Source organism: Lactuca virosa, chromosome 5 (assembly GCF_052849685.1).
Source record: "Lactuca virosa cultivar CGN04683 chromosome 5, Lactuca_virosa_CGN04683_v6, whole genome shotgun sequence".
NCBI lineage: Eukaryota > Viridiplantae > Streptophyta > Magnoliopsida > Asterales > Asteraceae > Lactuca > Lactuca virosa.
Window position 1 is genome coordinate 427,858,721 of NC_136430.1, and position 72,089 is coordinate 427,930,809.

At 37.5% G+C, this 72,089-nt stretch overlaps 1 protein-coding gene across 2 annotated transcripts; it reads left to right on the top strand.

Annotated features, from left to right (window-relative positions):
- The first annotated feature begins 22,921 nt into the window (after positions 1-22,921).
- LOC145112983 (uncharacterized) lies at positions 22,922-25,514 on the top strand. Of its 2 annotated transcripts, none has more exons than XM_079049093.1 (5): positions 22,922-23,006; positions 23,671-23,771; positions 23,854-24,464; positions 24,575-24,691; positions 24,762-25,514. In XM_079049093.1, exons 2-5 carry the CDS (start codon positions 23,675-23,677, stop codon positions 25,428-25,430), a joined length of 1,494 nt encoding a protein of 497 aa, XP_078905219.1. In that variant the 5' UTR covers positions 22,922-23,006; positions 23,671-23,674; the 3' UTR covers positions 25,431-25,514. The 2 variants fall into 2 exon arrangements, with proteins under 2 accessions (XP_078905219.1, XP_078905220.1); XM_079049094.1 differs by having other exon boundaries at positions 22,989-23,006; positions 23,647-23,771.
- Positions 25,515-72,089: the final 46,575 nt, after the last annotated feature.

Sequence of the window (72,089 nt, forward strand, 5' to 3'; positions counted from 1 at the left end):
TATATATATATATATATATATATATATATATATATATATATATATATATATATATATATACTTCAATATGGCAGAAGCAAAGAGGAACAACGAACAACAAAGGCATATGTGAATCATGTGACAAACTTTCCATATCAATCAATGATTTGATTCAAAGATATACGATCAATGAGACATGACAATTTCTATACTTGATATACACCAATAAAGCTTCGGCCCAAATGGCACAGAAGAGATACACTTTCTGATTTAAACATTTCGGTAGATTTCAGGCTTATAGCCCTGTCTAACCATCTGCCAATGCCATAGAATAGAAGTCATTCTCTTACGGAGACATGCTCTACATGGCCAGAGGCTACGTACCAGTACCACTGTGAATCTAAGTCCTTTCACTGATCACATGGTCAAGGGTATAACTTTGCTATCATAAATAGCAGAAATAAAAATGACACGGGAAAATAACCCGGAATAATAACACTGAAAAGCACATAGCACATATAACACATAACATACAATTGTTCCTATATATTAAACTCACCATGAAATAACCGGGGGTTAAAATAGTAATTTGTGCAGCACTTCGTTACAATAATAAAGTTTCGTCGTTGAAAACCGGGAGCTTTATTGAAAATTGGGCCTTGCGAGGGTAGAGCTTCAAACCGAAAAGATAAATTTCTCGGGCTCTCCGGGCACTTCGAAACGTATTTCGGGCTTTAAAAATGATACCGGGGCTTCGGGGGAAGTCAAAATAATAAAAATATTGAATTTGGGTGAAAAAGTGGCAAAAATCTCATTTTACCCGAGAAGGCTCGCAGCCTTCCGATTTATAGGGCGAGATTGCGAGGGTCGGCCGAGAAGGGTGAGTCAGCGAAGGCAGGTGGCAGCGAGGGAGAGAGACACGTATGCGAGGTCGGACGCGCGCACCTGTGCGAGGCACGTCAGACGCGCACTGGTCCGCGGTTCGGTCCAATCGGAAGGCGACAGGTGTGCGACACGCGACGGAGCCAGCTTCGGATGAGTCATGGATCGGACACGGGGCGTGCATGGAGCGAAGGTGACGTCGCCTATGCGAGATTCCTCGGAAATTGCACCCAAACCTTCTAAAATCCGTAACTTTCGCATACGGGCTCTATTTTTGACGTTCTTTATATGCACGTGTAGGCGGAAATATATTCTACAGCTTTCATTTAGACTTCGTCGGCTAATTTTGACTTTATTTTTAATATTATTATTTTTAACAGACCGAGACTAGTAAATCCATTAAAAACTCATAACTTCTTCATCCGACATCCGTTTTCGTCTGTCTTTTTACCGTTGTACTACTATTGACGAGACATTCGATTCTCATTTAGGTTGTGTCGGCTAAATATCGCTCGATCTTTATTTCGAGTTTTTAGCTGTCTACTGTTATTCCGAAACTTAGAAAAATCATAACTTCCTCATACGAAGTCAGATTTGGGCGTTCTTTTTATGAAAATTCTCGGTTTAACAAATACTACGATTTTCATTTAGATCACCAAGGCTAAAAAGTAGTTTATCAAAAACTCACTTTTTACGTCATTCGGCGCCGTGCCGGTTTGTCGCGGATCTTCGATTGGTCATAACTTCTTCGTTATAACTCGGATTTCGATGAGGTTTTCGCCTAAATGCTTTTAATGAAATTATCTACAACTTTCAATAATAAAATTTTACTTATTTCAAATTTTATATTTTCGTTAAATTTCGATATTTTAACTTTTAATTAGAATCTCATAAGACTTCCAATATTTTCCGAGTGATTCTAAACATAGTTTTACTTCATTTCTAGTAAAAACTATCCGTTAGAACTCAATACTCCTAATTATATAATATTTCATAATATTATTCACTTTTAAAATTACATAACACGATAACTGAACGTGTATGTTACACAAGAACCCACTGACATTCCCCCCCACGTCGTTCCTTATTGTGACATATCAGAACGCGAGCACGTTACTGGTATACCGAATGACCTTATAGTATAAGTTTATAGTCCACTAAAAACTTATTTACCAATAATTATGTATTTATTTATTTGATTATAAAGTTATAACAAAGTTTTAAACGTTGATATTTAAAGTATGTTCATTGTAATAAAGTTTGACAAAAAGTCAATTTTTATATTGTTCCCTTTACATGTATCATAAATTTTGGATGAATACTTTTTGAGCTGGTGTTACTTTGGTTTTCATCACAAAATAAATATGATTCTATAATAACCAACAATTTCAGAAAATGAAATGTTGGCTTTTATATAGTGTAACGGAGTTTATCTCATGTCTATTCAACTAAAATTCTTAATTACATCTTTCAATTTATGTAAAAAATTATTTATATTTTTATTGTTTTAATATATTAACTTACTTTTAATAAAAGTATAACGTACTGCGGTGCATACTTATTATTTATTACTTATTATTTATTAATTTGACGGTCGAAGACATTGCTGTACCATAATTTATATTGTAATAAATATTTATGCTAAAAACGTCCATATGATCATATCTATAGCTTATATGGTATAGGCCAAAAAAGTACTTCGAGAAAAAAAAAACGTTCGTAAACAAGTATAAAAGCGAAACTTGGGCATTGTACTTATCACAACAAAAAAAAGTTATTTAATTTGTATGGACCAATGTTGGAATGTCATGAAATTGTTAAATTAGTACCATATTCTAACTTTATGTATTGAGTCATTATTTGAAAATTTATTGAGAATAACCTAGAAATACATGAATTTATATAGAAAAATTAAATATATTTCTACATTTTGTTTCTATTTATCTTTATATTCATATCAAGCAATAACACGTAGAATTTTCTTTTAATTTTATCTATTGCTTTTAACATTTGTTTTAATTTAATGAATAGGAGTATGAGTAGAAAAAAAAAGATAATTTATTGATTTCTCATTTATATATTACAGGAACAACTTGTTTTTCCTCCGATAGCTCCGGACTTATGGGATAATATCTAATTGCTTAACTTATATGACCAACTAATTCACCCTGTCAAATCGGGCCGTCGTGTCGTGTTTTTGTCTGACACGACACGACACGACAATGTTTTTTGTAACACGAACACGGCACGACACGATGTCGTGTTTTTTTTCACTAACACGAAAACGAACCAATTAAAAAACGACAACACGACACGACACGACAAAGATAATATTACATAACTATTATTTTATTTTATTCATATTTAATCATATATAACACGATAAAAACGACAAACACGAAAAACACGACAAACACATGCTCAATCGTGTCAATTTCGTGTGGATTTGTAAACACGAACACGACACGACACGACATCGTGTTTTTTATACTTGACACGAACACGACACGAAAACGAATTCAAATTTTGATTTCGTCCCGATTTCGTTTCGTGTCGTGTATTTTTGTCGTGTCGTGTCATAAATTGACACCCCTACAACTAATGATCGAAGGGGAGGCCGGGCAGCTATCTTTATTTATTTACAAGAACAAGATTCAATTTTATAAAATGCAAAGTAGATTGCTTACATGTATTCAACGACGATGTTCAAATAAAATATGAAAATGCAAAGAGTATGGATAAATTAATCAAACTCCAAAATTTAGAGTGGTTCACCAATTTGGCTAATCAACTTCTCCGAACACCTCTTTCCTCTTCTCAAACCATTTCACTAGTCCTACATTAAAAGACACCCATCATCTCTCCTCATACTTATTCTCTTTCCTTTCCCGTCACGATTGCACACTACCCAATCACCGCCCTTTAGAACCGTGGCCTACCCCTCTTCAATCACTGTTACAACGACCACACCGACGTCTCCATCACCAAATTTTCATTATGTATGCTTCTTAATTTTTGTTATTAATTCCATTGGTTTTAATTGGTTTTAATTCCATATGTTTGGGATTCTAGTTGGGTTTTCTTTACATGTGAACCAGGATGGATTAACTTTTGGTGATATGTACATACATTCCACCGTATTTATGATAATTTAAAAGTTTTACGTAATCTAATGTAGCGTTTTTGTTCTTTAGTATGTGTTTTTTCATGATTCAAACTTTTATCAATGCTTATTCGTTTATAGATTATTATATATCATGTATTCGTTTATGATGTAGTTGTATTTTTTACATTTGTATTACTATTGTTTCTAATATATATGTTGATTAAAACCGATAAAAATTGAATACATTAATAAAAGTTATACATTAATAAAAGTTATACCAAAAAAACTTGTAACATTACATTACTACATAACAAGAAGAGTGCATTTAAAAAAATATAGTAAACTTATGGATATTATATAGGGATGGCAAAAAAGTCTGAACCCGACGGGGAAACTTGAAACCCGATCATTTCGGGTCGGGTAACAAGTCGTTATCGGGTTTTTTATCGGGTTCGGGGCAGAGAATGGGTTATCCTCGCCCCGATCCGCCCCGCCCCGATTATATATATATATATATATATATATATATATATATATATATATATATATATATAAAATATGTTTGAAACCTTTTGATGTTATTTGCACACGTTCAAATATAAAATACTTATTGTGGACAATCTTTTTAATTATTAACAATCTGATATGAATGATCATTTTTTTTATGTTTTGACGTATTACACTAAACTTAAATTAAATAATTTTTAGTATAACGTCTAGTTTATTTTATTAAAGTGATGCTTCATATTTTTAATTTAAAAGAGATGCTAGAACATGTATTTTTTAAGAGACATCTGGTACCCTAAAACGGAATAATAATTTCGTTATGAATTGTTGTAAACCCGATAAGATACCCGAAACCCGACGGGAAAACCTGAAACCAATGGGACGCCCCGATAAGATCCCCGAAAGATATCGAGACGGGTTTGGGAAACCATGCGCCGCCCCAAACCCGCCTCTTTTGCCATTCCTAATATTATAAGTATGATCTCGAAGAAGAAAAATATTGTCCGTACAATAATAACCTATATTTTGTTGTCTTTTAGGCATGTGGCAGGTCCTTTTGTAGTGGTGCAATAGATTAATCAATAATGGCGTTCATATATTTTTTTGTGGAATATTTACTAAACTAACTCTTCTAAATGAGCTTTTTCTTAAATAATCTTTTTTTTTTGTTTTTTTTTTATGAAAATCAACAACTTACTTCCAAATATTCTATTCTAGCCTTGTTCTTTAATTTTAGCTTTTTTTTGGCAATTTTTTTAAACGAATCTTTCTATTTATGTTTGAAATGTTTTTTTTCAAAATGTTTAATATCATATTTTTTTCAATACAATATATGATTTTAAACCCTAATATCATATATATTTTTTGATAGTTTTATTTTATTTATTTCTTCTTATAGTTTATTTTAACATATTTCATTCATAATTTAACTAATCATCATGCATATTTTCCTTTTTTGTTATTTTATGACTATTTCGGGTACTTTCTAGTTTCCGGATCATAATTGCAGATTTTAAGAAGACTAATGTGACAACTAGAAAAATTTGGGTCAACAAGGTCTAAGAAGTCTTGTGTAAGTGTACCCACAATGTATAGCAATGTAACTTTAATCCAATAAAGCTTGAAAGCCAAAGGGACATCATTTGTGAGATTAAATATAAAGATATGTATATATGTAAACTTTGAAAGCCATGACGTAGTTAACATTTAAAAGCTAAATGGTTGGAACATAAAATCATGGAATTAAAACATTGTTTTATGATTAATGGCCTAGTACCCCACCAAGCTAGGGATTTCGGCTTGCCTAGGCCGAAATCATCTCCTAGTAGGCACTACAAAACCGAAAATACTACCTAGAACACTACTAAGACCGAAAACACCCAAGATCCAAAGCACTAGGACCGAAATCACCTTAATAGGCCACACTTTGGCCAAAATCACCCTTAATGTGAAACATCCCAAAAATATAGACCAAAAATTTCGTTTTAAATCAATAATAAAAACCATCAATAATATCCGTCACATAAAAATCATAATCATGTATCTCAAAAATATCATCATATCTGTCAATGTATCAAAATCATATATCATAAATCAGAGTGAATCCTCCCAGTCTAAAAACAGTGGTGTGTGCCATGCAGTCATCCCGAGCTCTTCCCCTTACTAGCGGAAGTACCTGAAACCAAAACTGAAAATTGTAAGCACGAAGCTTAGTGAGTCTCCCCAACTACCACATACCATACACATAACACATAAACATATCTTGGGCCCCGTCCCTGCTACATCGAGTCAAGCTCGGCATCGGCTTTCCCGGCATCGAGCACATCTCGGAATACATATGAGCATAATCAGTAATACATATATACCTAAGCATATAACATTAACACTTAAAACATTCCTCGGGCCTCGCCCGACATCGGACCGTAATCCGGTAACATACTAACATTCCTCGGGACCGCCCCGACATCGGACCGAAGTCCGGAAACATACAATACAACACATGCAAGAATCACAAAGGCATCAAGCATACAAGCATTCCTCGGGACCGCCCCGACATCGGATCGAATCCGGAAAAACATATAAACCTACATCGGGCCCCACCCCGGCATCAGACCCTAGTCCGAAACTACTACTAGCTAAACGGGCCGGTCTTGGTGCCTTAGACCCGTTCCTACTGGAGGAAACTCATCTCGAATGCTACCTGTGAAATCTCGTGTGAGGAATCTCTGACGGCTGCTCCAACGACTCCCCAACTATCAATTTCACAATAACACTTAATCAAAAATCTGATAATCCTTCTTAGGGTAAAATGACCATTTTACCCCTGGTCAAAGTCGACATCCTGGTCAAAGTCAAGGTCAACTCCCAGTCAACTCAACTCGTCGAGTTACTTCCTAACTCGATGAGTTCCTATAGTACTCAGACTCGTGGTCAACCGAGTCAACTCGTCGAGTCCCTTTACATACTCGTCGAGTTCTACCTGGCATACAATCGGGACAACCCGGCTTCAACTCGTCGAGTCCCTTCCTGGACTCGCCGATTTCCCATGTCCATTTAGGCTATCTTAATGGATTAATCCCCTACACTTCAGATCCAAGCTTCATACTTCACATAAACCTTGAAAATGTCCTTTTAAGGGTAAAGTTTCTGACTTTACCCATTAATACCACTTCTTGAAGGGTTTAGCTCAAACCCTAATTCCTTGGGACCTAGAACTTGGTCCCTAAACCATCTATACACCAAACTAAAGCTTACAACCTCAAATCTAAATCCCTAACACTACTTGGACACGCAAAGTTTCCACCTTTCCCCACATGCATGGCCTCTTGGGGCTAAAAAGGCCAATATGACACTCTATGGCTTGCATGGGGGCTCCAATGGCATAAAGTTTGAACCTTTATGTCATAACAACCCCTCTAGGTCCTAGATCTGGAAGAATACCCACTTGGGTCGATCATTTTCCAAAAGCTATCAATCTTGGACCAAAAACCCACATAAATAGGACATAAAGAGATCTAATGAACCACTTGATTACCAGAAAATATAGCAAATGGAGTGTAGCTTTTGGATCTACTCTTTCCCTCTTGAGCTCTCTTTTTTATTCTTCTTCCACAAGCGTCAAAAGCACACAAAGATCACTCAAAATGGATCACACTCTCAAAGGAAGCTCTAGGGTTTCGTGGATTAGGGTTTGGGACACGGAGGCTGGAAATGAGGCCAAGGGGTGGGGGTTAAGGAGCTTAAATAGGGTGCAAAACCCCTGAATTAGGGTTTCACTCTGGCCGAGCTACTCGTCGAGTAGATGACTCAAACCCCGCGCATAATCTGCCCTCTACTCGACGAGTTAGTGCCACCAACTCGTCGAGTTTCTCTTTCAAAATAAATAAATAAATGAGTTAAATCCATACCAAGAAACCAGGTGTTACATAATGGGTCATGGTTTTGGCCGAAATCATCCCTATGATCCCTTATCAATGTGATTTCGGTCTAGGGAAGGAAAAAGATAAGGTTAGTTGACTTTATGACTTGATATCTCACCCATTTCTAATAAGATCACAGTATCCCACGTATTACCCACAAAATATCCATGTATTAACCCCCAAATTACCAAGTAAACATCCTATCATTCCCCTTCTTTTATTAAGGACGAGAGCACCACTTTGGATCTTCCCCATTTCCAATTCAAACTTCCAGTAAACTTCATTTCCTCTCAAGAGCAAATTCCAAGATTTCAAGTTCAAAAATCCTTCAAGTCATCCTTAGATCTTTGTAAGTATTTTTCTAGATTCATAGTGATTCTATACATTTTTATGTTGATTTCACTCTATTTACACACATTAAAATGTGTAAAACCCTTAGGATAAAGCCATCTCCAAGGAAGTTCATCCACTCCAATCAGGAGTTTAGGCTTGAAATCTTCACTTCATCACTTCAAACAACCCACAAATCCACTCAATGTGAGTTCATACCCCCACATTTTCAAGCTTTTTCATGTTTTTAGGGGTGGGGGGTACAAGTCAAAATTGATTTACTACATAAATACTTGTTGTTACTTCTTGATGTTGAAGTATAGACCATTATTTGTTCAAGTTAGGATTATCACCACTTTTATACAAAATTTGAGATAAACTAGTTTTGATATGCAAAGTTAACCAAAAACATAACTTATATTATGTTACAAAATTCATCAAGAAAATATGATTGTAAAACTACAAGGTTTTGGAATCATTTTACTAAAAGATAGTTTTTCTAGCAAAAATAGTTACAATTTAGTCATTTACTATTTTGGTGGGTTTCAACCCAAAGATATCAAGTTTTACTTTTATATTTTGACACTAGACAAGATAAAAACTTTATATTTATTTAAAAGATTATATAAATAGTCTCAACAAGCATACAAGATAAACTATAATTGGTTTAGTTTGGGAGTCACAAAACCACACTTTCATTCCAGAAGAACCATTTAATTTTCAAAGGTATAATTATTTTACAAGAAAAATGAGTCATAGTTCATGTAAATCTGTTGATGCTCTTGTGAGACGTTCCTTCACCATACCTACCTAGTGTACACCTTAAGTCCTGCATTATAACCAGAGTCTCCTTGAGGGAGAGCGAGATAGTTGTGTATAGATCTATACGGGATTGACAACTCTACACCTCAGTTGTTCGCTACAGTTAGACCGACAAGTCTAGGGTGACAAAAGTCTACCGACTCCGACGCCTGAAGAACGTCATTCAGGCATATCAGTCATATCAAGCATGGTTATAATAACTCACATAAGGATTAACAAAACGATTTGGTTTACGAAGTAACTTACACTTCATTAGTTTTATCAAAAGATATAACTACATACTATTGTTCAATACAACATTTCTTACATTTTTGGTCTTATAGTTTAAGACTACAGTCATATTTAAAAAAATATTGGATTTTCTGAAAACATACATTATCGTTTTACAAGGAAAAGATACAAAGGAAATATATACATTTGTAGTTCTTATTAAAGAAAATATCGGATTTTCTAGAAGTATACAAAATCATTTTACATGAAAACATTACAAATTCTTCTCTCACAAAATGCTTATGAACTCACCAACTTAATTTTTGACACTTTTCAAAATTACTTGTATTCTCAGGAAATCAGTAAACAGGTATTCGAATCATTTTGAGGGCCGACATCGCTGTTTCATGTTCTCCTACTTTTCAGTTATTTGTATTTAACTTTTGAACAAGCAAGGTTTTGTAAACAATGTAAACTTAAGTTCTCAATGTATGAATGTTTGTGTTGCTATGTTTCATTCATATTCAATTGTCATGATACTGTAAATGAAGTTACTCCATCCGCCCTCAGATGTTTCCGCCGTTCTGGTTTGGGGGTGTGACAACTAACGAAGCAGAGATGTTCGAGACTTGTGGGAAGCGATTATACTTGGTGGACAACAAGGAAATTTGGGATTGATGAATAGTGGAGATGATGCATAGAGTGGCTTAGTGATGGATGTATCATTGAAGAAAATTTGGGCCTTGAACTTGAAGAAGACTAAAGAATTATCCGAGCTTACAGGTTGATTTCGAGCGAGGACACGAGCTATGGACGACTAATGAAGGTCAAATGAATTAAAATTGAAGAAATCTTGGGGTATGATGGACTACAAGTTGATTAGATTCGTTTCGTGCCAGTGGGCTAAGGCATTGGAAGCCGAAATCACAAATGAGCCCAAGTCAGGACCTACCCGCGCAACAGCACACGGGTGCACAAGGCCCTGTAGGGGCAATTCCGAAATTTTTTCTTTTGTGCTATACGGGGAAGGTTAGTGTGCCACTTTTCAAACAACTTGGAGATTCGATTTTGCAGCATTTTTCTCTAAAGATTTGGGAGTTCTTGAGGCCTTGAACTTTGAAGAAACATCATCTTTTGTCTTTGATTCTTGCTACATGTGTGGTACTCTTAACTTTTATTTAATTTCCTTAAGTTTAGCCATGCTAGGCTAAACTCATTTTGGTTGAATTTGGTGAAATTACTTGAATGCTTGGTTGAATGTTAAAGAACACCATGAACTTTTTCTTGAGTTTTTATGAAAGTGTTTTCTATTTTAACATATTCTTACTACTTGTATGTTTTCATTCATGAGTTTAAATTTATGTGTAGTGATTAGTTGGTTAGTTTTTTGATTAAGTAATAGATCCTTAAATTAGCGAGCAACAAGTGATTCTTGTGTTAGTTTTCACTTCACACAATCACAAAAACATTTTCTCCTACATGGTAGTGGAAGTTTTTAACTCCTCTTGGATTTGGTGACTTTTTGGTTCTTAATGCTAGTTAATTTTCACTAATTACATGCTTGATAGAAAATGTGACAACTAAGGAAATATGTTATGAGCTTCTCTAGCTATTTTAATAACTAAGAAAAGTCTAGGTAATCTCAAGCTTCTTAGATTACTATAGTCAATTTAGAGATTTAAGACAAGTATTGCACTTTGGGTTCTAATGATGTATTTACCAAGTGTTTAAGTGATGAAACCTTAAGTGGACCATCTTTCCCTCATTGATTTTATATCAAACTTTGTTTTGTTGAATTGTGTTTTTAAATCTGAGTATAAATCTAGTTTTTTCATTTAAACATCTCAAAATATCAAAAACCTGCAATTTTATTTTATTTTAGTTTTGCAAGTGTTTGTACAACAAGATTATCATAGAGTTATAAAAGTGAACCAATTTCCGTGAATACAATCCCTTTACCACTATACACTATTTTAGTGTGTAACATTTAAGGTATTTATTTTTGTTGGCACCGACAACCACCTCTTTATATTTACTATGTTTGTTTAACTTTTGTTAGATTTTAGTAAAAAAAAATTCCTTGAAATTCCAGAATTTCTTTAAATACATATCACATTATGGTTTGTTTAGTTAATTTCCATTTCTATTACAATATTAGGTTTTTTCCTTCGAGTCCCTTTTAACATTCTCATTTGGAGATCATTATAAGTTGTACAATTATTTTATTCTTCATTAGCCTCCATCTTAAACATATAGAGTAATAGACATGTAATCGAAACAAGAATGAAAGGGGATGGGAGCATATTTGTAACATCCCGAGATTTTTGCAGGTATTTCCAAACCCTCTTCTATCATTACTTTGTCATTTGTAGTCCTTGGGGTTGGAAGTGTAGAACCAAGCTAAGTATAAGGGCCAAGGTTGCAACCTTGGGTCAAGAAGGAGTACGCTGAGCGTACATAAGAGTACACTAAGCGTACTAAGGTCCACCTTAGTACGCTGGGCGTACACTTGTGTATGCTGGGCGTACTTACATAAGGATGAAACCCTAATATTTAGGGTTTGGGGACTATATAAGCAACATTATGAGCACGAAACCCTCCCTTACCTCAGCCTCCACTGCTTAGAGTCGTTTTCCCCAAACCCTAGCCATTTCCTTGAGTGTGTGAGCTTATTGAGTGTTTCTTGAGTGTTTTAAGAAGAAGGTGTTGCATCAAGGAGTTGGAGAAGAAGATCAAGCTTGTAGATCTGAAGTTGGTTTTATTGGATTAGTGTCTAAGCCCGTAACTATATTTGGTATGTACTTGACCCGGTTATGCATGGTCCTTTTGGGTTGCCTTCACCAAAGCAACTTGACAAGGTAATTTAAGGAAAGAGAGAGGATATTATGGTTTATTAATATATTATAAGAATAATATATTAAAGGAGAAATCATATTTATTTAAGTAGTATTAGTCATAAATTAATTAGGAATTAATTTGGTGACTAAAAGAGATTAATTAAATAAAGGGGCATAAACTGTCAAATATGTGATAGTTGAGTTTTGGGCTGGGAAACCTAATGGACTAAGGGGGAACGAAATTATGATGAGGGATCATCATATTTTCGTCCAAGGGCCCTATTCCAGAAGGTTCCTTGGGCTACTTGGTGGCTAAGGTATCCATTAGGGTTTAGACTGAAACCCTAGCAGCCTATAGTATAAATAGAGACCCTAGCATGCAATTTTTGGCCACTGATTCCCAAGAGAAACCCTAGGGCCGATTTTAGCATTGTCTCTCCTCTATCATAATTGCCTTCTTGCTTGTGTGGTGTTTGTGATCCATTAGAGGAATTACAATTGTGATTCTAAGCTCAAGAGAAGAAGATTCAAGCTACTATTGGAAGAGGTAAACATCTAGATCTGATGTTATATGTTAATTTCGAAATTATGTATGCTAGATTAGGGTTTGTAAGTCTTGGATTCATTGCATGTACAATAGAGAAACCTAGATCCAAACATTAGGGTTTGTAGGAGCACATAAGATTGTTCTTATGTATAAAACCCATCAGTGGTATCAGAGCCTTGATTGGTTTCTGTTGTATGTGATGCTATAACTGTTTACATGCTGAAAATCGTTTTTCTGGCTTCTGTTCGACTGGACTCGGCGAGTCACTTCATGGACTCGGCGAGTCGGCCCTACTCGGCGAGTCCATGAGTGACTCGGCGAGTCGGATCGTCTGACAGAGGCAATATCGAGATTTCTTGCTGTTTTTGCTATGGAATAGTTGCCTAATCTGTGTTTACTGATAAAATTCGAATTTTAATGACTTTGTGAGACTATCCTTGCCAAAAACAAAAGATATTTACCAATTGATTAGATAATAAATTCCTTATATGATTAAAATTGATTATTTGAATTAATTGGGTAGCTTATCTTGCAAGAAATTGAATTAGGTCAAATATAGATAATCACTAAATTAATTGTTTGATTTATATTATTTGTTATTTGATCCCTTGTGTTTTGAAAACTTCAAAACTTGTCCTCAAGTTTTAAAATTTAAATTTTGTGATTAAAAGTTTAATTTTGAATGATTTAAATTTCAAACCCTTAGAATTTTACAAGTTTAAAATTCAACCCTATACTATTATATTATTACAAGATTAATTAATATATATGTATAAGAATAAGCTAGTCTTATCGCTAGTAGGCCTCATTCACGAAGCCAGTCAATAAGGTAGGTATAAGGTTGCTGCCTATAAAATGGCGCTTAATGGATGTACACTCACATCCACCGCTTGCTTGACTGGTGGAGGGTCGTTAGCCGAACGGATAGGATAGGGCACTTAATTCCTCATTATAAGTATAATGAATATTGCAAAGTAACTACAATGTTTTCAAATTCCCAATCTTAGTTACTTTAGGGTAAAATGTGAAAATGATGCTATTCCATGGAATTACACTTTGTACCCCTGTCAAACGTTAGTGGAGCGTGTGTGGCTAACCGACACACTAATTTGGGATTGACATTGGTGACAAAGGGTGGCTCGATGTTTATCATAGATCAATGGAGCGTGCGTGGCTAACCGGCACATTGATTAGGTGATAAAGACATTGAGTGCACCATGTTGATTCGCATGGTTATTCACAACTTGTTTGCGATCCTCGGCATCCCAGTCGCAAATTTGAAGTGCATATCGAGATTTAAACATGCCATTGAAATGTTCAATGAATCTCAAAATAAATCTAGGAATTTTTAAATACATTTAAAACTTAATCTCTTTTCGTTTTTCATGGTGAGAATTAGTGAATCGTCATTCACTTACCTTCAAATTATTTACTTTTAGATTACGGCATCCCTTTTCTAAGTTGTAAATAATGTTGTTGGATCCTAGCCCTAATTTCTCATTTGGGTGTTTAATTGGGGATTCATTTCTAATAAAACTTTGTTCCTTTCTATTTCAGATGTCAAACGCAAACGCAAACAACAACACTTCTGGGTCATTCTCGTTGATGAACCTGTGTCAAAAGGTGACATTTGATGGCTCGAACTTCAACGAGTGGATGAGATACATTCGCATGATAACTCGCTACGAGGACAAAGAATATGTCCTCGATGAGAAGCTGGAAAAGATCAACCCAGAAGTTGCTACTCCTGAAGAGATGGCCGCCTTTGAGGCCCACGAGCGTGATGCGACGAAAGTTCATTGCATCATGCTGGCCACCATGAACCTCGAACTCCAAAAGTCCTATGAGGACATGTATCCATATGAGATGCATCAAGATTTGCTGGACAGGTACCACCAGAGCGCGAGGCAAGAGCGCTATGAGATCATTACCAACATGATCACCGCTAGGATGGGGAGTGGAGAATCCCTAACTGCCCATTTGCAAAGAATGCAAAGGTATGTTGATCGTCTTCTCAAACTTAATGTTAAGTTTGATGAGGATTTGGATATCGACATCATCCTCCACTCCTTGCCTTCCTGCTACAACCAGTTCAGAATAACCTACCACATGAATAAGGAAGAGGTCACCCTGAATAAACTTCAAGGGCTCCTGAGGACAGCTGAGAGCAACCTCAAGGACAAATCTATTGCATCATCCTCTACTGTAGCTGCTCTTGTGTTGGCAATTGGCCAAGGAAAGGGAAAGAAGAGGAAGGCTCCTTCTAAGAGCCACCAAAAGGGTAAACCCCAAGATGGTTCCTCTTCTAGTGGGACCAAAGCAGGTTCTGTTAAACCCTCTTCTGACCCCAAGGAAGCAGAGTGCTTCTATTGCCACCAGAAGGGCCACTGGAAACGAAGATGCCCTAAATATCTGCAAGATATTAAGGATGGGAAGATAAAGCCCACCTTTGCAGGTATGTATTTAATTAAATCTAATAACTCATCACTTGCTGCTTCATGGGTCCTTGATACTGGATGTGGTTACCACATTTGTTCTGATTTGCAGGGGCTAAGAGAAAGTAGGGAAGTGGAGCATGGAAGGATAAACTTGATCATGGGAAACAAGAAGTCTTCACCAGTAACCAAGATCGGAGTTTATTCCTTAGTGTTGAGTAATGGGTTAGGGCTAGATTTAAATAATTGTTGCTATTCGCCAGATATGGCAAGGAACATCATTTCTTTTCATGGATTGTTTAGACAAGGTTTCAGATATTCGTTTGATAATAGTAATGGTTCTATTAATGCTTATTTGAATGGTGTTTTTTATTTTAATGCATTACCTTGTAATGGGATTTATGAATCAATGTTAATTATAGATAATTTAGGAAATGATGTTTTGAATATTGATTCGTCCACAAGTTTGGACAAAGCATGCTTGTGGCATTGTCGCCTTGGCCATGTTAACAAGAAACGCATAGCCCAACTCCAAAAGGATGGAGTTTTGGAGTCATTCGACCTTAGGGACGATGACGTGTGTGAGTCTTGTTTACTTGGGAAGATGACCAAGTCACCCTTTACTGGCACATGTGAAAGGGGTGAGGGTGTATTAGATCTCATACATACTGATGTATGTGGACCCTTTAGATCCACCACAAGGGACGCTTGTCGCTTCTACGTGACTTTTACAGACGATTATAGCAGGTATGGATATATCTACTTGATCAAGCAAAAGTCAGAAACCTTTGAAAAGTTCAAAGAGTTTAAGAATGAAGTGGAGAATCAGCTGGGCAGGAAAATCAAGATGCTTGGATCTGATCGAGGGGGAGAGTACCTAAGTCTTGAGTTTCACGACTATCTAAAAGAATGTGGAATAGTTTCGCAATTGACGCCTCCTAGAATGCCACAATTGAATGGTGTGGCTGAGAGACGTAATCGTTCGTTCTATGATGAGTCGTGCTTTGTTACCAATCTCATGCTGGGGATATGCCTTAGAGACTGCCGCCCATATCCTTAACCTAGTTCCCACCAAGAAGGTTGCCAAAACACCTCACGAGATGTGGACAGGGAAAGCTCCATCGTTAGCACATATCAAGGTTTGGGGTTGTGAAGCTTTCGTAAGACGAGAGACTCATGACAAGCTAGAACCTCGTAGTGAGAAGTGTTATTTCATCGGCTATCCACAGAAGTCTTTTGGCTATCTCTTCTATAGACCAAGTGACAATGTTGTCTTTGTTGCTAGGAGAGGGGTTTTCAGAGAGAGAGAACTCATAAGTCAAGGAGACAGTGGGAGTCAGATTGACCTTAAAGAGCTTCAAGAGTCAGGAGATGAAGGAACCTCAAACACTGGCGCTCAACCTGAGGAGGAAACTCCTGTTGAACCAATTGACCAGTCCTTACCTCTTAGACGTTCCAATAGAGTTAGTGTTCCACCCCAGTTTTATGGTTTCCATATTACTACTGACGGGGATACGCTTATTAGTGATAGTACACTAGTAAATTGGACGAACCTAATAGCTATAAGGAAGCCATGGCAGGCCCAGAGTCTGCTAAATGGAAAGAGGCAATGGACAGCGAGATTCAGTCCATGTATGACAACCAAGTTTGGAATTTGGTTGATAATGTACCAGGTCGTAAGACAGTCAGGTGCAAGTGGATCTTCAAGAAGAAAATAGACATGGATGGGAAAGTGCACACTTATAAAGCACGATTGGTCGCGAAGGGCTTTACTCAAACTCCTGGAGTTGACTATGATGAGACCTTCTCGCCAGTTGCTAAAATAAAGTGTATTAGGGTAATGCTCGCAATAGCTGCGTTTCATGATTATGAAATTTGGCAGATGGACGTAAAAACCGCTTTCCTAAATGGGAAGTTGGCTGAGGATGTTTACATGAATCAGCCAAAGGGTTTTGTCGATGCGAAGCACCCAAGTAGAGTGTGCAAGCTTGAGAAATCCATTTATGGATTGAAGCAAGCGTCTCGCAGATGGAATCTTTGTTTTGACGAGAAGGTCAAAGAGTTTGGCTTTCTGCGAAGCGAATATGAGTCATGTGTGTATGTCAAGGCCAGTGGGAGTATAGTAAGCTTCCTCGTATTGTATGTCGATGACATACTGCTCATAGGAAACGACATCCCAACCTTGCAGGAGGTCAAGTCCTGGCTTGGGAAATGTTTCGCTATGAAGGACCTCGGAGAGGCTTCATATATTCTGGGAATAAGGATAGTGAGAGACAAAAGTAAGAGACTGATAGGACTCAGTCAGGATACATACTTGGAAAAGGTACTAAAGCGTTTTAGTATGGAAAATTCCAAGAAAGGGGAGTTGCCAATTCAATGCAATACCAAACTGAGTAAGACTCAGAGCCCGAGTACAGAGGCAGCGATAGCTGATATGAGCCGAGTACCTTACGCTTCCGCAGTTGGCTCGATTATGTACGCTATGACTTGTACTCGCCCTGATGTGGCCCTCGCTTTGAGCATGGTCAGCAGATATAAAGGGAACCCTGGTAGAGCACATTGGATTGCTGTCAAGAATATTCTTAAGTACCTACGAAGAACCAAGGAATGGTTTCTAGTCGTCGGTGGGAGTGATGACTTGAGGGTGCGAGGGTACAGTGACGCTAGTTTTCAGACGGATCGGGATAATTACCGATCACAGTCAGGCTGGGCTTTACCCTGAACGGAGGAGCAATGACTTGGAAAAGTTCCAAGCAAGAGACCGTAGCTGATTCAACGTGCGAATCAGAGTACATTGCGGCAAGCGAAGTGTCAAAGGAGGCTATATGGTTGAAGAACTTCATAGGAGACCTTGGAGTTATGCCATCCATAAAGGAGCCCATGGAAATTTTCTGTGATAATGAAGGAGCGGTTGCCTTGACCAAGGAACCAAGGGATCATGGCAGATCTCGACATATCGACAGGAAATACCATTTTATTAGACATCGGGTAGAAGAGGGACTCCTCGTTGTGAAGAGGGTATCGTCATAAGATAACCCAGCAGATCCCCTTACGAAGGGACTGAGTAGGGTCAAACATTTGAAGCACGCTAGGAGTGTTGGGCTAAAGGACGATATTAGTTTAGATTAGATAGGTAGGAAATTTGTAATGGATAATTTTGTATTCAACATTTTGATGATTAAATAAAGGTGTGTTAGTTACTATCTTGTGTTGATTATTTATCTGTTATTTCCATTTTTGCATGTTTTGACTTCCTGAATAATGAGATTGTTCGAACAGTCCACAATCACTCATATGTTGGAAGCAGATATGAAAGAAGATTGTCATAAATTTGTTTGTAGATTGTCTAAAAGGTTTTAGACATAGCAAAGGTTTGCTACAAAGTTTGTGAGTGCTTATGAAATATGTTTTGAACATTGGAATAAACCCGCACTTGCTAGTATCACTTCATGAAAGATATCACAAGTGATCGCAAGATGATAATATCATATAATCTTTAAACCTAGACATATGGTTATTGTTTGCTAGTTGATTATGCATTGATAATACGAAAACACATCAGTAACTTGATGTTATAAAACGTATTATTGTGTGTAACTTAGCTAGTAGATAATAAAAGCATATAAGTCGAAGTTTTCTGTTCCTTTTATTCTAAGAGTATAAAAGCGATATCTTGGCCACTCGATGATTTGGTTTGACTTATGTGCCGGGCCCGGTCAGGATGAGGTTGATGTGTTCAACTGAATTCTATGTCGAACAAATCAGAGATCGAGAAACAAATGTTGAATAATAAGTATTGTCGGCATGATATCTAGAATAGAGGATTATACGATCCCTTATCTGAAGGACAGGATTTTGATCAGAGTTGACAGAAGCGTGTAAGAGCTACGATTGCTAACCGGATCCTGAAGTCGTATGTGAGATATAGTTACTAGACTTATCCAAGTGGGAGACTGTTGGATTAGTGTCTAAGCCCGTAACTATATTTGGTATGTACTTGACCCGGTTATGCATGGTCCTTTTGGGTTGCCTTCACCAAAGCAACTTGACAAGGTAATTTAAGGAAAGAGAGAGGATATTATGGTTTATTAATATATTATAAGAATAATATATTAAAGGAGAAATCATATTTATTTAATTAGTATTAGTCATAAATTAATTAGGAATTAATTTGGTGACTAAAATAGATTAATTAAATAAAGGGGCATAAACTGTCAAATATGTGATAGTTGAGTTTTGGGCTGGGAAACCTAATGGACTAAGGGGGAACGAAATTATGATGAGGGATCATCATATTTTCGTCCAAGGGCCCTATTCCAGAAGGTTCCTTGGGCTACTTGGTGGCTAAGGTATCCATTAGGGTTTAGACTGAAACCCTAGCAGCCTATAGTATAAATAGAGACCCTAGCATGCAATTTTCGGCCACTGATTCCCAAGAGAAACCCTAGGGCCGATTTTAGCATTGTCTTTCCTCTATCATAATTGCCTTCTTGCTTGTGTGGTGTTTGTGATCCATTAGAGGAATTACAATTGTGATTCTAAGCTCAAGAGAAGAAGATTCAAGCTACTATTGGAAGAGGTAAACATCTAGATCTGATGTTATATGTTAATTTCGAAATTATGTTTGCTAGATTAGGGTTTGTAAGTCTTGGATTCATTGCATGTACAATATAGAAACCTAGATCCAAGCATTAGGGTTTGTATGAGCACATAGGATTGTTCTTATGTATAAAACCCATCAGGTTTGTGCCCTAGAAGCTCTAGAAGGTAAAAAGCTTCAAACTCTATGCATATATGTATAGATCTAGCCATTTTGCTTTAAAAGAACCATTTCTTGTCCTAAAAAGTCCCAAGATGGTGCATGATGTGATTTGGACAAAATGAACTGTCCTTCTAGACTCTTGAAGGAGTTTTTTTTTTGAACCGGCGAGATATCTCCACAAGTGTACCAGGCTCTAGTAATGTGGATCCAGTATCGGGCAAGCCCACACACCTCGGCCTTTCCCCTTATTCGCCACTCCAGGGAAAATCCCCCAAATGTGTTCAGCCAAGATTCGAACTCCTGACCTCACCCATTGAGACCTATAACCCAGATGCATCACTACCAGCTAAGCTGGTGATCACATGCTCTTGAAGGAGTTTTGAGTGATAAAAATGAGGTCTCAATGGCTTAATATGTCCCATGCATGGAGTAGGAAGGCCTTAATGGATTAAGACCAAGTATTAAGAACTTTCTGGACGTCCAAAGTGATAAAGTTCGTGACTTTATAGGGCCTAAACACATTTGGTCACTGGATCTGAAGTTTGGGCTTAAGTGCTTAAGCCATTAAGCATTTATTAAGATTTTGGCAAAACGCTACATATGCCCAGCGTATTGGGTCAACCACCCCGATGGTGGTCAACTTCAGAACGAGTACGCCCAGTGTACCAGGGGAGTACTCCCCGCGTGCATCCTCTGTTGGGCTTTTGACATTTGGGCTTCGAGTTTTGGGTTGTTTATGGACTAGTTGGATTTAGGCCTTTGCTGGACTTTATGAATATGATGTTTTGGGCCAAGTGTTAATAATGAATCTTGGAATTAGGCCCAATTAGGGAGAGGGGCCCAATTTGGTAAATTGGGCCAATAATGGGCTTTGCATAAGGACTTTCGAGGTTATGGACTTGGTATTGGGCCTTGGCCCAATAAAGAGAATGGACATGATGGATTGGGTGGACCCTTAGTCAAGACTATTATGTGGTGTATTGACTTGGTATTTATTATGTGATAGTTCGGGATTTCCGGTGAGACAACTATGTATGTAGACATGTTGTGTGGGTAGGGTTGAGGTTGCACTGTCTCGTGCAGTGACCAACAAACCCTAGAGTATGCCAGATATGAGCTGAGGGCCGGGAAGGCATACCAGACTCATACTGAGGACTCATTAGCATACCACATACGAGATGAGGACCAAGTGGTATACTAGACTCGTACTGAGGGCAAGTCATATATGTTTCAGTTGTAGGACTGCAGTGGAGGCAAGCCAGTTGTGAGTTGTGGGCCCGGAAGGCAAGCCAGACTCACACTATGGGCCCATAGGGGTAATCTAGTCTGTAGAGCTGTGGACCCATTGCATGATGTTATTATGTGTGCTGTTTGTTATGTTTCGGTATTTTGGGGGAACTCACTAAGCTTCGGGTTTACAGTTTCAGTTTTGGTTTTAGGTACCTCAGAGGATCGCGGGAAGGCAAAGACGTGATCGTACAGCTCCTCACATTTTATGACTATGTTTCTGGGATACTCTGATATTATACATTTTGAAAACAAGTTTTGTAATGATTAATGGTTTTGAAATGTTTTTAAAAGTTTAAATTTGGCTTGATTTTTATGGGTGTTACAATATTGATCAGGATCGACTTTGAAACAACATGCCCATATGTTTTTCTAAAGATACATAATCATAACAGTATCATAATGGGAAAATGACTCGTGAGGGTAATTACCTTTTCGTCTTGTTCACATTTAGGGAACTTTTTTTTTGTACACATTTGACCATTTAACTTGTTATATATATTCACATGTTACCATTCTCACCCGAGATAAAGATAGCAGGTGAAATGATAATATGTGAACACATTTAACAAGTTAAATGGTCAAATGTGTATATTTTTTTTGCCTAAATGTGAACATTTTTTTTACAAATTTTTTTAAGACTTTTTATAATTTCTTACAACATTTATATGATATATTTTTTTTCTTATAGGTTTTTTAATACAATGTTTTAAACTTCGCTTATAATTTTTTTTAACTTTTTTTTATACTTTCATATAATTTTCATACAAGTGCTTTTAAACCAAATATTTTCTAAATGTTTTAATTTTTTCTTACAAGTTTTTAATTTATTTTTTACATTATCATGCAATTTTTTATAACTTTCATACAATTATTTCTAAACTTTTGTTAAATACTAGTTTAAAATGTTGTATTAAAAAAATTAAAAAAGTTTATAAACTTCTAATTAAAAAGTATAAAAAAAGTTATAATAATTTTAAAATATTTAGATTATATAGACTTTTTTTGTTATTTTATTTGCTACGTAATATTTTCTTTTTATTTTTTTTAAAAGACCTTCCATATTTTTTTAAAATCAAAATAAAATATAATAGGCTATATAAAATATTTCACAAAAAACATATTTATTAATTAAAAAGTAAAATTTAGAATTGGTCAATATTTAATTAATATTTATGATAATAAATTTTTGTTAAAAATAAATCAGTAAAAAATCGATTTGTCAAATCAAAAGACTATAAATAGGATAAATAATCAATCATTACGAATACTCTAAAAATAATGTTTGGAAAAAATAATACAAACAAATATGAAAAATAAAATCGTTATTAAAAGTGAGGAAAATAATTTATCAGGATAATTAACTTTTCATTTTGTTCACATTTAGGTAATTTTTGTTTTTTTGTACACATTTAACCATTTAACTTGTTAAATGGTCAAATGTATAAAAAAAACGTTGTCTAAACTTAAACAAAACGACAAAGATGATTACTCTCCTAAGTAATTTCCCTATCATAATAAATATCCAAGAATTTAAAGGAGACCAAGAATAACATTCTAAAAATAGACAAATACCTAAAGATATTATAGGACTTCAAAACGACATACTCGATATGTCACAAAAACGTGGCGATTCTAAGAGTTATTTTGTTAAATTCCGAAAAATAATGATTTAGGAGACACTTTCATTCTCATCCTTTGTTCGTTTTATGAACAACTCTTAAAAAGTAAATTAAAAGTCGAGTACTATTAGTGGGCAACAAGCCCAATGCTAAGCCCAGAAGGCGAAAAGCCCATATCTGGAAACGTTCTTCAAATTACAAAATACAGTGTTATGGATCCTTGCTTCGATTTCAGTTTTCCCGATTTCGTCGCGACTAGAGGTAATTTCTCCCATATCTTTCTAATTTCTGATTGGTATTTGATTAATCAAATCAAATGTTGCAGCTGGATGATTGTCAATGTATTCAAGTTCTGTGTTTTTGCTCGAATCAATTGTGCTAGAGATGTTTAGTTAGGGCTAGGGTTTGCGCTTGTCGTTGGATATCAATTGTAATGTTATTTACTGGGTATTGATTTGTTCACGTCCGCTTCGCGTTCAGTGATCAGCTTCGGGAAAACAACTCTTCCGATGAATCAATGTGTTTTAAGTAGTGCGAAATTCTATATCTTCAGTTGGACTCTTTATGCGTTTATCGGTTTTTGTGCTAAATAATATATGTATTCTAATTTTTAATTATCGCTTCTAGTTTTGCTCGGATGCTGATTCAGTATCCAAAATTATGTTCTTCAGTGTATCGCTTCTTAGCTTTTAAGGTTTAGTTGGCAGAGCCGCCGATTGAAAGCCATGGGCTTTTCATCTAAAGATAAATTAGGGGGCACACTACAAACCCTTGATTTATTTGGTTTCTGTTCATAAAGATTGTCTTTTATGTTATTAGACGTTGCATGCTTTTGTTTCTTCATACTTATGATCATTTTCGGTGGTTTCTTTGATGGCTAGCACTAATTAAACATACGTAGTTTTACAAAGTGGCATTTCTACAGGAAAATGGTTGACACAAAAGAAAAAGTTGAAAACCCAAAATCAAACATAACTCCTGAAAAGGGTGTAGATCAATCAGTTATTCCACCATCGTCTATAATAAGTAGGTTAATCTCTCCCTCTTGACTTTACCAAGCTGCCAAGAATGAACTTTGAAAGAATTGTTTTTGCCTCTTGAATTACAGTCAATATGGAAGATAACAATGAAGAGGACGAAGAAGAGTATGAGGAGGAAGAAGAAGATGAAGAGGAGGTAGAATATGAAGAAGAAGACGATGAATCAGAAGAAGAAGACGATGAATCAGAAGAAGAAGAAAAAGAAGAAGAAGAAGAAGAAGAAGAAGAAGAAGAAAAGGTGAAGAAAGAAGAAACAAACAATGAAAATGCTGTGAAAGAAGATGAGAAGAAAGATAAAGAAGTAAAAAAAAGTGAGGAATTAGGTGAGAATTCAAAGAGTAAAGAAAAGAGGGCTAGATCTAGGGACAAGAGCACAAAGAAGAGTGTTGTGAATGGAGATAATAAATCAGAATCATCAAGCAGAAAGAAAGGTTCAAAGAGGGTTGAAAGCATGGGGATGGTGTTCATGTGTAGTTCAAAAACAAAAACTGACTGTTTTCGCTACAAGATTCTTGGACTTCCTGCAAATAAACAAGATCAAGTAGCAAAGATTTATAAAGGAATGAGATTGTTTCTGTTTGATGTTGATCTCAGATTAATGTATGGAATCTTCAAAGCTGCTGGACCCGGTGGTTATAACATTGAACCAAAAGCTTTCAAATCAGAGTTCCCATCTCAAGTTAGTAGTAGTAGTATTCAACCATTCATTCATTTTTCATTTTTCAAGTTTCTCTTTACTTTGATTATAACTACTGATTAATGATATCTTTTATAATTGAATAAAATCAGGTTCGATTTAGTGTGCTTGATGATTGTTTGCCAGTAGCAGAAGAGAAATTTAAGGATGTCCTTAAAGAAAACTACTACACACGGAGTAAATTTGAAGGCCTCTTGAAAGCCGATCAGGTTCCTTTTTCTGTTTTATATAAATATACATTTCAAGAAATATTTATAAATTACGAATTAAATTTCACAGGTGAAGAAGCTGTGTAAGCTATTTGCGGTTACATCAAAAGGGCAAAATCGTCCTAAATCCGGTTTAAAATCCCGTGGAAGAACACGAGCGATTGAAAATCGTCGAGTTAGATCATCCGATGAAAGACGTATAAGAAACAGGGAAGATGAATCCCGAGACCGGAAAAAACGTAAAATACGCTCTCGAGAGGAAGAAAGATGTTTTCGCCCTCGGTCCCGGTCTCGTTCCCGTTCCCGCTCTCCACCGCGTAGAGAAAAAAGACGGTACAACGACTATGAACGACCGCCCGTTTTGTACGAGCGTGCCGCCCCAGTGGCCGTCAGATACCTGCCGCCACCGCCACTTCCGGTGGTGTCTCCGGCGAGGTCATACCCCTATGACAGACCACCGCCCTATGACCACCGCGCTTACCATGATGAGATGCGGGCCCGGGACTGGGACCGGGACAGGGAGCGGGACCCGTATTATGTGTTTAGTAGAGAGGGTCCTCCTAATGTGTATGCTTTACCACCAGAGTACCATATTGTAAGCAGAGAGTACCACCATCCTCCACCTGCAGTGCAACCACCACCACCGGAGTATCGGTTTTCTGATCGTGTCTCTGATTACCGTGATGTGGGGCCACCACCACCGGAGTATCGTTCTCATCGGACACATTACAGATATTAGAGTTTTATTATGTGAAATGTAAGGCAACATATTGTAATGTTTAGCTTTTGGATTTGGTTATGGCGATGGAGGTTTAGTTTCTAACTTAAAGTAATTAAAAACTACTAGTATCCTTTTTCGTTATTCTTGCGTTCTCATCGGACACATTAGATGATATTTGATTTAATTTTTTGTGTTGCAAAATGATTTTCTGGGTTTTAATCAAAAGTACGATGAAGAATAATCTTACAATTGTTGGAAAATTCAAGTGTTATTTCCATAAAAGATCTTATATTTTGACTTTTATTCTTTTTAGACAGAAAACTTTTTTCTTTTCCAAAAGACTTAATTTTTACCAACGTTCTAAATAACGTGAGGCGTGGCTTAGCGGCAAGGTAAAAGTTAAGACATGACAAGCCTTGGCGAGCCATGACGTTTTTTAAGGCGTGACTATTTTATATATATTAAAAAAGATAAATCATATAATTATTGATTTTTATCAAGTATATCAAGTTTTTAGAAGTGTTATATTAGTATTTAATATAAAAAGTTAACAAAAACTCAATTATTTTAGGGCCGATAAAAAAAATCGAAAAAAAAAACAAAAAAAAAAACTCGCGCCTTGAAAAAAACTCGCGCCATATCGCGATAAGGCGCGCATTGACACGTTATTTGAGCGTCACACTTAACAAACCCGCCTTAGACGTTTTCGTAACGGCTACACCACGCCTCGCGCCATGGCACGCCTTGAGGCGCGCCATGGCGCGTTTTTTAGAACCATGATTTTTACCTGGTACTTGTTATTTCATACTATAGTAGGTCACCAACAGGTAAATTAGGTATTTTTTTTTTTGTTTTTTCATAAAAGACCCTATATTTTATAGTTATTTTTTCATTTTAGACCTAAAATGTTTTTTTTCAAAATAAACTCAATTTTAAAATTGGTTATAATTTTCGAAACCAAATATATAAGGTACTTCTTGACTATATCGAAAAAGAAAGTATACATGTATAAACTAAAAAATGTTATCTAATCTGTATACAAAATAAATCTTTTTAGTTTGTCTATTATACTTATTTCATGAGTTTAGACATATTTCCCTCTCTCACTTTTCTATATTATTTTTTTGGTAGAATTTTTTAATCAATTTTTTTAGAAGAGTTAACAAACGCAGTCACTATCATACTCCTAAACCAAAGCCATAGAATATTTTGTAGCATTAGCCCATTATTGAATAATATGTTATAATTATATCAAATACATACATAAAAATATTAATCCTAAACATTCGTAATAGTTTTGTTTAGATATATCAGATTCAAGTTTAAGACATTTTTAAAAAATGTTAACATCACATATAAATACATAAAACTATATTATGGGAATGAAACCATTTGAGCATAAATCATTGTCTATTATTTAAACTAAAAGAATATAATTATGTTTTTTATGCTTTGATGAAATTAAAGCTACATGAACTTGGTGTAGTAAAGAAATAGCTTTGACAACTGCTTTTTTTTTTTTTTTTTTTTAAATATACGTGGACAAAGAATTGTCCAATCATAAATAAATGTAGGCATAATAATTACATTGTTTAAATCGATGTCTATGTTTAAACTAAAAGGATATAATCATATTTTTTATACAACTAGTCTTGAAATAAAAAAACATTTTAGGTCTAAATTGAAAAAAAGTACAAAATATAGGGTCTTTTATGAAATAAAAATACTTAATTTCTTTTTTGGTGACCTGTTAGGGTCTAAAATAACAAATAACAGGTAAAAGTTGGGTCTTTTTCGGAAAAGAAAAAAGTTTTAGGTCTAAAAAGAAAAAAAGTCAAAATATAAGGTATTTTATGGAAATAACCCAAAATTCAAAGCATTTGAATCATTTTTTATGATTTTTTAATTAGATAGGCGTATTGCATTTATGTATGAAGCTTCGTTTTGGCATGCTTGATTGTACACCTCCAAATATCTGGTAATTATTTGTCGATGGACATTGTGGAAGCAAACCAAGATGTGTTCAATCTTAAGTAATACATTTTGTATATGTATTCAATAAGGCCATCCAGAATACCGAGGATGAAGGGTCTCGTGGTCTAGCTGGCCACGAATCATGACCGTGCACACTATCCCGGTGCCTCGTCCTAGGTCGTGATCGTGGTGATTCGTGTTGCCTAAAACGAGCGAGAACGACCAATAAGCAGCTTTCTTCTCTTTGTAGATGTTCAACGGTCCAAAATTTGAAGATATATATATTTTTAATATATAAACGTTACCTATATAAACATAACATTTAACTTTTACATTCAAACCATTCATCTCTTTATAATCTCTTAAAAAACATATTTATGGTTTGTTTAAGAATTTCGATTTGGATGACGACGGATAATTCATCTCGATGTTCTTTAATATTGTGCAACACATACACGATAAAAAAAGTTCAGATGTTTTGCATTCAAGAGCGGTTGTCAATCGAAATCGCCAAGCCGCATATAACTTATTAGTATGTGATTACTTTGTCGATAATTGCCTTTATAATAATGACTCGTTCGAACATCGTTTCCGTCTAAATAAGGTTATATTTTTACGTATTAGTAATGTCGTAGAGGCCCATTATGATTATTTTAAATAAAAACCCGATGCTAGAGGAAGAATGGGTTTTAGTAGTATACAAAAATGTGCGGCTACGCTTAGATATTTGGGATACGGTATAGTCTTTGATGCATCCGACGAGTACTTGAAAGTATCCAAGAAGACCTCAATTGATTGTGTGGATTGGTTTTGCGCATGTGTGTATGAGGTTTATCACAAAGAATATTTACGTAAACCTACTCCACGTGATATTGAGAGATTATATTTGGCTCATGAAGAGAGACATGGATTTCCGAGAATGCTTGGTAGTCTTAAATGTACGCATGCAGCATGGGCAGGGCCGGTCCAGAGGGTGGGCAACCCGGACGGCCGCCCAGGACCCACGTCTCCGGAGGGCCCAAAATTTTTGGGCTATGTAGTGTATATATATATAAAAAAAATTATTATCTAAATGATTTTTAAGGCCTAAAGTTTGTTCAAACTCAAAGTAGCTCAAAAGATAAACAATTTGGATTGTTTGTTATTGCTAATTGAACCAGTCTATAGTGAAGAATAAATAAAATCTTTTTGAATCTTTATTATATTTGTCTTTGAGGGGCCTTTTTTTTCTATTCGTCCCGGGACCTATATACGTTTGGACCGGCCCTGAGCATGGGAAATATGTCCAAATGCATGACGCGATCAATTTAATCGAGGTGATATAGGTGAGCCAAGTACAATACTAGAAGTTATTGCATCTCAGGATTTATGGTTATGACATTTGTTCTTTGGAGTTGTGGGGTCCAACAACGACATTAATGTTCTTGGCCAGTCTCATATTTTCAATAATATTTAGACCGGCAAAGCACCTGATATGTCGTGCATGGTGAACGAACATTCGTACAAATATGGTTACTACATTTGTGATGAGATATAACATGATTATTCTACATTTATGAAGGCATACTCGGTTAAAATTAGACAAAATTGTTCACAAAAAGACAGGAATCAACGAAAAAGGATATCGAGAGAGCATTTGGAGTCCTCAAACAAACATGACATGTACGTGAAATATGATACACGACTTTGGGATAAGGATAAAATTAAACGAATGGTAAATGTATGTATTATAATGCATAATATGATTATTGAAAATGAAGGTAGAACGATTTGCACATGTGATCCGAACGACGTATTTATCCTGAAAGAGTTTGTATCCGAAACGACTGAATATTTATCACGAGTTGTGGACATTCCTAACAGTGAAACGTGTTTCAATCTTCAAGAAGATGTCGCGGAGCATTTGTAGCAACGAAACATGAACAAAAATTAGTTTTTTTTAAATGTTTTGAATGTTAAGTAGTGTAGTTTTTAAATTAATGTAATGTTTTTTATTGAATGAAAACCTAATTAAAAAAATCTATGTTTTTATTGTATTTTTGAATTAAAAAAATGATGTAGAATGGAGTGTTTAGTGGTAAGTATCTCATACTTCTAGTGATTGGATGTGACATCCACTACTATAATGGTTAGTTGTAGATATTAGAGAGGTGGGTGTGGGCAACGCCCACACGAGTTACTAGGCTAAAAAACAAAAAAACGTCGTTACCAAATGTGATGGTGGTAACGGTAAGTCACGCGAAAGCCTTTAACATGTAATAACGGGAGCGAGGGGCGGTGTTCATTGGCGTTATCACGTGTTATGAGGCACAATAACGGGAGTGGGCGTTGCCCACTCCGAGTAGTCTTATGGATAACCTAATGTGTGAATATGTGGTGCCACGGCTCCATCTCCGCCTCCACCTAGAGCCTAGACAAAACTCATAGTCCGGTATGTAGGACACTAGTAGCCTATTTTGTTGTTTATTTATGTAAGACAAAAATAAATAAAAGGTTCTTATAGTATTTCATATATTTTTTATTTTTTTTGTTGTTCTAATTTTTGTAATGACAAATTTTTAGTTTTATTTTGTTACAAATTTAATCTAAACTATTATCTTTATCCTTATTTTAATTTTTTATTAGTTTTTATTAATATTTTTGATCTATATTAGAAAAGATAAATAAATTAAATGCCCTACCATCCCATCCCCAATAAAACCTTACACCCGTGTTACTGTGTTGTCACCTCCTCATCGCCTTCATCTTTATCGACACCTTTTTCCTGGCCTCTAAACTCATCGAGAAACACCACGATTGCATGTTGCCAAACCACCACTCTAGTCATCTCTTTCCTCTTTCCGGTAAGCATGTGAAGGGAAAATCACCGTTGAGAGATCGACCTCCCTTCATTGCAATTGATTTGGAGTCATCTAGCGGTTAATGATGAAGGAAATCAATCACATGGTTTCTTCTTGGTTCTCCCATTTAGAAGTTAGGTTGATACAAACATGGGAAATCCTATGGGTCTAATGTTAGATATTTTCATAACCAAAACATAAACGCGGAAGCATAAACATTGAATCTTTAATCTCGAATCTGATTAAAAGAAAACTTAAACATTAAAGAACGATTACATACCCGATTTCATTATAATCTTCGGATCTGAAGAACTAGGGTTGGATTTTCCAGTTGATCTCAAGAGCTCTCTCTAAAATCCCTCAGCAAACCCTAAACGAATTTACATGTGTATTTTCGTGTGCATCGATCTCCTCCTCATCACATGTATTTATAGATGGAGATAAACCCTAATGTGAGAGATGGAAGGAATCTTGAGGATCTTGAGTCAAGCCGGGAACTCAACCCACAAGGTAAGTAAATATTCTATAAATCGGTCCATCAACAATTTATACTCTTACCATAATAACTGGATTTAATGATAACATTACATATATATATGATGTGGTCCCATAATTATCTAACAATCTCCCACCGGACCACGAATATATAAATGTACGTATAACTGTATAAGCGCTTTAATGAATGTTATCATAATATTGGTACCCTTAAACAATCTCGTCCACTAATCATAATAGTATAGGATCAAAGCGGTCTTCGTTACAATTTATGTAACTAAACCTATCAATGGTCACATATACATATATAACTAACGACATAGATTAAACATGATGTGTGGTTTTGAAATCTAAATAGATTTCCAACGAGTTCCTTTTTAGATTGAAGTGAGATCAAACTTCAAATAAGTGCAACTAATAATGGAGTTAACCGAATTCTTAATTCTGTACTGAAAAACATACTTGTTCTTAAACAAGACATAAAGCACCATAAAAACTCCCACTAAAACCAAATATCACACCAACGTGTGTAGTATGCTCATGAAAGACCTAGGGAGGTAATCCCTTTATGAGCGGATCCGCTTTCATGGATTTTGTTCATATGTGCTATATATAATTCCATTTTGCACTATTGTGTGAACAGAAGAAAACTTTATGTCAATATGATTTGACTTAATAGAACTTCTGTTGTTGGAATATAACATTGCTGACTTATTATCAAAACTTTAGTGGTCTTTCAATACCAATAATGTGTAGCCTCGTGACAAATTTCTGCAACCATATTCTATGCTACAAATTATTCTGCCATTATGGAAAAAGCTACCGAAGTCTATTCCATGAAATGACTCATCATGCTAATATATATAAAAGTATCCTGATATGGATCAGTAACTATTTTGGCATCTAATAAAATCATATTCTTAACAAAAATGATCTCTAAAACATATGAATTTCTTATAGTTGACCATATAGCCTTTTGTTATATATAGATATCTCAAAATCCATTTGGTTGCTTTCTTATGATCTAAACTTGAATTTCGTAGATATCTGCCCAAAACCAGAAAGATAAATTTACTCCCACTTAATCTGTGATACACAAAATCATCTACTGTATTTACCTCAAAACCAAAAGAGATAATAAGTTGATGAAAAATGTGGTACCACACATAGGATATCCAAAGTTGAGGTTGTTGAGTTTGTGTATTCTGAGTAGGAGATTGAATAACATTGTCGATTACTGATTCATAATCTGCATACTATCGAAAGCAATAATAGGAATCAAGATTGATTTTTCCTTAAGGACAATGTTTTAACCTTGTTTCTCCCCCAAACTCAACATCCTCAAAGAATGTTGCTCTATCCAAAATGCAAGGTCAATATCCATGCAATTGAGAACTAACATAATGCCCTCATTCTATTCCTTAAAATTAATTTCATTGAGTACATAAATCATAAATGTGATCAATGTTAGAAGATATAATACCATAATTCAAACATAAGCAAATCTATTTTTTATGCTCATTAATCCATAAATTGTAATCAATAAACTCAATTTATGACATCTTTACAAGGTATCAACACACCATTAATATCAAGTCTTTGGACAGTAATACTAACTTGCAAGAGATATCCTTGTTTTAGAGATAAACATTGACAATAAATCATGTCAATTAACAAACCCCTATTTGGATTGACTTATTAATCACATGGAACAAAAAAAAATCACCATATATATGTTTATTCGGCAAAATATCAGTCTACCTTTGGGTTGGCTAATATCCGCATTAATAAACACATAAACTATGAATTTTGATAATAAGAATTGACAATATATCATATCAATTAATAAGCCCCTCTTTGGATTTACTTATTAATGACATGTAACCTAAAAATTGTCGCATATTTATCATTAAACATGTATTTATCCAGCCAAATATTAACCTACCTTTGGGTCGATTAATATCCGTATTAATAAACACATAAACCATAATATTTAGATTCTTAGAAAATTAATATTTACAAAAAAAGGGGATCACTTTGGCCATATATAATGTCACTAAATTTTCCTAAGAAAATAAATAATAGCATAATCGAATTTATTGATAACCATAAATAAAAGACAACCATACATGAAATGGTGTCAAATTGATATATAACAAATGATGTTATCTAATAATTTCCTTAAATGCCCCCACAATATTTTAGGCCAATTAGATTATGAAGATAATGACGTCAACATATTTGTGTTCAGAAAAGACAACAACAATAAAATAAAATCAAAATCTATCATAATAATATTCCCATATAATCGTATTTGCTAAAAATTGATCATTATGAAATCCTCTTGATATATACAATGATAAAAAAAAAATAAAAAAATAAAAAAAATAAAAAAAATAAAAAAAGGATTCCATACCTTATTCAAATTTCACAACTAAATAAAATAATTATACTTGTACATACGGTGTCATTATTGCTTAAAAAAATAAACCTTCACTATGTTCCGACAAATGTACAAACACAACTTTTAAGTACAAAATAAAAGATACGCCTATTTATTAAATTCTTATAAAGAAATTAATAAACGATGTCAGAAAATACAGACCTTACACAATTAAAATGGAACTTATATGACTTATTATATCCATATTTAATTCCTAAAATAAAAGGAATGAAGCCATACTATTAATTATTGAAAGCGTAAAAAATCATGAGGGTTTGCAAAAGTATGATAAGCATTTTTGTTAATAAATAAAAAAAGATTTATAATAATACTAAAAGCCAGAGGCATATATGACATATATGCCATGCATGCATACGAAAAACCCAAACAAAGAAAATATACGGTTGACATAACCCGTTTCTCTTGTTGACGATCAATTTACACGGATGTACTTAATTTAAAATATTCACACATATCCTAATCAACCTAAACTTAAATTTCTTATAATAGATTCGAGTAGGCTCTGATACCAATTGTTGGATATTTTCATAACCAAAACATAAAACGCGGAAGCATAAACATTAAATCTTTAATCTCGAATCTGATTAAAAGAAAACTTAAACATTAAAGAACGATTACATACCCGATTTCATTATAATCTTCGGATCTGAAGAACTAGGGTTGGGTTTTCCAGTTGATCTCAAGAGCTCTCTCTAAAATCCCTCAGCAAACCCTAAACGAATTTACATGTGTATTTTCGTGTGCATCGATCTCCTCCTCATCACATGTATTTATAGATGGAGATAAACCCTAATGTGAGAGATGGAAGGAATCTTGAGGATCTTGAGTCAAGCCGGAAACTCAACCCACAAGGTAAGTAAATATTCTATAAATCGGTCCATCAACAATTTATACTCTTACCATAATAACTGGATTTAATGATAACATTACATATATATGATGTGGTCCCATAATTATCTAACATCTAAAACGTCGGAGCAAGCACGAGAAACCATCGTTATCAGATTCGGAAATCAACGGCAACCTGGAAAATCGACTTGCACATCGTTTGAAGATCTGGGAAAACCTTGAAATTGTCTTTGATTTTACATAATGTGCCAACTAAAGATAATTTAGACAAAAGGGGAATTGAAGTTGATAGTTGTTTGTAGGTGATGTGTGAGACACACTTGGAATCTCTTGCTCATTTCCCTTTCTATTGTCTTATAGCGAGCACACTTTGGGATTAAATTGCTCGGTTGTGGAGGATAGGGTCGTCAACTTTGTCAAACTTCACGAATTTGCATGATTGGGAGAATAGGTTAAGGTGCACAACTATTCAAAGTAAGTGTTTTAACTTTTAATGTTGTGGCTTTTACGTTGATATAGACTTTATGGAAGCACCGAAATGATCACATGTTTTGTTTGGTAAAGCCAAAGAAATTGGATCTCTATGATTTCTTTTTACTCAATCGTTTTTTGGTTTTTACATGAAAGCTCAAAGCTGAACGTTAGTTGGATTACATGGCTTCAGGACCATTAACTGCAATCTTTTATGTATAGTTTTTATTTCTAGCTTTTTGCTAGTAGAAATAATGTCGTTTAAAAAAAATACTATCCATTGTGGCACTAAATGTTATGTTCTAATTTTACACTAACAAATAAATTGTAAAAACTCAATAACAACATTACAAAATTCAATAACTAACAGTGAAAATACTTGAGAAAACCATATTTTCACAAATGCCCAAATAAATGTAACATTTTTCCAAATGATATCAAAACATATGATACAAACCAAAACTTAAAAAACGCTACACAATACGTATAAAGATGCAAAAACTAATTGAAAGTTTTTTTCCGGATGTAAAATCTCAAAATATACTTGTGAAAATTAGACTTTCGCAGATAGACCTGAAATCCACCTGCGAAAATATTTATTTCTCATGTATAATGCAACTAAAAATGCCCACAAAGCCACATAAAACGTAAAAAAAAAAAGTATAATAGACGAAAATACGTACTCTATCATTTAAATTGTTTCCGTCTTGTTTCATTTTTGTTTAAAAAGAATTTATCTAAAAATACGAATAAAATGTAAAAATGAAAATTATTTACCTTGAATAGGTCGGGGCCATAACCGTTGGTGATTATAAAGAAACAAAGACAGTAGACTAAAATTACTCACACAATAACAACACGACTATTTTAAACGAGAGCTACTGCTCTATTATTATATCACTTACTTCACATTTCTCATACATCTCTCTTACATTTTTTCTTACAAACATTACGTCATTATATAGGAGCCAAAACTAAGGAAATACTTAACATATAAGTGATGGATTTTGAGGATCTTAAAGCAACATTATAGAGATAGCGGGAGCAACAATTTTAATCCTCAACAGGTCTAAAATTCGAATCTATATACAACCTATCTAAAACTTGATTATGTAAGAAAACATACCTTTTAGGGTTTGTCAAAACCCTTGTAGATCTTCAATTGATTAATGAGAGCTAAGAGTCCAACGTAAAACTCCTTTTCGTAGTCTCACCCAAGGCAATCAAATCAACAACTTCTGACAACAACCCAAGCAACGGAAACCATGAATGAGACTTATAAAATCCAAATCTGCCGAATCTGCAGGTTTCACATCGTGGCACAGAAGCCACCACGACATAACATCAAGACTTTGAGGGTTTCGGGAAAGAGGAAGTAGGACCGAATTTTTCCAGGGTTCTTGAGATTTCTCATCTTCTAATTTCGTCCATAAGGCCTCTCTATTTATAGGGAAGGATAGAAAACCCTAGAATATAATAATCTAGTCAACTAATAATTATCCATATAAACGGTAATTATCTAACTACTTAATTATCCTCTTTTATCTTCCAGAACTTCTAGATTTCATTTAATTAATTAAATACAATTAATTAATTAACAAATCAAGTCCTTATAATTTTCCCGTTGTCATTTATTGGTTATTTATGTCGTTGTGTGTAACCCAAAAGGACGCTACTATTAATAGTAATATTACCAACTGGTCTAACCGTGTTGGGACTATGGGCACCATTCTCCATCACTACCACTTGCATAAGTTACCAACACTATATGGTCTAATATTCACTAGTAATAAGTAGAGAGTATACAACCAATGTACCTGCCATACTCACAACATAGAGTCGTGATACAACCCTTAGATAAGTGATCAAATATTTTTTTGTTACTTCAAGATATCTGTATAAATGTGAGACATGGTTATAGTCAATCTCAAACGTTCAAGATTCTGTTTCCCGAATCCGACTTGTGTCAACCAAAAGCAAACTGCAAAATCTCACAAAGAGTTCGATAAGAACTTTCTTAGGTTGTACAAGACCAATGACTTTTGTAACACTAATTCATGGTACATTCCATGAACTATTTGTAAGCATAATACGGCTAATCAGTTACAAATCAAACAATGATTTGTTTCTTTATCCAACTATATTGCTTATGGCAATACTTGGTTTGAGATGAATTGTGAAACAGTTTCATAAATCCATTATATGATCTTTATATTTTCGATCAAGATTCTCACTATCCTATTGGATCTAAGTTTCTTATCCTTCACCTAGTTAGCTTTGAACTTTGTTTTGTGACCAATCTGAACGGACAATTATCATGAACTAATTCCAACAAATGATAACATCATGAGGTGCTTTGTTCATCATTTATCTTAATATTATGAGATATGTATCAATCAAAAGACTTGTGGACGAATGACATCCAAAATATTATCCAAATGAATATTTGGTGATTCACTTGTCATTCACATATTCAAGACGATGATCTAAACATTTTGGATCAACATGCATTGTGGTTAATCTGAATGGCCAATTTGTGTAAACTAATTCCAACAGATAATCTACCACTAGACTAGATGGTGTTAGTGTCATCATTCTTGACAATTAAGATTTGTATTTATGATAAGAATTAAGGTCAAATGATTTCAAAAATCCGATCCAATTGGATATTTGGTAATGCAACTATTATTCATATGTCTACGAGGATAACTCCATACTCGCATTTAATCCAACCAATGAATCTCCATTGAACTATTGTTACTATACTAGTTTCAAGGATTTCTTGACTTACTTTTAAACAATAAAACATATGAAATGTTCTATATTTAAATAATCTAGAACTATCTTACGAAACAATATATAAACAATTTCAATCATAAGACCACTGAATTAACAATTAAGGGAACGATTCATCTTATGATCATAAGAAAAATAAAGGGAATCGATTCGATGTCCTTGATCATAATCACTTCTCTGTGTTATAGTCTATGACTTCTTTTTTGGTCACTGCACATTCTTGCAAACATCAGTACTCATCCTTTAGTGAAACACTCAAGGATTTGAAGTAATATTCCAATGGTGTTATGGATTCATTATTCTGATTACAGGCTAAACACTTGGAAGAACGAGTTGACTCTTGATCTTTAAAATAATTTTGATAGTCCCAAAAATACTATGTAAAAGTTTTACTTTTAAAACTATCAAAACCATCATTCATTCATTCCAAAATCCATCAAAATGTGATAATGTATAAAATAGTCATTAGAGTACAAATCATATCATAAAATGCTGAATATTGGGGGATGCGGTGCGATCATGCCGGACCCTTCCCTTTCGAACCAGAAATACTTGAAACCATAAACATAAAACTGTAGGCACAAAGCTTAGTGAGTTTCCCCAAAATACCCCATACAAAGCATACATATCAATCAGAAACTAAACTGGGTCTATTTCACCCCTAAGTTTATTTTAACTCCTTCGGTATCTTTCATCCAGTACTGGATCTCTTTCACCCCCTGAATCGATTTCAACTCCTTCGGTATCTTTCAACCGATAGTGGGTCTATTTCACCCCTCGAGTTTATTTCAACTCCTTCGGTATCTTTCAAACGGTATTGAGTTTATTTCACCCTACAACTAAGCATACAATAATGTCAACAAGAGTCACAAAGACAACAAGCACATACATGCACACCAGCAAGTGTCACAAAGACAACAAGCACATACAGGCACACCAACAAGTGTCACAAAGACAACTATCATCCTACAAAAATAATCCAGTGGGTCGACATTGGTGCCTTCGACCCACGAGTACAATGAAGAGACTCACCTCTCAGTCGATACTCAACTGCTACTGCTCTTTCTTTGCCAAAATGTAGGCGCTATACCCCATCTGGGTAATCATAAAGGCACACTCTCAATCCACTTCCCAAAAACTAAGAGTTGGTCAAAAGTCAACTCAGGTCAAAGGTCAAAGACAGAGTCCACATCATTAGCAATCCTCCACGCCGTGGGTACAAAATGACAAGACAATCGATTGGCATCTGGTCGCCACGACATGGAGACCTAGTGCCACGTCGTGGGGACCAGTCTGAATGGCTTATTCGAGTTAAGCTGCTCTTAACTCATTTTCAGGGTCTCAAAAGCACATATCTACTCCTTCCCAATGTCTTGATAGATAAAGTTTCCAACTTTATCCATTATTGTAAGGTTCGAAATATATAGTGAGGTGTCGAAGTACATTTAGGTTTGGGTAGTGTCGATGTCGAAGTCAAGCACTTCGAATGTATGCATTTTGTAAGGCAGTTTTAGAGGTCGAAGCTTAAATGTTTAGCCCTTATGTAATTTTTGTATGCGTCTATATCACCCTATAAATATGGTAAGTATAGGAGTCGAGAGTAGCTTTTTAGCTTTTGAGCTTTTACTCTCTTGTGTTCTTGTGTACTTGGTTAGACACAATCAACGAGCCAAACATAATTTATTTACATTTGTGTTCTTAAATGCTTTCTGTTCTTGATTTCGTTCTTAATACTCGATTCAAACAAACTACATTTGGTATCAAAGCAGGATACAATCAGTCATTTATGGTTTTCTTGTCTTTTTCAAAAGTTCTTGAATTGTTCTTACTGATTCAAAAGTTATCCACACTTTTGATTAAGAAAACTATTTTTATTTGATTGATTTGTTACGATTCTGCAATTGTTTGATAGATCGAGTGTTTTCTGAACATTTTCTGATAGATTCATCAGTTAGATCTCCTTTTCTGAATCTTATCGTCATTTTAGTCTGTACAAAAATGGCGAATTTCAACATAAACATAATGTCTAGCTTTTCTCATCTGCTTGGATCTTCCACTAAGATTCCAATGCTTATTTCAGAGTACTACAAGCAATGGGCAGATCGCATGGAGGATTACCTCAACAAGATTGACGAGGATATATGGAGATGTGTTACTTGTGGGAATTATCATTCATATATGTTTGATTAGGTTGGAAATGCAGGTTCAACTTCTGGTATGGCATCTCAAAAGGATAAGTATGAAGCAAATGATAAAAAGTGTCTCCGTGGTGCTCTTCCACCAGTTGTTTACATTTTTTTTCGAGGTTGCAAGACTGCTAAAGAGATCTGGGATAATTTGAAGGAAAAGCATCAAAGAAGTGAGAAGACAAAGAAGAGCTTAGTAACGCAGTGTTTATTGGAACTTGGGGAATTCAAGAAAAAGGAAAGTGAAACCATCAAACTCTACTACGATCGCTTGAATGAGTTGATATTTAAGTGCAACCGCTATGGAGTTACACACTCAACTCTTGAATATAATCTCACATTTATGATGGGATTGCGAAAAGAGTGGAGGAATATCAGCTTGATGATAAAAACTTAGCAAAGCTTCGATGACTATTCATTGGGAGACTTGTATAATGTGCTCAAAGCTCATGAGAGCGAAATAAGTGAGATTGTTGAAGAAGGGAAGATGAGTCTGGGAGGTCCACTGGTCTTGATGTCGAAGGTGTCAGCGAAGGACTCTGAGATCGAGGTTGCTGAGCAAGTTGGTTCTGAAGATGAAGGATTATTGACGAATTTGGAGGATGGTTGTGGCTTACTATTCCAACAATAAAGTGAAAAGTTCTTTACGAAGCCTTTCAATCCGAAATACAAAAGCAACAATGAATTCAAGGGTAACACCTCATATAGGAAAGGAACGAGAGTGGAGTCGAAGGAAGAGAAGAAAGAAAGCAAGATTGTTGTTGAGAAGGCTGAGAAGAAGCTGAAGGGAGATTCCGGGTTCGATTGTAATTACTGTAATGGTGCAAACCATCTTGCAGTAGATTGCATACTGAGAAAGAGAGAGGAGAAGAAGGAGAGAGTTAAAGATGAGGCGTATTATGTCGAAAGGTTGGAAGAGGTGAGAGCAAAGACTAAAGGGTTGTCATTGGTCGCGAAGGGAGGTGTTGAAGGAGATGGAACCTACCAGATATGGTCATCTGGTTCCGACGATGAAGAGATGAGAAACCCCACCCATGGTGCAATGTATGCATGATTCGAAGAGGGCAGGTCAGAAGAGGAAAATATTACTGGGAAATGTTTTGTTTCAACAGGAGCAGACAAGTATCCTGTGACATCGAAGGTACGTTCTCTTCTTGAATCTCTTAACATTCCTTCAAGTTCTTATCTTACTATTTTATATGATTTTGATGATACTCTCTCTTTTGTTAATGATATGCTAATCTCTATTAGTAGCGAAGTTGAGCGATCAAAAACTTTGTTGCTAGATACTCAAAAACACTTGGAGTCTAAGAGGAGTCGAATAGATAGTCTAGAGCTACAACTGAATAATATTACTCTAGATAGGGATTCGGTTAGGGCAGACAATGTTTTGTTAATGAAACAACGAAATATTTACTGTAACAGTGCTAAAAGATTGTATGCAAAACTAACTGAACTTCATCATTCTTCAGAAATATTCAAAGAGAAACATAGGAAGCTATTGCCTTTCTTAGTTTACGAAAAATAGAAAATAGATTCCACTTCCTATGATTGCGAAAAGAAAATATCAGAACTCGATAAAGTACCTAATGATTCTTATGCTTATAGAGTTGTTAGAATTGATGAATGCTTGAATGTTCATGAAATAGTGCATATTGTGAATGAGACTCATACTAAAAATGAACAAATCAAAACTTTGAACATGACTTCAACTTCAACTTTAGACTCTCAACAAAATTTTGCTGATATCGAAGATGATTCTGACAATATCAGTGAAATTGAGGAAGAGGAAACTGTTGACTATTCTCAATTATATGTCATTAATGTCACTTCGATGGCCAAGGGCATAGAAATTTGTCGTGATTCAATGGAGAAGGTTAACACAGACCAACCCTCTACATCGAAAGTTTATGATTATAACCATGTGGTTGTCGAAGACTGTGAGACTGATAGTAAAGAGGATGACGTTTCGATTGAAACAACTATTCCCCGAGTTGTTGTCAAACGGGTTAATGGAGAAACAGAGAAGTTCGAAAAGGTGATGAAAGATAAATGTTCTCGTTATCTTGAATCCAGCTCAGTCGTCTATCCGAATTTCAAATGCACCGATGAAGTTGTGTTCCCAAATCAAGTGTTTGTTACCACTGGGAATGGTTACAAAGTGAATCCTGAAATCAACAAAATTGTTGAGGAAGACAACCGAGCTGCAACAAAAGAAGGGTTCTTTTCTAATCAAAGCACGATTGATATACTCTAAACAATAACTCAACGACTTTTCAAAGACAAAAACCGAAACGAGTTTGGGAAGTAAAATCTGAAAAATCAAAAGTTGATAAACAAAAAAATGAACCAGTTTTGAAAAATCAAAAGACAAAAGCACAAATTTTCAATGAGAATGTTCAAAAAGTTGCAAAAGAGGAAGGTTTTTTGATGTCAAAAGCACGAAACAAAGTCTATTGGAAAAATGTCAAAACTTTTCAAAAACAAAAAGTTTTTAAGCAAAAACCATCTGAACAAGTTATGACATTTTCTAAAAATTAGACCATTGTTCAAAATATGTCCACTCAAAAGCAAAATGATTTTCCAAAAGGTCAATCTAATGTTCACAAACCAGTTCGAACTCCAATTATTCAAACACAAAGAAATGGGAATTTTTTTCAAAATCAACGTTCAAGGACTTTTGTTTCAAATCGTCATAATGAGATGTCTTCTCAAAACAAAATTCAAAGAAATGTTGGACAAAACAATGAACAAAGAAATTTCAAGTAATTTCAAGTTCAAAGAAGTTTTTCACAAGGACAAAAGGTTTTTAATCGAACATCGGCTGGTTATAATAAGCATTATCAAAATCGATTTCAAAACCCTACAAAACCTTCTTTTCCAAAATGAAATTTTGAAAAATTGGAAGTAAAAGGGAAGAGAAATGAACTGTTTAAGCCAACAAAACCTCACTTTCGTAATCTAGAATCGAACCAGAAAGTCAAAGCTTCTTTTGTGAAAGGAAAAAAATGATGTGAAGAATATCAACCATTGGCTCGAAGGCAAAGGAAGCAATACCAATCGGGAAAGTTCTCTAAAGAGAAAATGAAGTATGCTTATGAAAGCTACTTGAATGAGTCACAAAATGGTAGTTCGTCATCATTGGAATCGAATCCATCAGTGAAACGGTGGAAAGAAATTCCCAAGACAAAGGTTGAATCACAATGAACGGTTGATGGAAAAAGGAAAGTCAATGTCGAACCTACACCATTGAATGATTACATTCCAATGCCCAACTCTGTCGAAGTTGACTTAATAGATAGCTTAAAGTCAAAAGTTCGAAATTGCGTGCAAGGTTCTTCATTTCACCATGCATTTCTAACTAATATCTAAGGACCCAAAAAGCCTTGGGGACCTAAATTCGTTTAACTGATCGTAGGTACTATGTGACGAGCAATACGATGCACATTGGTATATCGATAGTGGTTGCTCTTGTCACATGAGAGGTTGAAAGGAGAATCTGCGAGATTATAGAAGTTTGGATAATGCTGCAGTTGTGAAGTTTGGAAACAATAAAAAATGAAAAGTGAAAGGTCATGGCAAAGTAACGAATGGGAAGTTTACAGTAAACAGAGTGGGATATGTCGAAGGCTTACAACACAACTTACAGTAAACAGAGTGGGATATGTCGAATGGGAAGTTTACAGTAAACAGAGTGGGATATGTCGAAGGATGTGTCATATCAAACAAAGAAACGAAGAAAGTTCTACTTAAGTCGAAAAGGAAAGGTGACATGTTCACACTCGACATGAAGCCCATTGTTGGTGTTCCCTCTGTCGGCTTACTATCAAAAGCCTCATCAGATCTCAGCTGGTTGTGGCATCGTCGACTACCCCATCTGAATTTCTAGAATCTTAACAAACTAGTTATACATAATCTTGTTCGTGGCTTACTTGTATTAAAATTTGATAACGATTCGTTATGTGCAGCTTGTGAACGGGGAAGGCAACATCGTCAAGGTCATCCCATTGTCATAGACTCAAAGATCATCGAACCTCTGGAACTTCTTCACATTGACCTTTGTGTACCTTCGACTGTTGAGACTCTCAATAATAAAAAGTACATATTGGTTGTTGTTGATGACTTTTCGAGGTTTACTTGGATGTTCTTTCTTCGACAGAAGTTTGAAACTGCTCAAGTAATGATCGATTTCATAAAGAACATTGAATTAAGTCTGAGGAAGAAAGTTAGAAGAATCAAAAGCGATAATGGTTCAGAATTCAAGAATTAGACTCTTGATTCATTCTTGGATGAATTAGGGATTTCACATAAATTTTCATCTCCTTACACACCTCAACAAAATGGTGTTTTCGAACGGAGAAATAGATCTCTATGCGAAGCAACAAGAACTATGCTGACATATGCGAATCTGCCTCAATATCTCTGGGCAGAAGCAGTCTCGACAACGTGTTTCACTCAAAATCGATCATTCATTCATCGTCGTTTTAATATCACCCCTTATGAAATCATCATCAATCGAAGAAGATGATTCTTTATCTACCTCAACCTCACAAGCGCATGTCGAACGTCTACCTGTTTTGCATGGTGATCAAGTGGAGGGGGTGCACTTGAGTTCGATGTCATAAGATCATATTAATAGTTCAACCGTTGAGGGGGAGCTTGCTCAAAATGCACATCAGTTTGAGGGGGAGCAAGGACAGACCAATGCTGATGCCGAAGGGGAGCATCACAATCCAAATCCATTAGTTGAGGGGGAGCTAAATGGATCACTACCTCATGTTTCTACTTATCAAACTGACAATTTTCATGATGTTTTTGATAATGTGTCGAATGCAGGTGAAGGTTCTGAAACGGATGAAATATTCGAATGTAGCACCCGCTTCCTAGTATGTCTTTTATTTTAGTAATTTTGCATTTTTGGCCTGGGACTCTGCGAGTTGAAGGCCCAACTCGCCGAGTAGGAGCGGGATGAGACGCGAGATTTAAGTGATGGACTCGTCGAGTCGAGTCCCGGACTCGACGAGTAGACTCTGTCTGGACAAAACCCTAAACTGAGGGTTTGCACCCTATTTAAACAACCTTATACATCCTCCATCGTCCCTTATGCTCCCAGAAACCCTCTATAGAAAACCCTAGCCGTTGTTGAAGCAATCTAAGTCATTTTGGTGTGGTGGTCTTAAGAAGGAAGGAGAAGAGCTTGAGGAAACAAGAGGAGACCAGAGGGGTTCGAGTTTGTGCTTCATTTTCAGTCCTCAGAAGGTATAAAGTTGCTAACTTGCTTGTTCATTTGCTAGATCCCATTTTGTGGAGATTTAGGGCTTTTATAAGCCATTTTAGGTAGCCAACCATGAATACAAGCATGGTTGGGGACAAGGCTTCGGATCTAGGTCCTTTGAGGGGTCACAAGGCAGAAAGTGGGTGCTTTTCCACCCAAAGAAGACTCCATGCAACCCAAGAGCTTGTTTGAGGACCTTTTGGACTCAAAGTCCCATGCATGCACGTAAAGTTTGTAACTTTACGTGCTAGAACGATTGTAGGAGCCTAGATCTATCTTTTGGTCATGAGTTGTACATCAGAAATCGAGGATTTAGGGTGTGGACGTGACCAACTCGGCGAACCCGTTCTTGGGACTCGACGAGTCCAAGGCTTTGAGTCCCATATCTGTTGAGGGTCAAAAGAACTCAGTTGGGTGTTAGTAGGGTGTGGCAGGACAGAAAGAGTGACCCAACGCATTGGACTTCATTTTAGACCTGGAGTATGGGACTCGACGAGTGCTAGAACAGACTCGGCGAGTCCAAGGCAATCTCCCAACCCTTGAAGATGAACTCGACGAGTTGTTCATACAACTCGGCGAGTCGAGGACAGGACGTGTTCTTAGGATGAAGACGGGCTCGACGAGTGTTCATACCGCTCGGCGAGTCAGATGAAGGTTCATCTGAGGTTGTGTTAGAAGGAGAACTCGTCGAGTCATCGCTAAACTCGACGAGTAGGGACGTGGAGGAGGACAGTTGAAGAGGTAGGGACTCGACGAGTTGACGACCCAACTCGGCGAGTCGGGTCAAATGGAGGTTGACTTTGACGTTGACTTTGACTTTGACTTGGACTTGGTCTGGGGTAAAATAGTCATTTTACCCTAAAGGGTAGATACCAGATTCTGATTAAGTGTTTTGTGGGGAATATAGCCGGAGGATTTCCGGAGCAGCAACAGTCAGAGATTCCCCCGCATAGATTATCAGCAGCTACTCGTTTGAGGTGAGTTTCCTTCCAGTAGGAACGGGTCTAAGGCACCAAGGCCGGCCCGTATAGATGATATGTTAGTATCGGAGTGTGGGCAGAGCCCGTATCTCATAGTTGAGGTTGATTATGATATATGCTTGTACGATAGAGTTGTTTATACTTGTTGTCTGTGTGATACTTGTATGTTATGGTTTAGTAGCTGAGTGTGGGCGAGGCTCGTATCTCAGAGATAGTGGAGTGTGGGCGAGGCCCGTATCTCCCAGCTAGCGGCGTGTGGGCGAGGCCCGTATCTCCATGAGTGTGGGCGAGGCCCGTATCTCCTAGCTGTTCATTATATGTGTATGGTATGTGGTATTATGGGGGAACTCACTAAGCTTCGTGCTTACAGTTTACAGTTTTGGTTTCAGGTACCTCTTCAGCGAAGGGGAAAGAGCTGGCGTGGTAGCGGCACATCATACACACTCGCATTGATTTCCCGCACTTGAGATATTCTGGGATTGTACTCTGACATGATGCTATTTTATGACTTGGGTTTTCAGACATGATATATTTATGTGGTTTTCTTATGAATGCTTTTATAATCAGTTAATTAAAATGAAATTTTTGGACTCGAAATTTGGGATGTTACAAGTTGGTATCAGAGCCCTGGTTTGAGGGATTCAGACGCACCTTCGGGAGTGTCTGGACTCAAATCGAGGGACTAAAAGATTTTTACAAAAGAAAATGATTTTTCTAAAAGTTAAGATAAAGAGTTTTGAAAAAGAATAAAGTGTGTGATGTGCGCGACCGGCCGAGCTCAAGTAAGTATTCCCCAAAGTACCCATACAAGTTTATGTTATGATTATCAGTTTCAGTTTCAGTAGAACAGCATGCTAGATTAGGACTAAGGATCTAGGAAGGATGCCTTATGTGCCTATTGTATGAGTACCAGCTTATTGAGAACTGCATGTTAGTACAGATTAGTCAGTATGATAGCCAGAGTAGTATATACTTGATTATGTGTACTCAATGCCCGAATGCTGCTTGCTTTGTGCTTTTAGGAGTTCTAGTGTCTTTCACTAACTAGTAAACGAATATGTTAAGTTACATATTGCAAGGACTAAATAATCTCAGAAGGTTGGGTCTAGCTCTGTTTCGCAGCTCTTGTTTGAGTCCAACCGTTGTAGGGTAGGATCTCTCATTCGAAGAATTATCTAGTCTGAGTAATATGTAATAGTATTTGCGAGCTAGTTAGGGGAAGAAAGCAAGGACTTCTTATGCAGCTGATGGCGGAGAGTGGGTTGGCGATTACCTAGGGCAAGCCTAGGACGAGATTAGCATGAGATCAGCAGTAGTAGTAGAAGGGACTTGGTGGAGTCGAGGCGGTTCTTGAGGAAAGTACGGATAGATGTGGAAGGTAGTATGGGCCCGTACTACTGAAAGCAGAGGATCCGTACTTGAATCGAGGAAGGCTGAGGCAAGACCAGGGAACTTGTGATGGGTGAGATCCCTCTAGGTGTATCAGTATCACTGACGGTTGTCGTTATGTATTGCAGAATGGTGGTACTACGTTCGAGGCCAGCAGTTTGCAGTTCAGGAGAGGGATCGGGTTCGGGCTCAGGTTCCGAACCAGTGGATGAGAGGCTACGCGAGTTTATCGTGTCCGAGATCACTAGAGGCATCCTTGATGCGACCCCGGTCATCTTTGGGTCGATCAAGGAAGGGATTGTCGAGCTGATGGAGGATCGCCTTTGGGCATTCAGGAGCGACATGGCGACCAGCCAGTCGGGATCACACACACTGTCCTTTAAGGACTTCAGGGGCAGTGGTGCGCCGGATTTCCATGGGGCGAAGGACCCCATTGTGGCCAGACGGTGGATTGCAGACATTGAGTCTGCACAGTTGACCAGCTTCTGCCCTGAGGGGTCGAAGGTAAGATATGCAGCAGGATGTTTGAGAGACAGAGCCAGAGATTGGTGGGAGTCGGTCGGTGACTCCCTGGGAGCCTCAGCTATTGAGGCTATGACATGGCCGGACTTCGTGACCAGATTCCGGGCTGAGTTCGCACCCGCTGTGGAGCTCCAGCGACTAGCCCGGGAGTTTCTCGATATGAGGCAAACGACTGAGTCCGTGGCGGAGATCATCGCCAAGTTTCGAGAGAGGGCTTTATTGGTGCCTCAGTATGCGGGAGATGAGGATATGAGGAGGACCCGCTACCACGACATGCTGCGGGCCGACATTCGTGAGCATGTCAGCTTCTCCGCTTGTCCCACCCTGGATTCCATGATTGCCAGGGCGAGGGAGAGAGAGATTGACCTAGAGGACATTGGTAAGAGGAAAGATGAGGAGGGATTGGTGACTGGGGCTTCGGGGAAGAAGCCCAAGGGGCTAGATGGGAGGCCGAAAGGCCAGCCGGGACAGGGCCGCTGCAAGAAATGCGGCAGGTCTCATGAGGGAGCGTGCAGGATGGGATCGTCTGGCTGCTACAAGTGCGGCAAGACAGGGCATTTCAGCTGGGATTGTACCGCCCCTGCACCCACTATTCAGACATCTGAGTTGCTGTGTTTCCACTGCAACCAGAGGGGCCACAAGAAGGCCAGTTGCCCCCAGTTGACAGCAGCAGCAGCGCCAGTGAAGGCGCCAGCTCCAGCGACCCTGTAGATTACGGATGGCCGGCAGGGCAAGGCAGAGGCTCCAGTGGTGAGGAGCCAGGCTTTCCAGTTGACGACAGAGGAGGCACGCGTTGCACACGACGTGGTGACGGGTATGATTCTTTCCCTCTGATTTATTTATATGATGTATATGATATTGATATGTGCTCTGTTTAGGATCGTTCCATGTGAACGGTATCCCAGTTCAGGTATTGTTTGATTCGGGTGCTACCCGATCGTTTGTTTCTCTTGCGCTCAGCAAGAGGTTTCCCGAGTCTTCAGGCATGTTGGATTGACCTCTAGAGGTAGAGATTGCCGATGATCGATCGGTGCGAGCATCAGCGGTATTCCGAGATTGTGTGTTGAGATTATTCGAGGAGCGCTACCTGGTAGACCTGGTTCCCATACCTTTACGGGGGAACAAGGTTATTATCGGCATGGATTGGCTAAGCCCCAATGGGGCGGTGATCGACTGCGCGCAGCAGTTGGTGCGGATCAGGACCCCAAGTGGGGGAGAACTGGTGATTCAGGGCGAGAGGCCACAGCGAGGACCAACTTTGTGTTCGGCAGCAAGGGCTAGGCGTTACCTTCAGCAGGGTTGCGCAGGATATGTCGCCTATGTCATGGATACCCGGGAGGTGAGTAGGGTGACGGTGAGTGACGTCCCGGTGGTGCGAGACTACGCAGAGGTGTTCCCAGAGGAGCTTCCTGGGATACCCCCAGAGCGACAGGTGGAGTTCAGGATCGACCTAGTCCCTGGTGCGGCTCCGATAGCCAAGGCACCGTATCGGTTGGCACCTCCTGAGATGCAGGAGTTGTCTACACAGCTGCAGGAGCTGTTAGACAAGGGATTCATTAGACCGAGCAGTTCGCCCTGGGGAGCCCCGATCCTGTTTGTGAAGAAGAAGGACGGGTCGCATCGAATGTGTAAAGATTATAGGGAGCTGAATAAGGTAACGGTGAAGAACCGTTACCCACTCCCGAGGATTGACGACCTATTTGACCAGCTTCAGGGAGCATCTTGGTTTTCCAAGATTGATTTGCGCTCGGGTTACCATCAGATGAGGGTCAGAGAGGAGGATGTACAGAAGACTGTGTTTCGGACTCGATATGGCCATTATGAGTTCGTGGTGATGCCCTTTGGGCTCACCAATGCTCCTGCCGCGTTTATGGATCTCATGAATCGCGTATGTAGGCCGATGCTGGATCGGTCTGTGATAGTGTTTATCGACGACATCTTGGTCTATTCCAAGACGCAGGAGCAGCATGAGGAGCATCTGCGAGAGGTTTTGGATACTCTGAGGAGGGAGAGCTTGTACGCCAAGTTCTCCAAGTGTGAGTTCTGGTTGCGCGAGGTGCAGTTTCTTGGGCACCTTGTCAATCAGAACGGGATTCTGGTCTACCCGGCCAAGGTGGAGGCCGTAATGAGATGGGAGATTTCGAAATCTCCATCTGAGATTCGGAGTTTCCTGGGATTGGCCGGCTACTATCGGAGATTCATCTAGGATTTCTCCAAGATAGCCGTGCCATTGACTCGGCTAACGAAGAAGGCCGTAGTCTTCCGTTGGGGGCCTGAGCAGCAGGCCGCATTCGAGACCCTGAGGCAGAGATTGTGTGAGGCGCTGATCTTGGCCCTGCCAGAGGGCGTAGAGGATTTTATGGTATACTGCGACGCGTCTATTTCGGGTTTAGGCACGGTTTTGATGCAGAGAGGGCACGTTATTGCCTACGCTTCGAGGCAGCTGAAGCCTCACGAGGCGAATTACCCGGCGCATGATTTGGAGCTGGGGGCTGTTGTATTCGCCCTCAAGATTTGGCGTCATTACCTATATGGGGTCCGTTGTACCATTTACACGGACCATAAGAGCCTGAGGTATCTCATGGACCAGCCAAATCTAAACATGAGGCAGCGTCGGTGGCTTGACGTGGTAAAGGATTATGATTGTGAGATCCTTTACCACCCGGGGAAGGCCAACGTGGTGGCCGATGCACTTAGCCGCAAGGCGGCGCCGATCAGAGATATCTGCATACGGATGACAGTAGTGACCCCGTTATTGGAACAGATCCGAGAGGCCCAGCAGGAGGCTATGAAGGAGGAACATCGGAAGAGTGAGCGTATAGTGGGTCAGGTTTCCTCCTTCGACTATGATAGCAGGGGATTATTGACATTACACCGTAGGGTGTGGGTTCCATACCTCGGAGGCGTGCGCCAGGTTTTGATGGAGGAGGCGCACAAATCCCGATTCTCCATTCATCCCGGGGCGACGAAGATGTATAGGGATCTTCGTCTTGATTATTGGTGGCCCTGCATGAAGCGGGATGTAGCATGGTATGTGGAGCGGTGCTTGACCTGCAGGAAGGTCAAGGCCGAGCACCAGAGGCCACACGGCAAGATGCAGCCGTTGGATATTCCCCTGTGGAAGTGGGAAGATATTACTATGGATTTCATCACCAAGATTCCCAGGACCGCGCGGGGAGTGGATTCCATATGGGTCATCGTGGATCGGTTGACTAAGAGTGCCTATTTTATACCAATCCAGGAGAGCATATCGGCCGAGAAGCTGGCCGATATTTATATTTGAGAGGTGGTGGCTCGTCACGGGGTGCCGGTCTCCGTGATTTCTGACAGGGATGTTCGGTTCACTTCCAGGTTTTGGAAGAAATTCCACGACGAGTTGGGTACTCGTCTGCATTTCAGCACCGCCTTTCACCCGCAGACGAATGGCCAGAGCGAGCGGACCATCCAGACTCTGGAAGATATGCTACGGGCGTGTGTGTTAGATTTTGGTGGTAGTTGGGATACTTACCTTCCGTTGGCTGAGTTCTCCTACAACAACAACTACCACACGAGTATTGACCGTCCTCCCTTTGAGATGTTATACGGGAGGAAGTGCAGGACCCCGATATGCTGGGGCGAGGTTGGCCAGAGGGTCATGGGGAGCACCGAGGTGGTTCTCAAGACGACAGAAAGAATTCAGCAGGTCAGGAGCAGACTTCAGACTGCACAGAGTCGGCAGAAAAGTTATGCCGACAAGTGTCGTTCAGACCTGGAGTTCCAGGTCGGGGATATGGTTCTCCTGAAGGTGTCGCCATGGAAGGGCGTCATCCGATTCAGGAAACGGGGCAAGTTGGGTCCCAGGTATATTGGACCCTTCGGGGTTATAGCCCGGGTGGGCAAGGTGGCATATATGTTGGATCTGCCAGCCGAACTCAGTCAGATTCATAGCACTTTTCACGTCTCCCAGTTACGGAAATGTTTGGTGGACGACTCGGCAGTGGTACCATTAGAGGATATTCAGGTCGATGACAACCTGAATTACATTGAGTGGCCTGTAGCGATTCTCGACCGGAAGTCGAAGGATCTGAGGAACAAGAGGGTGGAGCTCGTGAAGGTGCAATGGCAGCACCGGAAGGGCTCGGAATGGACCTGGGAGCTAGTGGATGAGATGATGGAGCATTACCCGGAGCTATTCCACGATCGAGCAGCAGACTTCGAGGACGAAGTCTAAAATAAGTGGGGGAGATTTGTAGCACCCGCTTCCTGGTATGTATTTTATTTTAGTAATTTTGCATTTTTGGCCTGGGACTCTGCGAGTTGAAGGCCCAACTCGCCGAGTAGGAGCGGGATGAGACGCGAGATTTAAGTGATGGACTCGTCGAGTCGAGTCCCGGACTCGACGAGTAGACTCTGTCTGGACAAAACCCTAAACTGAGGGTTTGCACCCTATTTAAACAACCTTATACATCCTCCATCGTCCCTTATGCTCCCAGAAACCCTCTATAGAAAACCCTAGCCGTTGTTGAAGCAATCTAAGTCATTTTGGTGGATTTTGGTGTTGGTGGTCTTAAGAAGGAAGGAGAAGAGCTTGAGGAAACAAGAGGAGACCAGAGGGGTTCGAGTTTGTGCTTCATTTTCAGTCCTCAGAAGGTATAAAGTTGCTAACTTGCTTGTTTATTTGCTAGATCCCATTTTGTGGAGATTTAGGGCTTTTATAAGCCATTTTAGGTAGCCAACCATGAATACAAGCATGGTTGGGACAAGGCTTCGGATCTAGGTCCTTTGAGGGGTCACAAGGCAGAAAGTGGGTGCTTTTCCACCCAAAGAAGACTCCATGCAACCCAAGAGCTTGTTTGAGGACCTTTTGGACTCAAAGTCCCATGCATGCACGTAAAGTTTGTAACTTTACGTGCTAGAACGATTGTAGGAGCCTAGATCTATCTTTTGGTCATGAGTTGTACATCAGAAATCGAGGATTTAGGGTGTGGACGTGACCAACTCGGCGAGCCCGTTCTTGGGACTCGACGAGTCCAAGGCTTTGAGTCCCATATCTGTTGAGGGTCAAAAGCACTCAGTTGGGTGTTAGTAGGGTGTGGCTGGACAGAAATGTTGGATTAATGTCTAAGTCCATAACTATAATTGGTAAGACTTGACCCGACCCGACATGGTCCATTTGGGTTGCATGGCATCATGCATTTGGATAGACTATAATGAGAGAAATAACACTTAAGGTTGGTTAATATATTATAAGTTCTAATATATTAATAAGGTTATTTAATTAGTATTGATCAAGAATTAATTTGGAATTAATTAAGTGATCAAAAGGAGACTAATTAAATATATGGGTTGATTGTGTAAATCATTCATTCTTATATATGTGGGCTTGTGATCCAAGATTTCTTATGTTGGACTAAGTCCATGGGGTGACCCATGGATACTCCATGGAGGTTAAAATCCATGGAGCATAAGGAATGGGTAAAGTTATGAGTTACATGGTGTAACCCTAATAGCCACCATATAAAAGAATCCCATGGCTCAAGAAATCGTGCACTAATGTGTGAATATGAGGGCTAGACGATTTCAAGGAGTGTTCCATTTCTCTCAAGTCATTCCATGTGCATTTGGTGTTGTGTGAACCATTTGAGGTGTCACACTTGGGGCACTAGGCACTCAAGCTTCATGGAGACAAGCTACATCAAACAAAGGTATGTATTCTATCCATTTGATTACTCAAGTATCAAGTATTGTATGCTAGATAGGGTAATACCTTGGAAAGTTCATAATTGCATGTATAATAGAGAAAACATAGATCCAAGGTATTTAGGGTTGCATGTACACTTAGGAGTGTTAGAATGCGCAAAACCCATCAGTGGTTTCAGAGCCAAAGCTTGTTTTCTTGTTATACTTGCAAAATTAGCTGAAAAATCGAATTGTATTAGTTAAAAGTTATGCTAATTACTTGAAATTTTTTTTGATGTGAATTATCTTTGTTCATATGAGTTTATTAGATTAATAGAAAAGTTAATTGATTATGTGTTTTCAATCCATTTTAATCTAAGAGTTGATTCTAAAATGTGTTTTTGTAACTTGTCCTCAAGTTATATGAAAAGTCACATTTAAGTTTCATAAAACTCATAAAAAGTTGGCAATGGTTACAAAAATGAAGAGTCTTGTCCTCATTAAATGGTTTTATGACTCCATAACTTGTCCTCAAGTTATGGAGGTTCAAGAGTCACTTCATTAAATGATAAAATGTGTAACCTTAATTAGTTCCATAAGTTACAAAAATAAAGAAAAATTACATTCTTTTATTAGTTTAAAGTCTTCCATAACTTGTCCTCAAGTTATGGAACTTGAAGAGTTTGTTTTAATTAAAACTACTTTAAACACATAAGTTATGGAATTAATTAGTTTTGAATATTTTCAAAACTTGCCCTCAAGTTTTGGAATTTGTAAAGTTTTCCCCATGAATACTTTAATTCCAAGTTAGCCCTTAGAATTTTAAAAGTTAAAATTCAACCCTTATACTTTATAGTATTATAAGTTAATAATAAATATATGTATAAGAGCAAGTCAGTCTTACCGTTAGTAGGCCTCATTCACGAAGCCGGTCTATAAGGGGGGTATAAGGTTACTGCCTATAAAATGGCAGTTTAATGGGTGTCCACTCTCACCCACCGCTTCCTTGACTGGTGGAGGGTCGTTAGCCGAACGGGTAGGACAAAGACTATAATTCTCCCTTCATTAAAAGTATTAATGATAAATACTAAGTAACTAAACTTTTTATAAATTCCCAATCTTAGTTACTTAGGAAAATGTGAATAAGGTGCTAATCCATGAAATTACACTTTGCACTTTGTTTAAGCTGTTAGTGGAGCGTTTGTGGTTAACCGGCACACTAACCTGGACTTAACAAGGTAGGCAAAGGGTAACTTAATGTTTATCATAGTATCGTTGGAGCGTGTGTGGTTAACCGGCACATCGATTGAGGGGTAAATATTAAGGGTACCAAGTATATTTGCATGGTTACTTCACACCTTGTTTTGTGATCCTCAGCATCCCAGTCACAAAACCTGAAGGGCACACTCGAGATTGAAACATGCCATTGAAAAGTTCAATGAATCTCAAAAGAATCTAGGAGTTTCAAAACCAATTAAAACCTAATAATACATTTCGTTTATCTTGGTGGAAATTGGTGAATCGTCATTCACCTACCTTCAAATATTTTATAGCTTGGATTACGGCATCCCTCTTCCAAGTTATAAAATAGTTTGTTGGGTCCTAGCCTTAATATATCATATTGGGTGTTATATTAAGGACTTAAATCAACTTTACGTGAATTTCTCCCATTGTTGATGTCTGGTTTAGACAACAATGATCTTCCCAAACCAAGCTTTCCTAATGAATATGACTTCCCGAGTTTGGCTCATGGAAGTCATACTTCTCTTCCTCCACCTCCTCCAATTATTCTCCCTAACCCACAAGTTCAAGGTCACTCAAGCCCTAATGGCAAGCAAGGTCTATGTGTGATCACATCTTAGAGATGAAGTCACATATTGACAAGCCGGGAGAGTTGGGTTTCAAAGTCTTGAGAAAGTTGGATGTTCAATCACTTTCTAAGTCACATAGTGAGTTCCTTTGGGACTACTATGATACAGACTATGACATGAACCTTAATGATCATATCTATTTGCTTGGTGCTGCTGAATCAGCAATGATTTGGAACGATAGTGAAGCAAATTTGATTAGAAGATCAACTTCCCAAAAACTTTATGGACAGTGACAATGGTGACACTGGAAATCCAGAAAAAACATTCTCTTCCCAATGGAAATGGATTGGCCATAGTCAACCCGGTTGACCAAATGGTAAAGAGAAAGGCTAAGTCTGAGATAGTCACATTACCAAAGGGTCCATATGTTTATTTTGCCAAAGGAAGGGGCGTTGATTGCAAAGCTGCCAAGTTTACCTAAGGATGTTAAAGTCAATAACTCTGACTCTACTTCAGGTAGAGCCCATTATCTAACTCTGTTAAGTTTCTATTCTAAGATCCTCATTACATGATGTGACTGGGTCACATGTTGATGTTTTAAGAATCAAAGAATAGAGAGAAAACTTAAAGGAAGTATATGCTGATTCTGATCGCGTAGGTGGATTTCGATCGCATCAGAATTTTGAAGCTGTTACTTAGGAGTTATGATATATTGCTTAGGAATAGATAACAACAAGTTTTTCCGTATGCATTTGCACTATAAGGATAAGTTTTTTCCGCAAAGTTTTGAAATAAAATAAAAGTTTTTAATTTTATATTTATTTCAAATATCCTTACAAGTGGCATTTGTGAAAAATGGTTGCTTATATGATTCCATTGATAGCAATATTTGAAAAGAAATGGACTTGATTCTTTCGTTTGTGGTAGTGTCATAATTTACCAAATAAGGAAAGATTCTCATTCCCAAGGCTTCAGTTGGATAGAAACTTGGAATCATGCAAGTTGAATAGTATGATGAATGAGAACTTTCAAGCATTGGAAAATTAAGACTTGTTCACATGGATGTGTGATTCAAGTTAAGGACTAAAGGGATCGAGTACACATTCTTGTGCACTGGCCAAGTCCACCACAAAGCTCGTTAAGACTATTCGTCATGATTTACTAAATTTTAGTAAATATGGTTATACTTACAAGTTTAAGTATAATTCTGAAACATTGGAAAAGTCTCAATGTATGGCAGAACGAATGGGAAGAATCAAATTAGGCAGACAGATAAAAGTTTCTCAAATCTGAAAAGATGGGAGAGTACTTTAGTATCATGTTTTGTGATCATCTTAATGATTAAAGAACCACATCACAATTGGTCTTCTAAGGACATCTTAGTGCATTCTTATGACTAAGAAGAGGAGTCATGAATTGTTGAAATGCTTAAATCAAGAAGATGAGTCATACTTCGTTTCAAAACAAGTCTTAGAGTCATACTCCAAGACTATAAGTTGAGTGACATATCTTAAAGAAAGGTTTATAACACTTGTCAAATGTAAGAGTAAAAGTGTCCTACTCTTGTACATTTGAAGTTGGTAAGTTGTGATGTTTTGAATTAAACAAAGACCAACTAAGGCCAATTGTGTGAAGTGTTTGTATTGATAAAGAATCCGCACTATCTCTTGAATATTTGGCAAGATAGTCTTATATGTCAAGAGGACAGTGGGAGTCTTAAAGATCCTAAAAAGAATTTCAAGAACTAATCAATAATAAAACCTGAGGTTCTTCACTAGCACACGACTTGAGGTTTATAACCTATCATGTTGACATATTCTGTGCCCATTCCAGTTAAAGTTGGCTTTGCATAGGAGTTCTGAAAGTTCTCAATTGGTTGCATAACAACTTGGAAGCAATGGCAGGCCCTGTACTGCCAGTTGGCAAGAAGTTAAGATTGCATAAGTTCAGTCCATATGAGTTTGGATTTGTCATTATCCTTGTCTTGTGACTATGGTTTTGACGATTCACATGGATAAGAACACATACACCATAAAATCTAAGGGTCATAAGGTTTCTCTCCGATTCATGAAAATGATGGTGAGGAAACACTTCCACCAAGTAGATTTGAAGCAGATGGCAAAAGGTCTAAACAATTGAGACTATGATTACGGCATCCCTTTTCATAGTTCTGAAATTGTTTAGACACACATGCATGCTATCTAAGGAAAGGTGTATGATTTTGATAAAGTTGTATCAAAGCATCTCGTATCAGAAATCTGAACTTTGGTAAGGAAGTCAATAAAGTATTGATTTCTAGAAGTCCAGCTGATTTCTGAGTACATGTCAAAGCTAGTGGGAGCATAAGTGTTATGCTAATAATCATCATGTTAGTGGGAGCATGATAATTATTGTTAGTGTTGCAAGTTAGCAATGTTAATTATAGAAAACAAAAGTTTCAATTCGTGAGGCTGCAGGGATTGAAAAAGTTGTTTTGCTATAATTAAGGGAGAGGATATACTTCATTTCAGTTCTAAAGGCTTAGATTGAGACCTTAATCATCTTTAGTCAAGAATATATATATATATATATATATATATATATATATATATATATATATATATATATGAATTTCATGTTGGATTGGTTCAACTTAAGGAAATTCTATATATTGCGTTCTCAAAATTCGATTATGATTACGGCATCCCTCTTCATAGTCAAATTTTGAAAACATGGCAAATAAAAATATTGTAGCAAAAGACTGGTCTAGAATCATGTCTTTATGTGAGACATCATGAATCGTGTACCATTTGCTTTGGGTACAAGATCGATTGCAAGTGTTATAATATTTGTCATTTCTAAATTTTTCCAAATGCCCAGAGGCATTAAGAAGGTAAAATGTCTAGAATTGGATATGACTAAAATGATTAAGCAATTGTCGAGGACAATCTGAGGTTTGCCAAAGATTGGTTGCTCAGGGACAGTTGGAAGTATAGTGCTAATTTTGGAAGGACCATATTGACATATTCTGAAAAGAGGCATCTCTTATTCAGAAGTGATAGTCAAAATGAGAATATGGAGTTGTCTCCATAGGTGGAAGTTATCTGTGTAAGATTAGAAAACTTAATGCAAGAAGCATGTCCAAAGCAATGTACTTTGAATATGAGACTTAGTTTCCATGGAGTTGATCTCCATTGGAATACCTTATAATGACTGTTGACAAGTCTTTGTGACTTTGTACATATTCATTACAGGAGGGTCAGTGCATATAAGTTTAAAATCTAAACAGATTTCGATAAATGATAGGAATTTGAAATTCTCACATTTTTCGATAAGGATTTGGGAGTGTGAAATTAGAATCATTGAAATTATGTTCAATTGGTTTATTTCACAAAGTAAGGATCATAGACAAACATAGAGTGCATACTTGGTGTATGGCAAAGCTATTGTTTAAGAAAAACATAGTGTACATGCTTGGAGCATGGGACAACTAGTGTTTTTAATTCAAGTATAAAGTTGATAAAACCGAAACAATGAATAATGAGTAATCAGTATGGTGATAAATAAAAGTGTTTATTTATATTCATAGGGTTTGATACCATATTTGATTCATTTATTCTTGTGTTTCACTTTGCATGTTTTGACTTCCAGAATAACTAAGTCGCTCTTCCTGAATGATTAAGTTATTCAAACCATCCACAGTCGGTCATATGTTGGAAGTAGATATGAATCAAGACTGTCATGGGTTGGTTTGTAGAGGTCCAAGCTGGTGGACAAAGTGGTGCTACAACACTCATGAGTGCTCATAAGTTCTGAGTATTGGATTCAACCCGCGCTCATTTGAATCACTTCATGGATTTTATCACGAGTGATCATGAGACGATAATATCTTATATTCTTCAAACCTAGAGATATGAGTTGTTACTATGAGTTGGTTGTACATTGATTGCACGAAAACGCATTCGGTAACTCGATGTTATAAAACGTGCCTTTGTGTATGATTCAACAAGTAGTAGAACAAGCCATATGAGTCGAAGTTTATCCATTCCTTTTACCTTCAGGATAAAAGCGATATCTGTGGGCCCCTCGATGATTTAAAGATGATACATGTGAGTGCTTGGCCAAGCCAGGACTGATTTGATTTGTTCAATCAGTCAGTCATCATGAATCGGAAATCGGGAAACAACAAATGGACAGAGAGAATGATTGATAATCCATGTCTCAGTCCATATGATATCTAGAATGGAGGAATATATGATCCCTTATCTAATGGACAAGTCATTGACAAAGGTCAGAGTTCATCGACAAGGTCAGAGTTCGGCAGAAGCTTTTGAGAGCTACGATTGCTGATCGGTTCCTGAAGTCATACGCAATAATAGTTTTAGACTTATCCAAGTGGGAGACTGTTGGATTAATGTCTAAGTCCATAACTATAATTGGTAAGACTTGACCCGACCCGACATGGTCCATTTGGGTTGCATGGCATCATGCATTTGGATAGACTATAATGAGAGAAATAACACTTAAGGTTGGTTAATATATTATAAGTTCTAATATATTAATAAGGTTATTTAATTAGTATTGATCAAGAATTAATTTGGAATTAATTAAGTGATCAAAAGGAGACTAATTAAATATATGGGTTGATTGTGTAAATCATTCATTCTTATATATGTGGGCTTGTGATCCAAGATTTCTTATGTTGGACTAAGTCCATGGGGTGACCCATGGATACTCCATGGAGGTTAAAATCCATGGAGCATAAGGAATGGGTAAAGTTATGAGTTACATGGTGTAACCCTAATAGCCACCATATAAAAGAATCCCATGGCTCAAGAAATCGTGCACTAATGTGTGAATATGAGGGTTAGACGATTTCAAGGAGTGTTCCATTTCTCTCAAGTCATTCCATGTGCATTTGGTGTTGTGTGAACCATTTGAGGTGTCACACTTGGGGCACTAGGCACTCAAGCTTCATGGAGACAAGCTACATCAAACAAAGGTATGTATTCTATCCATTTGATTACCCAAGTATCAAGTATTGTATGCTAGATAGGGTAATACCTTGGAAAGTTCATAATTGCATGTATAATAGAGAAAACATAGATCCAAGGTATTTAGGGTTGCATGTACACTTAGGAGTGTTAGAATGCGCAAAACCCATCAAGAAAGAGTGACCCAACGCATTGGACTTCATTTTAGACTTGGAGTTCATGGGACTCGACGAGTGCTAGAACAGACTCGACGAGTCCAAGGCAATCTCCCAACCCTTTAAGATGAACTCGACGAGTTGTTCATACAACTCGGCGAGTCGAGGACAGGACGTGTTCTTAGGATGAAGACGGGCTCGACGAGTGTTCATACCGCTTGGCGAGTCGGATGAAGGTTCATCTGAGGTTGTGTTAGAAGGAGAACTCGTCGAGTCATCGCTAAACTCGACGAGTAGGGACGTGGAGGAGGACAGTTGAAGAGGTAGGGACTCGACGAGTTGACGATCCAACTCGGCGAGTCGGGTCAAATGGAGGTTGACTTTGATGTTGACTTTGACTTTGACTTGGACTTGGTCTGGGGTAAAATAGTCATTTTACCCTAAAGGGTAGATACCAGATTCTGATTAAGTGTTTTGTGGGGAATATAGCCGGAGGATTTCCGGAGCAGCAGCAGTCAGAGATTCCCCCGCACAGATTATCAGCAACTACTCGTTTGAGGTGAGTTTCCTTCCAGTAGGAACGGGTCTAAGGCACCAAGGCCGGCCCGTATAGACGATATGTTAGTATCGGAGTGTGGGCAGAGCCCGTATCTCATAGTTGAGCTTGATTATGATATATGCTTGTACGATAGAATTGTTTATACTCGTTGTCTGTGTGATACTTGTATGTTATGGTTTAGTAGCTGAGTGTGGGCGAGGCCTGTATCTCAGAGATAGTGGAGTGTGGGCGAGGCCCGTATCTCCCAGCTAGCGGCGTGTGGGCGAGGCCCGTATCTCCATGAGTGTGGGCGAGGCCCGTATCTCCTAGCTGTTCATTATATGTGTATGGTATGTGGTATTATGGGGGAACTCACTAAGCTTCGTGCTTACAGTTTACAGTTTTGGTTTCAGGTACTTCTTCAGCGAAGGGGAAAGAGCTGGCGCGGTAGCGGCACATCATACACACTCTCATTGATTTCCCGCACTTGAGATATTCTGGGATTGTACTCTGACATGATGCTATTTTATGACTTGGGTTTTCAGACATGATATATTTATGTGGTTTTCTTATGAATGCTTTTATAATCAGTTAATTAAAAAGAAATTTTTGGACTCGAAATTTGGGATGTTACATCGAAGGTGCACCTTTGGATTTTGATCCTGCATATCCACCGATGGACAGATGGACACATAACCATCCAAAAGAACAGGTCCTGGTGATCCTCAAGCTGGAGTTATGACACGTGCAGAAATTCGAGCTAAGAACGAGATATTGAATGTTCACCAGGAATTATGTATGTTTAATGTGTTCATTTCCAAAATGGAACCGAAAACAGTTAAGGTTGCATTGGAAGATCCTGATTGGATTGTTGCAATGCAATCTGAACTTGCTGAATTTGAACGAAATAAGGTTTGGAGACTAGTTCCAAAACCTGATGATGTTTCGTTCATTGGATTAAAATGGATTTTTAAAAATAAAACGATAAAGAAGGTAGTGGTGTTCGAAACAAAGCAAGACTGGTTGTTAAAGGATATTCGCAAAAAGAAGGTATTGACTATGACGAAACATTTTCCCCTGTCGCAAGACTTGAGGCTGTTCGAATATTTCTTGCATATGCAACACATAAAGACTTTGATGTGTACCAAATGGATGTCAAGTGCGCTTTTCACAACAGAGTTTTAAAAGAAAATGTTTATGTTGAACAACCACCAGGTTTTGTAAATGAAGAAATTCCTAATCATTGTTATATACTTGATAAGGTTGTTTATGGCTTAAAACAAGCACCTCGAGCCTGGTATGCAACTATTACCAATTTATTGAAACTCTCTAAATTTAAACAAGGATCAGTTGATCCTACTCTATTTCAAAAGAAAGTGGGGGATCATATGAAGCTAGTTCAAATTTATGTAGATGATATTATTTTTGGCTCGACTGACCCTTCGTTGTCCAAGGAATTTGAGAATATAATGAACAACCAATTCGAAATGAGTATGATGGGTAAGAAAAATAATTTTATGGGATTGAATATTCGTCAGAGCAGGGAAGGTATTTTCATAAATCAAGAAAAGTAATCTCGTAACTTACTTGAGGAATTTGGCATGACGAATAGTTCAAAGTTGAAAGTACCAATGGCAGTCGACACGCGCTTAGGTCCTTCGTTGGATAAGCCTATTGTGGATATCAGTTTATACCGAAGCATGATAGGTTCTCTATTGTATTTAACTGCAGGTAGACCTGATATCATGTTCGCTGTTTGCAATTGTGCCTGGTATCAATCGAATCCTAAAGAACCCCATCTAATAGCTGTGAAGAACATATTTCGATATCTCAAAGGAAATGTGTCGTTGGGTTTGTGGTACCCTTCGAAGACTGTATTTTTCATACAAAAGTTTTCTGATCCAGACCTTGGTGGGTGTCAACTTGACAGAAAAAGAACAACTGGTGGATGTCAACTTTTGGATGGGAAGCTTGTAAGCTGGCAATTGAAGAAACAAACATGTGTTTTGATTTCCACAGCAGAAGCAAAGTATGTTGCTGCTGCAGCTTGTACTTCTCAAGTTATTTGGATTCAAGGCCAACTTCATGATTATGCAATCAATATAAAGAAGATCCCCTTATATTGTGATTCACAAAGTTCCATACGCATCTGCCATAATCTGGTTCAACATTCAAAGACAAAGCACATAGCTCTTCGTTATCATTTTATCAAGGATCATGTCGAAGATGGTGATATTGAGGTTCATTTTGTCAAAACGACGGATCAACTTGCAGGCATATTCACAAAAACTTTGGATGTGAAATCATTGACGGGTTTTTGATCAATACATCAATCCTATGGTGTACATGCAAACCCTAATGCTCGGATCTAGTTTTTCTAATTGTAAATGCAATAAACTTCCAAGACTTGCAAACCCTAAATCTAGCATACCACTTTCGAATACAACATATGAAATTAGGGTTTAGATCTTACATTTGATTGTTATGTAGCAATAACAATCACAATCCTTCTTGATCTTGAGTTCTGAAAACCTAGTGCCTCATGTGTTGCACCTCTAATGGAGTCACAAACACCATGAGCAACAAGATGATTTATGAGAAGGAGGAGGAGGCACAAAACGTCTAAGAACCCTTAGGGATTCCTTCCACACGTTTTTGGGGCCTTAGGGGTTCCTTATATAGTTAGGCTATTAGGGTTTTCAACCAGGAAACCCTAATCTGACTGATTAGGCCCTAAGCAGCCCATGGACTCCCTCCTTAGAGGCCTTGGACGAATTCTAATGGGTTTCCCCATAGATTTCGTCCACTCCAACTTCTATGGAGTCCATTAGCCTAATTTATGCAATTATCTTATAATTACAGTATCAGTCCCCTTTATTTAATTAATCTCTTTTAGCCACAAAATTAATTCTTATTATTCTTGACTAATATTAATTAAACAATATGATTTCTCTTTTAATATATTATTCATATAATATATTAATAAATCGTAATGAATCCTCTTTCTCCTTAGTTCATCCTATCAGTTGCTATGGTGAAGGCAACCCAAAAGGACCATGCTCATAATCGGGTCAAGTACATACCAAAATAGTTATGGGCTTAGACACCTAATCCAACAGTCTCCCACTTGGATAAGTCTAATAACTATTTTGCATATGACTTCAGAACCTGATCAGCAATCATAGCTTTCAAAAGCAGCTATCGAACTCTGATCTTATCAGAAACGCGTCCTTTAGATAAGGGATCATATATTCCTCCATTCTAGATATCGTATGAACTGAGACATGGATTTTAATCATACTATCTATTCATGTGTTGTTTTTCGATTTCTGATTTATGACGAATGACAACAGACTACAATTGAACACATCAACTTAGTCCAGACTTGGCCAAGCGCTTAGGGTGTCATCACTAAATCATCGAGGGGCCCACAAATATCGCTTTTATCCCACATTCACTACAACTATCGGACCCTATGGAGACGACAAATTCAGACCCTATCCAGACGACAAGTCGTCGGTATAGGGTATGGAGACGACAAGTCGTCGGCGCAGGCGTGTCTGCATAGGTCTATTACGTCGTCGGCATAGTTCCACCTATTGCGACGACATGTTGTCGGTACAGCTTTTGTCAACCAAATTTCAGGAAGAAAAAATAAAGTTTTATTAAAAATCTGTGGCGACGACATGTCGTCGGGAAACCTATAGCGACGACAAGTCGTCGCGAAAGGTCTAAGCTATTACGATGACATGTCGTCGCTATAGGGTTTTTAACAGTTGTCGGTTATGGACCTATAGCGACGACTTGTTGTCAGGATAGCTGCGGGTTGTTTTTTTTTAGCTTTACAGGTTTTGTACATTACCATTCCTGCATTTTTAACAAATCCAAAAAACATTGCAGCATATATCAATTGAAATACATTAACTAGGTACTATTGTTCAAATTCAAAACATCAAATTCAAGTTTAATATTACAATACATAGTTAACTAACATTGTTCATAACACTAAAAAAACATCAATCATCATTGTCATAATCGTCTTCTCCTTCTTCTTCTCCTCCTTCTTCTCTTCTCCTCCTCCTTCTTCCTCTTCTTCTTCTCCTTCTTCTTCTTCTTCTCCTTCTCCTTCTTCTTCCATCCTTTCGGCAAATTGTTGAGAGGTACTTGCTTGTGTGTTATAGTTGAATAGAAAGTTAGGAAATGGTGGTGGTTGGAAGTTCGGAATACATGCCGCCAATGATGCATTATATTGTTGCAAATATTCTTGCATTTGTTGTGCATCAAATTGGGATTGAGATTGGGGTTGAGATTAAGACGATTTGGAAGTGGAAGGCCGTTCATTTGAAATTAAACCGAAGTTGGCGGTTGGTCTCCTACCCACCCCGCGAGCATGTCCACGTCTCGTCCCAAGGGCACGTTCTAAACATTCTTCCTCGTTTACTTCTCCTCCTTCCCCAACCTCGTTTTGCATTTTCTCATATTCATTTTGAATTTTCTCCTAAAATAAAGAAAACAATTAACATACGTTAATTAAAACAAACAACTAAAATTAAACATTCAAATAATAATAATATATTTAAACTTAAACAAGAAACTATAATTAATAATAATATATTTAAACAACACATTTATTTCGTTTATCACTTACCCAGTCTTCTTTTGCTCGACTTGTACACCAACCCGAACCTTCTTTGTAGCGCATTTGTCTCCAACCCTCAATATGTTGTTGCTTGATTCCTATTTTTTCCTATAATAAGTGAAAAAACAATAAATATATTTGTACAAATGTTAATAACAATTTTAAATAATACTAATTTATTTTATTACCTCTAAATGACGTCGTTGAGCATAGGGTCTACATCCGTGAGCACTTGTGTGCGGAAGTTTCGACCTAGTAACTTTATTTTTGTCCGACGTGCGTCTGTATTCCTCGGTCAAAAACAACAAATCAATCATATCGTTCCAAGCTTTAGCTTCATAGTGTGAAGTTGGAATCTTGCTCTTCGGGAAAGCAACTCTTAGCAACTCTACAAGTTGGTCAAATGAACTATTTGTCCATTTATTGATCACTTTAACATGCAACAACTTCGCCAAAAAGTTTAAAGAAGACATCTCACAATCAGGGTATAACTCGGTATTGAGCTCCTCAAACAAAGCATCAAATTCTGGGTCCATGCCTCGTCCTTCATCATTTGTATTTTCTTCATTTGTATTTTCTTCCGCAATAACATCATCAATTACATCAAACATCTCATTAGTTGTTGGAATGCTTATTGGAGTGGAATTGTAGCCCAAGTCCGAACAGGACGCTTCTCACCGTGATAAATCCATATAGTATACGATTTTAGAAACCCACGGTCATGTATGTGGGCATAAAGCGTACTCAACAACTGTCGATACATATTCACACACTTTACGCATGGACAACGCACTTTTTCTTCAGAGTCAACATGTTTCCTAGCAATCTCCATAAAGTTTTTAAGACCTTCCAAGAATTTTGGGGACGTTCGGTTTTCACGAATCCAACTCTTATCGATCGTCATTACTGTTTCATTATTAAAAATTACATTGTATACATAGTTAAATTGTATTTTGGCTATGTGTGAATGTGTATTGCATGATAGAGTATTCACAAGTATATAAAGAAATGTATACCCTAGAACTAGAAATCGGACGGAATTGATAACATTTGTAGTTTAAATATTTTTTACTTAGTAAACTTTATTCTCAATAAACATACTTTTATTTGTTTAAATATATTTATATTTTGTTTTATGTTGCTATTAGTAACGTTTGTTCTTAATGATAAACATTTTAATACTTTTACATTTTATACATAAACTTTATTCTCAATAAGTATGTTGCTATTAGTAACTTTATTCTCAATAAGCATACTTTTATTCTCAATAAACATACTTTTATACTTTTACATTTTATACATAAAATTTCGATTTCAACCAAAACAAAGAGCACAATCATACATATTTCAAAATCATACAAAATTTCGATTTCATATAAACCTAAACAAGCAAATTAACATTGTATACATAAAATTTCAATTTCATATGTACCTAAACAAATTTGAATTTCATATAATATTTTAACCACAATTTTAATTTCATATAACATTAACCAACTAAATTAACTTTTTATACATACAACTTCAATTTCATATAAAGCTAAACAAACAAACAACATACATATACCAAACAAACAACACAATCATATACATACCAAACAAACAACACAATTCTATAATCATAGGAGGATTAATTTCAATTTCAATTTCATATAAACTTATACATATATACAATTTCAACTTCAATAAAAATTAGAAAAAAATACTAACCTTTTTCGTTTTTCTTGCTGTGATAGCGGGAATCTTATTGTCAAAATTGATAATGATCCTCCAATGGTGGCTGGTGGTCACCCAAAGAACACAAAATCAGAAAAAAAAACATACAAAAAATCTACCATATTACTTACTTACCTACTGTGGTAGTGAAGGAGAAGCTAGAAAGAGGCTGGATTCGTCGGTGGGAGGCTGAGGGTGGTGGAAGACGGTGGTGAAGCAAAACCTCTTCACCACCGATTGAAAGCTATAACACCAAAAAAAAAACCCAAATTGAGGATAAATATCTTTACAACACAACAATAAACAACAAATTATGAGTAGAAACGACGTTACCTGGAGCAAATCGTCGGTTGTGGAAGGCTGCAGACGATTTTCGTCGGAGAGAAGAGAGGGAGTAACACAGTGAGCGAATGAACCAACTGTCTGCTATCGCTTAGGGTAAACCCCTATGCCGACGACTTGTCGTCGGGATAGGGTCCACAGAAACGTAGTCGTTTCGTTTATACTGAAACAAAAAAAAAATTAAAAACCTATGCAGACGACATGTCGTCGGGATAGGGTTTCACGAGGATCGCCACGTGGCTTACCGACGACATGTCGTCGGCATAGGTCTACAAAAACGGCGTCGTACTTTATTTCAGGAACATGTATTTAAAATAAATGGAAAACCTATTTTTCGTACCTTATCGCGATATGGCGCGACTTTTTTTTGTTTTTTTTTTTAATTTTTTTTACCGGGCCTAAAATAATTGAGTTTTTGTTAACTTTTTATATTAAATACTAATATAACACTTCTAAAAACTTGATATAATTGATAAAAATCAATAACTATATGATTTATCTCTTTTAATATATATAAAATAGTCACGCCTTGAAAAACGTTATGGCTCGCCAAGGCTTGTCATGGCTTAACTTTTACCTTGACGCCAAGCCACGCCTCACGTTATTTAGAACCTTGGATTTGAGAGAAGTAAACAAAATTAGTTAACAAGAAAGTCATTTTAACTATAAAGCCAAACATGCGGTTTGGATTAAACCAAATTGGTTTGACTAGAACACTTTTTTTTTTCTTTTTTCTTGTAACGTTTCCGAGACGCATTTTAGATTGTTGTCCCAAAACGTCTTTTTGCCCATTCTTTTATTCAAAAAACACATAAATAAGCAACAAAAAGAGCTAAATACACTGTTAGGGTCCATCATAACTAGGGGTGTAAGTGAGCCGAGCTACTCGTGAGCTACTCGGAATCGACTCGTTAAAAGCTCGATTGGAGATCGAATTAAACGAGCCTGAGCCGAGCTCGAGCCTAAATACGAGGCTCATTTATTAAACGAGCTCGAGCTGAGCTTCAATTAATGGGCTCGCGAGCCTAAACGAGCCTACACACACACGCACACACACACATATATATATATATATATATATATATATATATATATATATATATATATATATATATATATTATACATAGAGGCTCGTTTAGGCTCGATTAGGCTCGCGAGCCCACTAAATTGTTCACGAGCCGAGCTTGAGCTTCATTTTAAGGCTCGAATCGAGCTCGAGCTCGAGCTTCCTCAAAATTAAACGAGCCGAGCTCGAGCTTAGTCAGGCTCGGGCTCGACTCGACTCGTTTACACCCCTAAATTCATAACCAACCCATTCGGCCATTCCTCCCCAAAGGCCTATATTGCGGTTTACCAAGCGGATCTTTTTATGACCCATAGTAACATAGCTGCTCTGAGTTAAGAATAGATGTGAACATTAGTAACCACTTTCGAAAAAAGAACCTCCAATTAGACCGGTTTAGACATACACTTTCAGGTGGGTCCATGTAACACCCAAAAATTTCGAAGAAATTTAAACTTTCAAAACATGTCAAGTTCATCAAAACATTACAACTTTGTTTTCAAAATACATTCTATCAGAGTATTCCCAGAAACATAAACATAACAGGAGGAGCTGTACGATCATGCCTTCGCCTTGCCGCGATCCCCTGATGTACCTGAAACAATAAACTGAAACTGTAAGCCCGAAAGCTTAGTGAGTTACCCCCAAAATACCGATACACATACAGTCCACATAACCATGTCAGCAATAACATATCATAACAAACTGAACAGAACAGCACATAACGAGTCCACAACCCTACAGACTGAAATACCCACGAGCCCGCAGTACGAGTCTCCCTTAGCCCGTAACTGGAATGCTCCCGAGCCCATAGTACGAGTCTCCCTTAGCCCGTAACTGGATTGCTCCTAGGGTTTGTTGGCTACCGCACGAAGCAGTACAACCTCAACCCATCCCATATAACAAACACATATCATAACCACTGAGCATGCAATAATCACATAACATCACAGGTAGTCCTACACGTCTACCTAACTGGCATAACCACTATCATGCAAAACTAACTCATACTCAACATCTAACACTGCTAGGATAACATATCCAATGGGCCGACCTTGGTGCCTTAGACCCCTTAGTATAGTGAGGATAACTCACCTCGCAAATGTCGACCCGGAAGATAAAACCCAACTCTCGAATCACTTGGCACAGGCTCCACCACCTAATACCATAGCACAATATACTCATAAGTCCTTAACCTTATAAGGTACTCCATAACCCACTAGTCAACCCCTGGTCAAAGTCAAAGTCCTCAGTCAAGGTCAACAGTCCATGTTGACCTTACTCGCCGAGTACCCTCAGCTACTCGTCGAGTTCCTTGAAGCACTATCCCACTCGCCGAGTCATCGAGGTGACTCGTCGAGTTTCTCCGATTCTCGACCAACTCTAAGGCCACCCGTCGAGTTTTCCTTTTTGCACATGACGGACACACACACATTCATAACTTGGGGAAAACTCATCCGACTCGCCGAGTAGTTCTTCAACTCGCCGAGTCTTATGGTAATCTTCATCGGACTCGCCGAGTTGTTCATCCAACTCGTCGAGTTCACGGCCATCTTCATGTGACTGGCCAAGTCAACCTTGCGACTCGCCGAGTCCATTCAGTCCTTTTTCCATACAGACTTGTTTTGAGCCATGCAGCGGCTCCAAATCACAGATCCAAGCTTCTAGGACATGCTTATCACGTAAAGTTGCAAACTTTACGTGCATGCATGGCTATAAAGGCTCTAAATGCCTATTTTAAGTTCTTAATGGAACTTCATGCTCAAGAGGGACCTTAATCATGACCAAAACTGAAACTTTATGCTTATAGAATCCAAGGAGGGTCCAGATCTGAAGTTACAACCTCAGATCTAGCCCATAGCTCATCTTTCCAACTTAATATCTCACTAAAAACCCTAAAACTCAACCAATAGAAGAGATTCACAAAGAAAAGGCGATTTGGTTACCTCCAGAAGATGATAACTGAGATAAGAGTTGATTCCCACACTCTACTTGCTCCAATCTCCTTCTCCTCTAAGCCTTCTCCCTCCAAGGATCCTCTCTTCAAGCTTCAAACACACAATTGGCACACACACACGTATTAGGGTTTTAAGGGGCTCTCAAAAACTGCAAGGAGGCCATAGGAGGCTTATCATTCCTTAAATAGGGTACAAAACCCCGAGATTTAGGGTTTCATCTGCCAGCTCCTACTCGTCGAGTCCCTTAGTGGACTCGTCGAGTAGGTCACTAAACACGCGTTCCAACCCCGCTGCTACTCGACGAGTAGGGCAACCAACTCGTCGAGTAGGACATTAAACCAATCAACCTTTTATTTAAATCCATACCTGGAATCGGGGCGTTACAGTCCAACTTTTTAAGTTTTAATCATTCTTACCACGGTCTTAAATCGGTCTTGAATCGGTCTCAGATTGTTCCTAAACGGATCCCACAAGTCATTTATTTTTATTTTTATCCATGGCCCTATTAAGATCCCATGGTTTACAAGATTATTTTTTTTCCACCCTAAGGCCTAAACATTCTTTTGGTCTTGTTTTCTTTGTTTTATCAATATTCTATTATATCATTCTAGGATATTCGTTTTTCTGTTCAAGGTTATGCTAGTTAATGGGATAATATATAGTTTTACAATTTAATATTCGTGGACAGTCTGATGACCAAAAAAAACTGTTAGATCAAACCCATCTAGACCGATACCAGATCGACCTGATCCGAAATCCATTTTGTTTGCCTATACCACTTGGTTTAGAATAAAAATCTACTTGAAAAAGGTGGACACAGCTCATCATATATATAATGTAAAGCATACGTTGAAATCATGAATTGTAATTGGTCGCCCATAGAGCGTAAAAAATATTTTTAGGCATTGGTTGCATTTCAGAAATAAACACAACGTTATGTTATTTGATATACACATATCCTCTTCATACCTTTCATATTTTTATAAAAAATTACCAGATTTTTGGAGGTTTTACACCTTCTCTTTCTCACATGAATGCAACGTGGTAATTCAATAATATAGAAAATCGTATTAACATGCACTCAAAGTTTTTCAAAATTTCCAACAATCGTAGACTACTCTTCATCCTATTTAGAATTAACACCCACAAACCATATTGCAACACAAAAAATTTAATCAGATATCTTCTTCATAGAACGTGACAGCAACAAGTTAGAAACTAAACCTCCATAACCAAATCCAAAAGCTAAACATTACAATATGTTGTCTTACATTTCACATAATTAAAAGCTCGAGCTTGGTTATGAATTTAGGGGTGTAAACGAGCCGAGTCGAGCCCGAGCCTGACTAAGCTCGAGCTCGGCTCGTTTAATTTTGAGGAAGCTCGAGCTCGAGCTCGATTCGAGCCTTAAAATGAAGCTCAAGCTCGGCTCGTGAACAATTTAGTGGGCTCACGAGCCTAATCGAGCCTAAACGAGCCTCTATGTATAATATATATATATATATATATATATATATATATATATATATATATATATATATGTGTGTGTGTGTGTGTGTGTGTAGGCTCGTTTAGGCTCGCG

What these genes read in the sequence shown, in the direction of transcription:
- LOC145112983 (XM_079049093.1), top strand. Translation starts at nt 23,675, where the DNA reads ATGGTTGACACAAAAGAAAAAGTTGAAAACCCAAAATCAAACATAACT. An exon ending in TCCACCATCGTCTATAATAA is followed by an intron (nt 23,772 to 23,853) that starts GTAGGTTAATCT and finishes CTTGAATTACAG; the next exon opens with TCAATATGGAAGATAACAAT. An exon ending in GCCTCTTGAAAGCCGATCAG is followed by an intron (nt 24,692 to 24,761) that starts GTTCCTTTTTCT and finishes TAAATTTCACAG; the next exon opens with GTGAAGAAGCTGTGTAAGCT.